General features: G+C 44.3%; 1 protein-coding gene across 1 annotated transcript; it reads right to left on the bottom strand.

The window, feature by feature from the left end:
- Positions 1-43,993: 43,993 nt before the first annotated feature.
- On the bottom strand, positions 43,994-44,926 carry LOC123171455 (uncharacterized). Its single transcript, XM_044588952.1, has one exon. The coding sequence runs from the start codon at positions 44,745-44,747 to the stop codon at positions 44,271-44,273; it is 477 nt and encodes a 158-aa protein (XP_044444887.1). The 5' UTR covers positions 44,748-44,926; the 3' UTR covers positions 43,994-44,270.
- Positions 44,927-72,089: the final 27,163 nt, after the last annotated feature.

The raw sequence follows: 72,089 nt of genomic DNA, 5'->3' as shown, positions 1-72,089 counted from the left end.
TACTCCAACAAGGAAAGGAGGAGTCCTACTCCCGGGAGTAGGACTCCCCCCTTGGCGCGCCCTCCTCCTAGGCCGGCCGCCTCCCCCCTTGCTCCTTTATATACGGGGGCAAGGGGCACCCCATAGACACAACAATTGATCTATTGATCTCTTAGCCGTGTGCGGTGCCCCCCTCCACCATATTACACCTCGATAATATCGTAGCGGTGCTTAGGCGAAGCCCTGCGTCGGTAGAACATCATCATCGTCACCACGCCATCGTGCTGACGAAACTCTCCCTCAATACTCGGCTGGATCGGAGTTCGAGGGACGTCATCGAGCTGAACGTGTGCTGAACTCGGAGGTGCCGTGCGTTCGGTACTTGATCGGTCGGACCGTGAAGACGTACGACTACATCAACCGCATTGTGTTAACGCTTCCACTTTCGGTCTACAAGGGTACATGGACCACACTCTCCTCTCTCGTTGCTATGCATCACCATGATCTTGCGTGTGCGTAGGAAATTTTTGAAATTACTACGTTCCCCAACACAAATATATTTGAATGGCCATATATGCTTAGATCTTTCCATCATATGATGCTTGCCAACTAAAGAGTAGGTTGGAATGAGAAGGAATACTACTGACTCTTGCATAAAAGTAAAAGATAGGCCCTTCGCAGAGGGAAGCAGGGATTTGCAGAGGTGCCAGAGCTCGAAGCAAAAATAGAGATGAAAATAATTTTGAGAGGTATGCTTTCATTGTCAACATAATGACCAAGAGTTCCCAATATCTTCCATACTACATATGTTATAGGCGGTTCCCAAACAGAAAGGTAAAGATTTTTACTCCCCCTCCACCAACAATCATCAATCCATGGCTTGCCCGAAATAACGGGTGCCTCCAACTAATATCAAACCTGGGGGAGTTTTGTTTGCAATTATTTTTGATTTGATTTTGATCTTTTGATCATGGGACTGGGCATCCCAGTTACCGACCATTTTCTCGTGAATGATGAGCGGAGTCCACTCATCGTGAGAATAACCCACCTAGCATGGAAGATACTGCTAACCCGTAGTCGCTACATGAGTGATTCGGGCATACAAAACAGATTATTATTTGAAGGTTTAGAGTTTGGCACATGCAAATTTACTTGGAACGGCAGGTAAATACCGCATATAGGTAGATATGGTGGACACTCATGGAATAAACTTGGTTCAAGGAATTTGGATGCACAAGTAGTATTCCCGCTTAGTACAGATATTTTGGCTAGCAAAGGATTCTAAATAGCAAGCACCACATGTTAGAGGATCCATAACAATATAACTTCTATACAAATATACCCAAGCATAACTCATTATGTTCTCTTCCTTGTCCAACTTCAACTAATTTGCTCAAGTTTGAAAATAATTAATGGGGCTCACAATCATAGAAGATGTCCAAGATAGTATATTTATATGTGAAATCTCTCTTCCTTCAATATTCTCTCATGAATTGTTCAAGTGACCAATACAATGTTTGTTAACCTTCAATAAATTTACCACCTCTACTTCTTATATGTAAAGGCATTACTCCCCATGGGAAAAGCATATGAAACATATATAATTTCAGATTTATGACATTCAAATCATTCAACCATTTACTCATAGGATATAAGTGAAGCACACGAGTAAATGACAAACTACTCCAAAAAGATATGAGTGAAGATCAATGAGTAGTTAAATAATTATGTAGCCATGTGAAGACTCTCTCTCATTTAATAATTTCAGATCTTGGTATTTTATTCATACAGCAAGCAAAACGAAATAAAATAAAATGACGCTCCAAGCAAAACACATATCATGTGGTGAATAAAAATATAGCTTCAAGTAAAGTTACCGATGAACGAAGGCGAAAAAGGGGATGCCATCCGGGGCATCCCCAAGCTTAGGCTCTTGGTTGTCCTTGAATATTACCTTGGCGTTCCATGGGAATCCCCAAGCTTAGGCTCTTGCCACTCCTTATTCTATAGTCCATCCAATCTTTACCCAAAACTTGAAAACTTCACAACACAAAACTTAACAGAAAACTCGTAAGCTCCGTTAGCGAAAGAAAACAAAACACCACTTCATGGTACTGTAATGAACTCATTCTTTATTTATATTGGTGTTAAAACTACTGTATTACAACTTCTCTATGGTTTATAAACTATTTTACTAGCCATAGAGTCATCAAAATAAGCAAACAACACACGAAAAATAGAATCTGTCAAAAACAGGACAGTCTGTAGTAATCTGTAACTAACGCAAACTTCTGGAACTCCAAAAATTCTAAAATAAATTGGTGGACCTGAGGAATTTGTCTAGTAATCATCTGCAAAAAGAATCAACTAAATAGCACTCTCCAGTAAAAAGTTTTAGCTAATCTCGTGAGCGCTAAAGTTTCTGTTTTTTTACAGCATGATCATAAAGACTTCACCCAAGCCTTCCCAAAGGTTCTACTTGGCACAAACACTAATTAAAACACAAAACCACATCTAAACAGAAGTTAGATGGATTATTTATTCCTAAACAGAACCAAAAACCAAGAAACTAAAATAAAATTGGGCTGCCTCCCAACAAGCGCTATCGTTTAACGCCCCTAGCTAGGCATGATGATTTCAATGATGCTCACATAAAAGATAAGAATTGAAACATAAAGAGAGCATCATGAAGAATATGACTAGCAAATTTAAGTCTAACCCACTTCCTATGCATAGGGATTTTGTGAGCAAACAACTTATTGGAACAATAATCAACTAGCATAGGAAGGCAAAACAAGCATAACTTTGAAACTTTAAGCACATAGAGAGGAAACTTGATATTATTGCAATTCCTACAAGCATATATTCCTCCCTCATAATAATTTTCAGTAGCATCATGAATGAATTCAACAATATAACCAGCACCTAAAGCATTCTTTTCATGATCTACTTGCATAAAAAATTTACTACTATCCACATAAGCAAAATTCTTCTCATTCGGAATATTGGGAGTATCATAAGAGACTTGAACACTATAAATTGTTTCCACATTAAAAGAGTAATGTTCAGAAAAAGGGTAATCATAATCATGAAAAGTTTTATAGATATAATTATCACTACTTTTTATAGCATAAGTTTCATCACAATAATCATCCTAAGTAGCAACTTTGTTCTCATCATAATCAATTGAAACCTCTTCCGAAATAGTGGATACATCACTAAATAAAGTCACGACCTCTCCAAATCCACTTTCATAAATATTATAAGATTCAACATCCTCCAAAATAGTGGGATCATTAATTCCTAAAGTTAACACTCTTCCAAACCCACTTTCATCAATATAATCATCATAAGTAGGAGTCATGCTATCATCATTATAAATTTGCATATCAAAACTTGGGAGACTAAAAATATCATCTTCATTAAACGTAGCCTCCCCAAGCTTGGGACAAACATTAATTGCAGCAAATATATTCTCAAAAACATCATCTTCATCAAACATAGCATCCCCAATCTTGGGCCTTTTCATATCATAAGCATAATCACTCTCATCATTAATAGTATGGATAGCACCAATAGTATAGCAATTATCATATTCTTCCAAGCAAGTGCCAAAAAGATTTTCAAGATCATAAGAAGGATCATTATCTTCCCAATCATAATCATCACAACAAGCAATAGGCATAACGAGATCATCATCAAGTGCATCATCTTCCACAATTATTTTTGATTCATATTCATGAGGCACAGCAATAATAGGAGCAACATTATTTGGGAGAGATATGTTTTTACCTCTCTTCCTTTTTCTTTTCTTCTTCTTTACCACATCATGTGTGGGTTCAATCCTCTTTTTGGATCTTCTTATTGATGAGATTGGTTGAATAGAAGGCTCCTCCTCGTTACCTGATTCATCATAAGAAATAATAGGAGGTTATTGGGAAGTCTCTTCCCTTTCATTAGTATTCTCTTCATCTTCTATTTCTTTTCTTTTCTTTATGTAGTTGGCAATATAAGGATTTTCAATGCAATTCACCGCACAATACATATAAATTTCCTCTAGATCAAAACCAAGAAGTTTGTCATGGGCAAATACTGGAAGATAGTTAGTTATACGTTTCATTTCTTCGTAACCCATAAGCAAACTAAGTTCATTATAATGTCGAAGGGAAATCAAGTCATCACAATTTTTGGAAACGATTAGATCATGAAATAATTTGCATCGGATAGTTAAATGACCACGTTCATTGCAAAGTTCACAAGTATGGCCAAGAAAATTTAAATTTTCAGCACAAACATCTAGCCTTTCTTGCAACAATTTAGTTTCTAAATGCTTATGCCTCTTGCAATATCTATCTTCCCTATTTAGTGTGTACTTGCAAACCCAATGCACTCCACAAAAATTGGCATGTTTATAGGAGACATTTTCATCATAACTAGTGCAATCATCATTAGTACTATGGATATTCAAGGAGTTCATACTAACAACATTTCAATCATACTCATCATTCAAAGATTTAGTGCCAAACATTTTAATGCATTCTTCTTCTAACACTTTGGCACAATTTTCCTTTCCATCATACTCACGAAAGATATTAAAAAGATGAAGCGTATGAGACAAACTCAATTCCATTTTTTAATAGTTTTCTTTTATAAACTAAACTAGTGCTAAAACAAGAAACAAAAAGATTCGATTGCAAGATCTAAAGATATACCTTCAAGCACTCACCTCCCCGGCAACGGTGCCAGAAACTAGCTTAGTTGACGGGGTGTGAGTGCCGCTTACCTAGCCTCCCCGGCAACGGCGCAAGAAAAGAGCTTGATGTCTACTACGCAACCTTCTTCTTGTAGACGTTGTTGGGCCTCCAAGTGCAGAGGTTTGTAGGACAGTAGCAAATTTCCCTCAAGTGGATGAGCTAAGGTTTATCAATCCGTGGGAGGCGTAGGATGAAGATGGTCTCTCTCAAACAACCCTGCAACCAAATAGCAAAGAGTCTCTTCTGTCCCCAACACACCCAATACAATGGTAAATTGTATAGGTGCACTAGTTCGGCGAAGAGATGGTGATACAAGTGCAATATGGATGGTAGATATAAGTTTTTGTAATCTGAAAATATAAAAACAGCAAGGTAGCAAGCGATAAAAGTGAGCGTAAACGGTATTGCAATGCTAGGAAACAAGGCCTAGGGTTCATACTTTCACTAGTGCAAGTTCTCTCAACAATAATAACATAATTGGATCATATAACTATCCGTCAACATGCAACAAAGAGTCACTCCAAAGTCACTAATAGCGAAGAACAGACGAAGATATTATGGTAGGGTACGAAACCACCTCAAAGATATTATGGTAGGGTGCCGAATCAAGAACACAAGAGAGAGAGAGATCAAACACATAGCTACTGGTACATACACTCAACCCCGAGGGTGAACTACTCCCTCCTCGTCATGGAGAGCGCCGGGATGATGAAGATGGCCATCGGTGAGGGATCCCCCCTCCGGCAGGGTGCCGGAACAGGGTCCCGATTGGGTTTTGGTGACTACAGAGGCTTGCGGCGGCGGAACTCCCGATCTATTCTGTTCCCCGATGGTTTTAGGGTATATGGATATATATAGGTGAAAGAAGTACGTCAGGGGAGCCACGAGGGGCCCACGAGGGTGGAGGGCGCGCCCCCCTGCCTCGTGCCTTCCTCTTTGCTTTCTTGACGTGGACTCCAAGTCTCCCGGGTTGCTTTCCATCCAAAAATAACTTCTCTAGAAGGTTTCATTCCGTTTCGACTCCGTTTGATATTCCTTTTCTTCGAAACACTGAAACAAGGGAAAAACAGAAACTGGCACTGGGCTCTGGGTCAATAGGTTAGTCCCAAAAATAATATAAAAGTGCATAGTAAAGCCCATAAAACATCCAAGATGGATAATATAATAGCATGAATACTTCATAAATTATAGATACGTTGGAGACGTATCACGCAGCAGGCCCAGTAGGCCCACATGCAGAGGAGTGACAGATTAGGCCCGAAAGCCTGTAGTTGAGAGGAGCTCGAGAGGGTGGGCGCATCAGCGCTTATAAACCACTCTAGAGCTCTCTCTCAGCTAGCAAGGTGGGACTAAACATCCCACCACACCGCGCCAGCACAAGGCCTTTGGTCCCGGTTGGTAGCACCAACCGGGGTGAAAGGGGTGCATTGGTACCGGTTCGTGGCACCAACCGGGACCAATGCCCCCCTTTAGTCCCGGTTGATGCCACCAACCGGGACCAAAGGCCCGTGTTTCCCGCCCTTTGGGCTGCCGAAAACAGACCTGTGGTCCCGGTTGGTGGCACCAACCGGGACTAAAGGGGGCATTAGTCCCGGTTGGTGGCACCAACTGGGACTAAAGGTTGGGCTCTATAAGCCAACACTTAGGATATTTGCAGAGTTCATCTGTGAAGTTGCCCCAACGATGCCAAGCACATCGACGCCGCTAGGCTGCGCCGACGCCGTCCGCCGCCCCCGCCGTCACCGTCGCCGCCATCGCCCGCGCCCCTACCTCGGCCCGCCCCCGTCATCGCCGTCGCCCCTGCCCCGAGCCCGCGCAACTGCCCTGCCCTCGTACGTCATCGTCATCGCCCCTGCCCCCCGAACCTGTGCCCCTGCCCCATCGTTGCTGCCGCCATCCTCGTCGCCGACCCCGCGCTCTGCCCCGACGATGCCGGCCCTCGTCCCCGTTCGGTCCGGCCGGCGCCCCCTCCTCCCTGTCCTCCTCCCTTTTCATGTTTTTTCATATATATGATGATTTTTTGTTCATAGATGATATGTATGTGTATATGATGATATGTATGTGTATATGATGATATGTCCTGATTTTTCATTATTTTTTTGTTCATAGATAATCATATGATATTTTTTTGTTCGTAGATGGTCATCATATGATGTTTTTTTTTGTTCATAGATGATCATATGATGTTTTTTTGTTCATATATATGATGATTTTTTTGCATTTTTAGAAAAATGTGTATATGTATGTATGTTCTCTGTGTATATGTTCATATATGCAAAAGTTACATTTTAAAAAAAGTTTTATCTATGTATGTTCTCTGATTTAGTGCATTTTTCATAATTTTTTCTTCTTCTCCTCTATTCCTTCTTCTTATCCTCATTTTTTTCTTCTTCTTCCTTTTCTTATTTTTCATCAGGAATGAGGGTGTCGAGGATGGCCGAGCGGTCGAGGGTCGGGAACTAGGGTAGAGGGTCGAGGGTCGCCGAGGGGTGTCACCGAGGGGTCGAGGTTTGAGGATCGCCAAGGGGTCGAGGGTCGCCGAGGGGTCGAGGTTCGAGGATCGCTGAGGGGTCGAGGTTCGAGGATCGCCGAGGGGTCGAGGGTCGAGGGTCGTCGAGGGTTCGAGGGTCGAGATTTATCAAAAATGCCCCCATTATGGATGTGCACAAGTTGATCCAATTTTTTCTGATCTCATATATATATATATATATATTCTTCTATATGTCACGTTGTCTGTCAAAGTATTGAAGAAATCCATGGCTACATCATTAGCAGGAAGTAACAGGCGTATGATGCTACGAAGCTCTTCAAAGTTGTTTTGGAACGGAGTTCCGGATAGAATAATTCGCTTTTTTGTACGAATTTCAGCAAAGGCCTTCCAAATAGCGATATTCGGAAGGCTTGCTGAACTTCGTACCAAAAAGCTAATTATCCTATCCGGGACTCCGTTCCAAAACAATTTTGGAGAGCTTTGTACCATTATGTGCATGTTACTTCCGGCTAATGATGAAGCCATGGTTTTCTTGAATCCTTTAACACTAGACAACGTGACATATAGAAGGGTAGATGAGATCAGGAAAAATATGGACCATTTTCTGCACATCCAGAATGGCGCCATTTTGTTAAATCCCTTGTTTGACATTCATGAGAGAGGCGGTCCGGACATCGGACATTCATGAGAGTGTTGGAAATATGCCCTAGAGGCAATAATAAAATGGTTATTATTGTATTTCCTTGTTCATGATAATTGTCTATTGTTCATGATATAATTGTATTAACTGGAAACCATAATACATGTGTGAATGCATAGACCACAACATGTCCCTAGTAAGCCTCTAGTTGACTAGCTCGTTGATCAATAGATGGTTAAGGTTTCCTAACCATGGACATTGGATGTCATTGATAACGGGATCACATCATTAGGAGAATGATGTGATGGACAAGACCCAATCCTAAGCATAGCACAAGATCGTGTAGTTCGTTTGCTAAGAGCTTTTCTAATGTCAAGTATCGTTTCCTTAGACCATGAGATTGTGCAACTCCCGGATACCGTAGGAATGCTTTGGGTGTACCAAAACGTCACAACGTAACTGGGTGGCTATAAAGGTACACTACAGGTATCTCCGAAAGTGTCTGTTGGGTTGGTACGAATCGAGACTGGGATTTGTCACTCCGTATGACGGAGAGGTATCTCTAGGCCCACTCGGTAATGCATCATCATAATGAGCTCAATGTGACTAAGTAGTTAGTCACGGGATCATGCACTACGGAACGAGTAAAGTGACTTGCCGATAACGAGATTGAACGAGGTATTGGGATACCGACGATCGAATCTCGGGCAAGTAACATACCGATTGACAAAGGGAATTGTATACGGGATTGATTGAATCCCCGACATCATGGTTCATCCGATGAGATCATCGTGGAACATGTGGAGCCAATATGGGTATCCAGATCCCGCTATTGGTTATTGGCCGGAGAGATGTCTCGGTCATGTATGCATGGTTCCCGAACCCGTAGGGTCTACACACTTAAGGTTCGGTGACGCTAGAGTTGTTATGGGAAATAGTATGTGGTTACCGAAGGTTGTTCGGCGTCCCGAATAAGATCCCGGACGTCACGAGGAGTTCCGGAATGGTCCGGAGGTAAAGATTTATATATGGGAAGTCATCATACGGTCACCGGAAGTATTCGGGGGTATGCCGGTATTGTACCGGGGCCACCGAAGGGGTTCCAGGGGTCCACCGGGAGGGTCCACCTGCCCCGGAGGGCCTTATGGGCTGTAGGTGGAAGGGAACCAGCCCCTAAGTGGGCTGGGCACCAACCTTCCCCTAGGGCCCATGTGCCTAGGGTTGGGGGAAACCCTGGAGGGGGCGCCCCCTTGACTTGGCGGGCAAGCCACCCTCCCTGGCCGCTGCCCCTCCCACCAGATGGGATCTGAGGGGGCCGGCCCCCCTCTCCCTTGCCCCTATATATAGTGGAGGGATGGGAGGGCAGCCAGACCTTTCCCAAGGCGCAGCCCCTCCCCTCCTCCAACTCCTCCTCCTCCGTAGTGCTTAGCGAAGCTCTGCCGGAGAACCACGAGCTCCATTGCCACCACGTCGTCGTGCTGCTGGAGTTCTCCCTCAACTTCTCCTCTCCCCTTGCTGGATCAAGAAGGAGGAGACGCCCCCGGGCTGTACGTGTGTTGAACGCGGAGGCGCCGTCCGTTCGGCGCTAAATCGGATCTTCCGCGATTTGAATCGCCGCGAGTACGACTCCATCAACCGCGTTCTTGTAACGCTTCCGCTTAGCGATCTTCAAGGGTATGAAGATGCACTCCCTCTCTCTCGTTGCTAGCATCTCCTAGATTGATCTTGGTGACACGTAGGAAAATTTTGAATTATTGCTACGTTACCCAACAGTGGCATCATGAGCCAGGTCTATGCGTAGATTCTATGCACGAGTAGAACACAAAGTTGTTGTGGGCGATGATTTGTTCAATTTGCTTACCGTTACTAGTCTTATCTTGATTCGGCGGCATTGTGGGATGAAGCGACCCGGACCGACCTTACACGTACTCTTCCGTGAGACAGGTTCCACCGACTGACATGCACTTGATGCATAAGGTGGCTAGCGGGTGTCTGTCTCTCCCACTTTAGTTGGATCAGATTCAATGAAAAGGGTCCTTATGAAGGGTAAATAGCAATTGACATATCACCGTTGTGGCTTTTGCGTAGGTAAGAAACGTTCTTGCTAGAAACCCATTGCAGCCACGTAAAACATTCAACAACAATTAGAGGACGTCTAACTTGTTTTTGCAGGGTATGCTATGTGATGTGATATGGCCAAAAGGATGTGATGAATTATATATATGTGATGTATGAGATTGATCATGTTCTTGTAATAGGAATCATGACTTGCATGTCGATGAGTATGACAACCGGCAGGAGCCATAGGAGTTGTCTTAATTTATTGTATGACCTGCGTGTCAATGAAAAACGCCATGTAATTACTTTACTTTATTGCTAACCGTTAGCCATAGTAGTAGAAGTAATAGTTGGCGAGACAACTTCATGAAGACACGATGATGGAGATCATGATGATGGAGATCATGGTGTCATGCCGGTGACGAAGGTGATCATGCCGCGCCTCGAAGATGGAGATCAAAAGGCGCAAGATGATATTGGCCATATCATGTCACTTTATGATTTGCATGTGATGTTTGTCATGTTTACATCTTATTTGCTTAGAACGACGGTAGCATAAATAAGATGATCCCTCACTAAAATTTCAAGAGATGTGTTCCCCCTAACTATGCACCGTTGCGAAGGTTCGTTGTTTTGAAGCACCACGTGATGATCGGGTGTGATAGATTCTAACGTTCGCATACAACGGGTGTAAGCCAGATTTACACATGCGAAACACTTAGGTTGACTTGACGAGCCTAGCATGTACAGACATGGCCTCGGAACACAAGAGACCGAAAGGTCGAACATGAGTCGTATAGTAGATACGATCAACATGGAGATGTTCACCGATGATGACTAGTCCGTCTCACGTGATGATCGGACACGACCTAGTTGACTCGGATCATGTATCACTTAGATGACTAGAGGGATGTCTATCTGAGTGGGAGTTCATTAAATAATCAGATGAACTTAATTATCATGAACATAGTCAAAAGGTCTTTGCAAATTACGTCATAGCTTACACTTTAGTTCTACTGTTTAAGATATGTTCCTAGAGAAAATTTAGTTGAAAGTTGACAGTAGCAATTATGCGGACTGGGTCCGTATACTGAGGATTGTCCTCGTTGCTGCATAGAAGGCTTATGTCCTTAATGCACTGCTCAGTGTGCTGAACCTCGAGTGTCGTTTGTGGATGTTGCGAACATCTGACATACACGTTTTGATGACTACGTGATAGTTCAGTGTGTAATGTTAAAACGGTATAGAATTGAGGCACCGAAGACGTTTTTGAAACGTCGCAGAACATATGAGATGTTCCAAAGACTGAAATTGGGATTTCAGACTAGTGCCCACGTCAAGAGGTATGAGACCTCTGACAAGTTTCTTAAGCATGCAAACTAAGGGAGAAAAGCTCAACCGTTGAGCATGTGCTCAGATTGTCTGAGTACTACAATCGCTTGAATCGAGTGGGAGTTAATCTTCCAGATGAGATAGTGATGGTTCTCCAAAGTCACTGTCACCAAGCTGTTAGAGCTTCGTGATGAACTATAACAAATCAGGGATAGATATGATGATCCTTGAGCTATTCGCGATGTTTGACACCACGAAAGTAGAAATCAAGTAGGAGCATCAATTGTTGATGGTTAGTAAAACCACTAGTTTCAAGAAGGGCAAGGGAAAGAAGGGATACTTCATGAAACGGCAAATCAGTTGCTGCTCTAGTGAAGAAACCCAAGGTTGAACCCAAACCCGAGACTAAGTGCTTCTGTAATGAGGGGAACGGTCACTGAAGCAGAACTACCCTAGATACTTGGTAGATGAGAAGGCAGGCAAGGTCGACAGAAGTATATTGGATATACATTATATTAATGTGTACTTTACTAGTACTCCTAGTAGCACCAGGGTATTAGATACCGGTTCAGTTGCTAAGTGTTGGTAACTCGAAATAAAAGGCTACGGAATAAACGGAGACTAGCTAAAGGTGAGATGACGATACGTGTTGGAAGTGTTTCCAAGGTTGATGTGATCAAGCATCGCATGCTCCCTCTACCATCGAGATTGGTGTTAAACCTAAGTAATTGTTATTTTGTGTTTGCGTTGAGCATAGACATGATTGGATTATGTTTATCGCAATACGGTTATTCATTTAAGGAGAATAATGGTTACTCTGTCTATTTGAATAATACCTTCAATGATCTTGCACCTAAAATGAATGGTTTATTGAATCTTGATCGTAGTGATACACATGTTCATGCCAAAAGATATAAGATAGTAATGATAGTACCACATACTTGTGGCACTGCCATTTGAGTCATATTGGTAAAACGCTTGAAGAAGCTCCATGTTGATGGATCTTTGGACTCACTCGTTTTTGAAAAGATTGAGACATGCGAACCATGTCTATTAGTATATATGCATGAAGAAAGTCCATACAGATGGATCGTTTGGACTCGCTTGATTTTGAATCACTTGAGACATGCAAATCATACCACATGGGCAAGATGACTAAAAGGCCTCGTTTTTAGTAAGATGAAACAAGAGAGCAACTTGTTGGAAGTAATACATTTGATGTGTGCAGTCCAATGAGTGCTGAGGCATGCAGTGGATATCGTTATGTTCTTGCTTCACAGATGATTTGAGTAGATGCTGAGAATATTTACTTGATGAAACACAAGTCTGAATTATTGAAAGGTTCAAGTAATTTTAGAGTGAAGTTGAAGATCGTCGTGACAAGAGGATAAAATGTCTATGATATGATCATAGAGATGAATATCTGAGTTACGAGTTTGGCACACAATTAAGACATTGTGGAAATTGTTTCACGACTAATACCACCTGGAACACCATAGTGTGATGGTGTGTCCAAACATCATAACTGCACCCTATTGGATATGGTGCATACCATGATGTCTTTTATTGAATTACCACTATCGTTTATGGGTTAGGCATTAGAGACAACCGCATTCACTTTAATAGGGCACCACGCAATTCCGTTGAGACGACACCGTATGAACTACGGTTTAGAGAAACCTAAGCTGTCGTTTCTTAAGAGTTTGGGGCTGCAATGCCTATGTGAAAAAGTTTCAGGCTGATAAGCTTGAACCCAAAGCGGATAAATGCATCTTCATAGAATACCCAAAACAGTTGGGTATACCTCCTATTTCAGATCTGGAAGCAAAAGTGATTATTTCTAGGAACAGGTCCTTTCTCGAGGAAAAGTTTCTCTCGAAAGAATTGAGTGGGAGGATGGTGGAGACTTGATGAGGTTATTGAACCGTCACTTCAACTAGTGTGTAGCAGGGCACATGAAGTTGTTCCTGTGGCACCTACACCAATTAAAGTGGAAGCTTATGATAGTGATCATGAAACTTCAGATCAAGTCACTACCAAACCTCGTAGGTCGACAAGGATGCGTACTACTTCATAGTGGTACGGTAATCCTGTCTTGGAAGTCATGTTGTTGGACAACGATGAACCTATGAGCTATGGAGAAGCGATGATGGGCCCGGATTCCGACGAATGGCTCGAGGCCATAAAATCCGAGAGAGGATCCATGTATAAAACAAAGTATGGACTTTGGAAGAACTCCTTGATGGTCGTAAGGCTGTTGGGTGCAGATGGGTTTTGAAAGGAAGACGGACAATGATGGTAAGTGTCACCATTAAGAAAGCTCGACTTGTCGTTAAGATGTTTTCCGACAAGTTCAAGGAGTTGACTGCGATGAGACTTTCTCACTCGTAGCGATGCTAAGAGTCTGTTGGAATTATATTAGCAGTTACTGTATTATTTATGAAATCTTGCAGATAGGATGTCAAAACATTGTTTCCTCGATGATTTTCTTGAGGAAAGGTTGTATGTGATACAACCAGAAGGTTTTGTCAATCCTGAAAGATGCTAACAAGTATGCAAAGCTCCAGCAATCCTTCTAAGGACTGGAGTAAGCATCTCGGAGTTGGAATGTACGCTTTGATGAGATGATCAAAGATTTTGGGTTTATACAAAGTTTATGAGAAACTTGTATTTCCAAAGAAGTGAGTGGGAGCACTACAGAATTTTTGATGAGTATATGTTGTTAACATACTGTTGATCAGAAATGTTGTAGAATTTCTGGAAAGCATACAGGGTTATTTGAAAAGTGTTTTTAATGGAAAACCTGGATTAAGCTACTTGAACATTGAGCATCAAGATCTATAAGGATAGATAAAAAACGCTTAATAGTACTTTCAAATGAATACATACCGTGACAAGATTTTGAAGGAGTTCAAAATAGATCGGCAAAGAAGGAGTTCTTGGCTGTGTTACAAGGTGTGAGTATTGAGTAAGACTCAAGACCTGACCACGGCAGAAGAGAGAGAAAGGACGAAGGTCGTCCCCTATGCTTTAGACGTAGGCTCTACAGTATGCTGTGTTGTGTACCGCACCTGAAGTGTGCCTTCCATGAGTTAGTCAAGGGGTACAATAGTGATCCGGGAATGGATCACATGACAGCGGTCGAACTTATCCTTAGTAACTAGTGGACTAAGGAATTTTCTCGATTATGGAGGTGGTAAAAGAGTTCGTCGTAAAGGGTTACGTCGATGCAAACTTTGACACTAATCCGGATGAATCTGAGTAGTAAACCAGATTCGTATAGTAGAGCAGTTATTTGGAATAGCTCCAAGTAGCGCATGGTAGCTGCATCTACAAGATGACATGGAGATTTGTAAAGCACACACGGATCTGAAAGGTTCAGACCCGTTGACTAATAATCTCTCTCACAAGCGAGATATGAACAAACCCCATGGGTGTTGGATTCATTACAATCACATAGTGATGTGAACTAGATTATTGACTCTAGTGCAAGTGGGAGACTGTTGGAAATATGCCCTAGAGGCAATAATAAAATGGTTATTATTGTATTTCCTTGTTCATGATAATTTTCTATTGTTCATGCTATAATTGTATTAACTGGAAACCGTAATACATGTGTGAATACATAGACCACAACATGTCCCTAGTAAGCCTCTAGTTGACTAGCTCGTTGATCAATAGATGGTTATGGTTTCCTGACCATGGACATTGAATGTCATTGATAACGGGATCACATCATTAGGAGAATGATGTGATGGACAAGACCCAATCCTAAGCATAGCACAAGATCGTGTAGTTCGTTTGCTAAGAGCTTTTCTAATGTCAAGTATTGTTTCCTTAGACCATGAGATTGTGCAACTCCCGGATACCGTAGGAATGCTTTGGGTGTACCAAACGTCACAACGTAACTGGGTGGCTATAAAGGTACACTACAGGTATCTCCGAAAGTGTCTGTTGGGTTGGTACGAATCGAGACTGGGATTTGTCACTCCGTATGACGGAGAGGTATCTCTGGGCCCACTCGATAATGCATCATCATAATGAGCTCAATGTGACTAAGTAGTTAGTCACGGGATCATGCATTACGGAACGAGTAAAGTGACTTGCCGATAACGAGATTGAACGAGGTATTGGGATACCGACGATCGAATCTCGGGCAAGTAGCATACCGATTGACAAAGGGAATTGTATACGGGATTGATTGAATCCCCGACATCGTGGTTCATCCGATGAGATCATCGTGGAACATGTGGGAGCCAATATGGGTATCCAGATCCCGCTATTGGTTATTGGCCGGAGAGATGTCTCGGTCATGTCTGCATGGTTCCCAAACCCGTAGGGTCTACACACTTAAGGTTCGGTGACGCTAGAGTTGTTATGGGAAATAGTATGTGGTTACCGAAGGTTGTTCGGAGTCCCGGATAGGATCCCGGACGTCACGAGGAGTTCCGGAATGGTCCGGAGGTAAATATTTATATATGGGAAGTCATCATACGGTCACCGGAAGTATTCGGGGGTATGTCGGTATTGTACCGGGGCCAGCGAAGGGGTTCCGAGGGTCCACCGGGAGGGTCCACCTGCCCCGTAGGGCCTTATGGGCAGTAGGTGGAAGGGAACCAGCCCCTAAGTGGGCTGGGCACCAACCTTTCCCTAGGGCCCATGCGCCTAGGGTTGGGGGAAACCCTGGAGGGGGCGCCCCCCTTGACTTGGGGGGCAAGCCACCCTCCCTGGCCGCCGCCCCTCCCACCAGATGGGATCTGAGGGGGCCGGCCCCCCTCTCCCTTGACCCTATATATAGTGGAGGGGTGGGAGGGCAGCCAGACCTTTCCCAAGGCCCAGCCCCTCCCCTCCTCCAACTCCTCCTCCTCCTCCGTAGTGCTTAGCGAAGCTCTGCCGGAGAACCACGAGCTCCATTGCCACCACGCCGTCGTGCTGCTAGAGTTCTCCCTCAACTTCTCCTCTCCCCTTGCTGGATCAAGAAGGAGGAGACGTCCCCGGGTTGTACGTGTGTTGAACACGGAGGCGCCGTCCGTTCGGCGCTAAATCGGATCTTCCGCGATTTGAATCGTCGCGAGTACGACTCCATCAACCGCGTTCTTGTAACGCTTCCGCTTAGCGATCTTCAAGGGTATGAAGATGCACTCCCTCTCTCTCGTTGCTAGCATCTCCTAGATTGATCTTGGTGACACATAGGAAAATTTGGAATTATGCTACGTTACCCAACAGAGAGAACTCCGGTAACTCTTCAACATGAGGGGGGACGTCGATCAACCCCCTCTCGCTCGACCAAACCCTAGAAGCGTCGAGGCCACCCCAAACCCTAGAAGCATTGGCGAGGCCACCCCAAACCCTAGAAGCGTCGAGGCCACCCAAATTTACCAAGTTAAAAGAGCATTGTCGAGGCCACCCCAAACCGTAGAAGCGTCAAGGCCACTAATTAATATTCCTTGATGTGATTAGCTAGCTAGCTAGGTCTATGTTTTCCACTAATATATCCATCTCTCATGTTTGTATATTAATTGCCATGTTGTAATATTTAAAGAAACTATTGAGTAAAGAGACTTGGAAAAAGAACAGTTGTTAGGGGACATAATCCTCGGCGGAGGTGATGTTTTGTCGTATCTCTACGACACCGATGGTCTGGAAGGAGAGGGTGAAGGCTCCGGTGATCGAACAATGGAGGAGGAAGGACATGATCATGACGGCTCCGGTGACCGAATGCCAGTGGAAGAAGGAGACCGTGATGACGACTCTGGTGACCGAACGGAGGAGGGAGCTGTTGCAAAGTCCGCGAGGTATATATATTAATTATGCCTGTGCTGACTAGCTAATTGATGCATTAGTTGTTTTGGTATGTACATATATTAACTCTTCTTTCTTCTTTTATAGCCCTCCGGATCGAGCCAAACTTCGGTAAGGAGACAAGTCCCGAAGAAAAGGTTGCGCCAGGATGAAAGGTTCACGATCACAGCAATCTTGGACGATGGCCAACCGATTGAACCCAAGCGGACCAAGGAAGCATTTTCTGCTCACTGCAGGGCTATTGTTAGGGACATGATCCCGATCAGCATCCAGCTATGGAATAAGCCTAAGAACGAAGACCCTCAAGTTCCCTATGTCAACGATAGATAGAAAGATGATCTTTGGACCTCGCGGAAGGCAAATTTCACCCTACTGCCAGAGGAGGATCCGAATAAGCCAGTTATAGAGCCATTGGTCAAGGCGTGTGCTCTTAAGAAGATGGCAGATCTATTCAGGAGGTGGAAGAATGAGTTGAAATCAATGTTTGTCGACAAAGGGAAGACTTCAGAATTCACCGGCCGATTTTAGAAGATAAGAGATCACTGGCCCGCATATGTGGCCTACAAGACATCGGACAAGAGTAAGAAGATGTCAGAGAAAACAAGATAAATGCTGCAAAGAAGTAGTTTCACCATCGCACGGGGTCAGGTGGCTACCTCAAAGCCCGACCATTGTGAAGCTGAGAATGACCTGATTGCTAAAGGGGTCGAACCAGAGACATTGAACTGGCCACACCGTTCGAGGACTTGGTTCTTCGGGGTTGGGGGAACTTTGGACCCTGAAACACGGAAGTGCGTTTGGACGAACGAGCAACTTGCAGTACCCGTCAAGAAGCTTCAGAAGTGTATCGCCGCAGCGCAGCAAGGGACGTTCATTCCCGATAGAGAGAATGACAAGCTGATCGAGGCCCTCGCGAATCCTGAGCACCCTGGACGAACACGGGGCACGCCAGGCTCCATTGCGTGGAAGGTTGGGTTTCCCGGCGCAGGCGGTTACAAAACCCGGGAGAGGAAGAGGAAACAGGAACTGAGCGAAATGCAGAAGCTCAATGCAAGAGTAAAAAAGCTAGAGGAACAAGTTGAGAGCCAGCGAACTGCCGGAGCTACCCTAGAAGCTACCCCGCCATCTCAGCGGAGAAGTAGCGTGGCTTCCACCGAGCTCGTTGCTACCTCTTGAGCACCGCGTTGGTTTTCCCTTGAAGAGGAAAGGGTGATGCAGCAAAGTAGCATAAGTATTTCCCTCAGTTTTTGAGAACCAAGGTATCAATCCAGTAGGAGGCTACGCGCGAGTCCCTCACACCTACACAAAACAAATAAATCCTCGCAACCAACGCAATAAGGGGTTGTCAATCCCTACACGGTCACTTACGAGAGTGAGATCTGATAGATATGATAGGATAATATTTTTGGTATTTTTATGATAAAGATGCAAAGTAAAATAAAAGCAAAGTAAAAAGCAACGGAAATAACTAAGTGTTGGACGATTAATATGATGAAGATAGACCCGGGGGCCATAGGTTTCACTAGTGGCTTCTCTCAAGAGCATAAGTATTTTACGGTGGGTGAACAAATTACTGTTGAGCAATTGACAGAATTGAGCATAGTTATGAGAATATCCAGGTATGATCATGTATATAGGCATCACGTCCGAGACAAGTAGACCGACTCCTGCCTGCATCTACTACTATTACTCCACACATCGACCGCTATCCAGCATGCATCTAGAGTATTAAGTTCATAAGAACAGAGTAACGCCTTAAGCAAGATGACATGATGTAGAGGGATAAATTCATGCAATATGATAAAAAACCCATCTTTTTATCCTCGATGGCAACAATACAATACGTGCCTTGCTGCCCCTACTGTCACTGGGAAAGGACACCGCAAGATTGAACCCAAAGCTAAGCACTTCTCCCATTGCAAGAAAGATCAATCTAGTAGGCCAAACCAAACTGATAATTCGAAGAGACTTGCAAAGATAACCAATCATACATAAAAGAATTCAGAAGATTCAAATATTGTTCATAGAAAAACTTGATCATAAACCCACAATTCATCGGTCTCAACAAACACACCGCAAAAGAAGATTACATCGAATAGATCTCCACGAGAGAGGGGGAGAACATTGTATTGAGATCCAAAAAGAGAGAAGAAGCCATCTAGCTAATAACTATGGACCCGAAGGTCTGAGGTAAACTACTCACACTTCATCGGAGAGGCTATGGTGTTGATGTAGAAGCCCTCCATGATCGATGCCCTTCCGGCGGAGCTCCGGAACAGGCCCCAAGATGGGATTTCGTAGGTACAGAAAGTTGCGGCGGTGGAATTAGGTTTTTGGCTATGTATCTGATCGTTTGGGGGTACGTAGGTATATATAGGAGGAAGAAGTACGTCGGTGGAGCAACAGGGGGCCCACGAGGGTGGAGGGCGCACCCGGGGGGTAGGCGCGCCCCCCTACTCATGGCTTCCCTGTTGGTTGCTTGACGTAGGTCCAAGTCTCCTAGATCATGTTCGTTCCAAAAATCACGTTCCCGAAGGTTTCATTCCGTTTGGACTCCGTTTGATATTCTTTTTCTGCGAAACTCTGAAATAGGCAAAAAGACAACAATTCTAGGCTGGGCCTCCGGTTAATAGGTTAGTCCCAAAAATAATATAAAAGTGAATAATAAAGCCCAATAATGTCCAAAACAGAAGATAATATAGCATGGTGCAATCAAAAATTATAGATACGTTGGAGACGTATCACTCGTTCAGCAGCCTGACTTCATGGCTCATAGCTACCCCGTGGATGCTATCACGGAGGCTCAACATTGCCAGCTTATGACGAAATGGTAGAACCTCAAAGTCAAGGCAACTGTCAGCTCTGTTGCACCTCCTCAACCCGACGGAACTTTTCACTGTCGTCCGATTCCACATGGCTATGCTGTTGTGACGGTGGATGAAGTAATGGAGGGATTTGAGGAGCTCGAGCTTGACCACCCTACAGGTGAAGGGGAGACTCAGCTGAGTTATGCTCTGAGGACTACATGTCTCTGGCGGAAGGAGTACATCAAGCTTCCGAACTGGACGCCTACGCCTCCTCCTCCTATGGCGAGTCAGGGCACTCCGCCTCCTCCTCCTCCTCCGGCGAGTGATTAGGGCACTCCGCCTCCTTCTCCAGCTGCTCCGGCGCGTGAGGCCACTCCTCCTCCTCTGGCGCGTCCGAGCAGTCCGCCTCCTCCTCCAACTCGTCGGCAACGGCGGAAGACAGACGCTGCCGCTCCGGCTGCTCCGGCGCGTCGGAGCACTCCGCCTCGTAAGCAACAACGGAAGAGAGACGCCGCCGCTCCGGCGGCTAGCAGTACAACCAGAGGTGGGAGGCAATACAGGTACGGTCCATCTCTCAAGACTCTAGAAAAGTTACCATACGAGAGGACCGAGGAGGAAAACGCGGAGATCTCTCAAGCCCAAGTGAGGGAATTTTTTGCAAAGAAACCTCCACCTCCGAAGAAGACGATAGATCCGGTGAAAGCGAAGTGCACTATCGATGCCTTGAAGCGACCACCACCGCCTTCGCCGGATGACAACCATGTCCGCGTTCTTAAGAAGACACTAGAAGATGCGCGCCAGTCGAGAACTACTTCAAGTGATAAAAGGTTAGCAGAATGAAGAAGTGGGAAAAAATTCCCCAGCTCGGCGAACAGGCGAACCAATCGTGCCCCCCGCTCAAAGTGTCTAGCAATATCGTAGCAAATCTGCCGGGGATGGTGCCCGGTACCAATCCTGCTAATTACCTGGGCGATGATGTACATTTTGAAACAATGGCGGTGGACGAATTCAGATGCCAGTACGGGAAGCCTCTCGTCAAAGATGGAAGTCCTCCTCTAACAATGATGATGTGAAGATTCCATGAATGGTACATGGAAACCGGTAGCATGTCTGGGAAGGATGCTTTGATGATGAGAATTAAAGAGGGGCACGACTTCGTTGGATTGGATCTGATTACTGTTGATTTTGACGAGTTTTTCCAGTTATACAATCAAAAGGCCCTCGACAAATCACTCGTGACATGTTACTGTCTGTAAGTACTACTTCTGTAATTAAGTCTCTATATATAGCTCAGCTCTTTCATTGCATGTATATATAATTATCCTCACTATATTATGTAGATTGAAGATCGTCGAATGCAAAAAAGCACAAATCTATGACATTGGGTTCATTAACCCAAATGTCGTACATGAATGGACGGTTCAAAAGAATGTCACATAAACCAAGGACAACTTGCTACAATCGTTGCTCATAAATCAAAACAAAGATAAAATACTCTTTCCTTACAACTTCAAGTGAGTGTTACTGCCTTGTGCATATTCGGTTTGCCTTATTACTCGAGGTTATAGTAATGTAACTGATGAGTTATGCATGAGTGTGCAGCTACCACTTTATTCTCCTAGAGATTAAGCTTGAGCGGGGAGTAGTAACCGTCTTAGACTCGAGACGAAAAGATCCCGAAGACTATGCGGACATGACTCAAATGCTCCGGAAGTAAGTTCAATCGATCATTATGGCACCATATCGGAAAATTTGTTCATTTCCTTATATCAAGTAATTATTTTCTTTGTCTGGCAGGGTTTGGAAAGAGTTCACCATAATTGCTCCGGGACTGCCGACCAAGCTGCGATTTAAACACCCGAAAGTAAGTACTACTACCTAGTTCCACGTATCTCCCATTGATTCTAGCTAGTTTCATCAATACCATTTAGCATGCTTGCTTATCAGTTTGATTGAGCTCTATTTCTCGTAAAGTGCTTGTGGCAAGAAGCCGGGAAGGATTTCTGTGGATACTACATTTGCGAGTTCTTCTACAACGCGACGGCCTCTAATAAGCGGGGCTACTCTGAAAAACAATATGAAGTGCGTAAGCAAGAATATTCACAATTTTATTTTATTACCATCATTTGTGTTGAGTTTCATTCATACACATGTATTGACCCTCTTCTTCAATTTAGATCTGGCAGATGCGGGATGAACACCTACCAAAAGATCGCATACGAGCAATTCAAGAGGAATTGGCGGGATTCTTTCTTGACCACGTCATCAATCTAGCCGGAGAATACCATGTGGAAATTGACTTCAGATGTTAGGGATTGTAAGATATCTTATATTGTATATATGTAGCTAGTAGCATCGGATAGATATACGAAAACTTGTTGTTCGACCAATCTCTCGGAGAAGGAGAGGTCGATCACTTCTCTCTGTATATGTTCATGACGATCTTGTGTACTTAATGGTTCCTTCATTTGCTTACTAGCTAGCGTGTCGAGTTCTCTCTATACGTATAGTACCTAGCGTCGACCAAGCACGAAGATACGAGAGGTCACTTCTCTCTATTAGCTAGCTAACACAATATATGAAACCCCTAAATTAACCCTCCAAAACCCCCTAACCCCCCCTTAAAAAAACAAAACCCCAGCTACTAAGCTACAGACGCGTGGATGCCTTTTGGTCTCGGTTGGTGTTACCAACCGGGACTAAAGGCCCTCCTGCCTGGGCTCGCCGCAGCGGCCACGTGGAGCACCACTTGTCCCGGTTCGTAAGCGAACCGAGACTAAAGGTGTTGGGCTTTAGTCTCGACCCTTTAGTCCCGGTTCCAGAACCGGGACAAATGGGCCTCTAGAACCGGGACAAATGGGCCTTTTTCTACTAGCGAATACCCGACTTTGCCAAATTACAAACATGAAGAGTGGCTCGAGTATCCAACCTAGAACTATGCAATCGCATATTTTATGTTAGACACATACTAGTGGGGAGTCCAAAGTCCCTGAGAACACCTTAGTCCTATTATCAGTCTCCTCGCTTCATTTACCATGTGTTGCTTTTTTAATCTTTTTGCAAGTTTTACTTGTGGCCACCTCTTCACTCAAAATAAAAAAAATCCTCTTTCATTTACAACGAACTTGCAGGCACAATCTCATGAACCTTTACAAGCGATAAAGTCCATTTCATGTGCTCCATGTGGCATCGATACTCTTACTTTAAAAAAGCTACAACTAAACCATGTGCACTTGTAGAGCATCATAATGATTTTGCGTCATTACCTTGTTGAAGGCATTGACCACATATACTCGGACTTTTTCTTCCGGTGAGAACCTAGAGTTTGACCTCTAATGGTTGGATCAAGTGACGATGACACTTGAGCATAATTCCCTGAAGGCATTGCTATTGAAGAACATCATTTTCCTTGTGGTGTCAAGATATGGTTTCGTGTGGATATGGTCATTGTTGAAGTTTGTCGATCGTTGTTTTGATCACTTTGTGTTTTATCCTTTTTGCTCGTTTAAACATAGCTTTGGCCTTGTATAACTTTGCTCTTTGCCGGCATAAATTTTTTATATGTGCGTTGTTGTTGGTTGTGTGCATCCTACCTATGCAGAGGTCAGGTATGTGCTCATTGTGTTTGTGTCCATATGATGCTTCATTTTAAGTCAATAAAATCCACCATTTGCCGGGAAATAGTTCATAACAATAATAACTATGTAAATGTGACGAACAAATATTTTTGTGGAAGACACACAAAAGGGCAAATTTGATCTATAATGGATGTAGTGCTATTTTGGTATTATAGATACCGACAATTGAATTATTTTATGCAACAGATGGACATATATTTCATGAAATTGAACATATATGCATGTCACATATATTATGACTACACTTAGTCAAAGAGAGTTGACCTCCAAGTAGTAAGACTTAATTCCGGACACCCAAAATTAGAATCATGCCAATAATAATAAATAGAATGCATTGATTGCAAAGTTTCAAATCGCGGGAGAAATGATTTCACAGCGGCTTCTCTCAGCAGTTATAGTGTGCACTTTTCCAGTTGAGAGAGAGGACTTTTGTAGGTTCTTGCTGAATTCAGCGTTGCTTAGTGGCACATCAAAAGGATTTCGCAGAACCGGTCGTAGTGTATCCTGGAGGCTCTGCAACAGCTATTGTCACTTGATAGGGCAGTTCCACGGACGATTTAAATCATGATAGATAGTATTCCTGGTTGAATGCAATGATCTATCTAAACACAAACATAAGCTTGAATTGTACTAAAATGGGTTTCTTATAGGGGCGGATCCAGTAGGGTGTAGGTTGGGGCTGGGCCCACCCTAAAATCTTGGCATAGCCCATATACCTACTGAACAAATGGGGGAAAATTAAAAATGGCCCATCCCAACTCACCTCAGACCCACCCTAGCATTTTCGACTCGATGTGCTACTACTTCTTTTAAACATCGAGTACACATAATGGCACACAATGCAAACTACCACCACACACATACATTAACACAACATCTAACGGAGTTAGTGGTCACAGTACTTCAAGATTAATAAAGTGAGCAAAAACATCTTGATCGACGACAACATGCCTCACACTAATGAAAGTGCGTTATATCGACTAGAGGGGGGGTGAATAGGCGATTTTTATGAATTCTTCACTGAGGAATTTGCTAGTGAGGAAATTCCTTAGCGAAGAACTACTTGCAGCGGAATAAGTACTCAAAAGTATGCATAGCAGAACACAAGCATGGTCATCATGATGAAATAAAGACAAGCACAGAGTACAGAAAGCGTAAACACAGGATAACACGGGATGAAGACAAACATACTGAAGAAATTGAACTGAGGAAATTGAGAAAGTCTTCAGTTAAAGTCTTCAAACACAGATATGACAAGCACACAACACAGTAATGAGGAAATGAAAGAGTTGAGGAAATAAAACTGGTAGGCTTGATGAAGACAATGATTTGGTAGACCAGTTCCAACTGTTGTCTCAGTTGTACATCTGGTTGGAGCGGCTAGGTATTTAAACCTGAGGACACACAGTCCTCACCGTATTCTCCTTGAGCTAAGGTCACACAGACCTCGCCCAATCACTCGTGGTAAGTCTTCAGGTGACTTCCGAACCTTCACAAACTCGGTCACTCGGCGATCCACAATTTCCTCTTGGATGCTCTAGACCATGACGCCTAACCGTCTGGAAGAAGCACAGTCTTCAAAGGTAACAAGCGTCGGATCCACGCAGGATCAATCTCTTCAGTGATGCTCAATCACTTTGGGTTTGTAGGTGTTTGGGTTTGGCTTTTCCTCACTTGATGATTTTCGCTCAAAGTCCTCGGAGGATGGGATGCTCTCAAATGACAAGTGTCAGTTTCTCTCGGAGCAGCCAACCAACTAGTGGTTGTAGGAGGCAGCTATTTATAGCCTAGGGAGCAGCCCGTCATGATAAGACACAAATGCCCTTCAATGATATGACTGTTAGGTGGGTAGATATTTTGGGACAGCTGGCGCATAGCACAGCAACGGTCGGAAATTTGAGTATCAAATTCCTCAGGGCTATCATGTTCCTCACTGTGTAGGCAATTCGCACTGGCGAATTCCTAACTCCTCAGTCAGAACAAATTCTTCAGAGACCAGAAGAACTTCGTCTCTGTCACTAAAGAATATGACTGAACTGTATGAGATTTCCAATGGCTTCACTCGAAGGGATTGGTAGGTGTAGGATTTTGAGTTGAGCATCACATGGAAAATTTTCCTTAGTATTTCCTCGACCCCCTTTAACAGTACGGTGTTTCCTATGACTCAAGAAAGAGAAAATGAAACTACGAAAACAAAAGTCTTCACGCTTCATGTTCCTCAAATGAATACCAAGTCTTCAAGGTCACACCAATTTTTTCACTTTCAAAGTCTTCAGAAAGTCTTCAGAAATCCAAAGTCTTCAGTCGAAGAACTTCATTTTTAGGGGTCGACTTTCTCTATAAATATCAAACTCCTCATAGACTTATAGACCTGTGTACACTCATAAACACATTAGTCCTTTAACCTATAAGTCTTCAATACACCAAAATCACTAAGGGGCACTAGATGCACTTACAATCTCCCCCTTTTTGGTGATTGATGACAATATAGGTTAAGTTTTCAACAGGGATAAACATATGAAGTGTAAATACTGATATTGAGGAATTTGATTGCAAGATATAGAAGAACTCCCTCTGAAGATGTGCATAGTGAGGAATTTGCTTTTGAAGCAATGCACACTTGAAGAGTTGAATCATGGAGATCTCCCCCTATATATTGTAATTCATACACGCATTTGACATAATATATGAAGAATTTGAAATGCATGATGAAATATGGTGACTGATGTAATTCAGCATGCGTGCAATAACATTAACGAGGAATAAGCATGCAGAAGAAACAGCAAAAGTATCAGGCCACCATAGAGTTTTAAGTTTACAACTCGATCCAACAAAGTCATCAGAAGAACGAGAGTTGTAACTTAGAAAAAAAAACGCCCATATAAGATAGACCCGCTTGAAGACTAACTCAAATTTCTCCCCCTTTGTCATCGAATGACCAAAAGGTTTGAAAATGAGGACTAACGCCCCTGAAGAATATCTAGTTGATGAAGGAGCGCCAGCGTTGTTGGGGTCGTTTGTTGATGTAGGGCCTGCTGCAGTGTCGTCCAAGTCTTCATGCTCGTCGGTGTCACGCGATGAAGAATAGGAGCTGGCCACCAAGGACGGAACCTTGACCTTCTTGTATTTCTTCGGTGGAGGTGCAGACCAGTCAAAGTCCTCCTTGAGACCCAATATCTTCAGATCTTCTGTGCTATAAATGTGTGACAGAACAGCACAGGTGCGGTTGAGGGTTTCATGAAGGTAGTAATGGTTTTTCTTCACTGCATTGTGGGTAGCAGTCATGTTGTGAAGAATTGAACCAAACTGAGGCTTGACTCACTTGTGATTGCGATCAACCTTCTGGTGAAGACTGAGGAGAAGCTCATGGTCAGTCATCACCCTGGGAGCTGTGCCTTGAGGATTTGGCTTGGTTGCGTTGGCGGCAGAGTCATGGGTGGCAGAGTCATCATTGGTGGAGTAGGATGCAGCCTTGCGAAATTGACCATCCAATGGACGAATGCCTTCATCAATAACAGCAGTAGCCTTGCCCTTTTCATTAGCTGAGGAAAATGTCCGTTTGAGGACTTCAGTCGGGGGCAAGTAGCTGCAATGGTTCAGTGTGTCAGCTTTGTAGTTGAGTGAAGACCTTGTTCTGATGAATCTCATAATCCACGGAGCATAAGGCTTCAACTCGAACGGTGAGATTGCGACATTGGCCAGAGTCCTCATGAAGAAATCATGGAAGTTGACGGGAACGCCATGAATGATGTTGAAAAGCAGATTCTTCATGATGCCAACGACTTCTTCTTCATTCAAGTCGTGGCCCTTGATAGGACTCAATGTCTTCGTCAGAATGCGATAGATAGTTCGAGGCACATATAACAATTCCTTCCCAAGGAATTTAGTTCTTGGGGCCTGACCTGGCTTCAATGGCTTCATCAGCACTTGCATATAGTGATCTGTAAGCTCAGGTTCACTATAGACGCAACAAGCAGCTTCAAGGGGAGGACTGAGAGGCAAAGCACGAAGAAATTCAGTAGCTGGTGCCTTGTAGTGAGTATTTTCAGACATCCAGTCCAGCACCCATGAGTTCACATCTTCAGAGTCTCCGGTGATGTGCAGAGTTGCATAAAATTGAAGAATGAGCTCTTCATTCCAATCACATATATCAGTGCAGAAATTTAACAGTCCAGCGTCGTAAAGAACACTGAGGACTGGCACGAAGCACGGCAGAGATTCCATATCCACATGAGGAATGTGCTCATGATCGAAGACTTTGTCTTTGTTGAACAACACTGAGGAATAAAAATTTGCCTGGCTGGCAGTCCAAAAACGCCTCTTCCTAATGCGAGCAGAGTCATAGGGGTTGTAATCAGTGATGAATACGTGCTCGCCGAAGAAATCATTAGCCTTGAATTTTTGCTTCCTTGAGAATGGATCCTTTGGCTTGGGCAGAGGAGTGTCAGTCAGTTGCATTACAACCTCAGGAATCGCAATCTCAGGTTCTTCAGGCTGAGGAATTTCTGGTTCCTCTTCAGTGGCAGCCTGGGTCTTCAATTCTTCATTTTCATTTTCTTCAGCACTAGTGGCTGGAATTTCTTCATGAGCTTCATCAGATCCCATTTGAACTGTAGTTGCTGGGGACTGAGGAATTTGTTGCAATGGTGTGAAGAGTGGAGAGTTGGGGTGCTGACTTTCCCAAAATTCAGCATTCAGCACTGGTGTGGTACAGCCAATGTCCACATCTTCATCTTCCATTTCTTCAACGCCAGCCTCGTCAGCAGTAAACTGAGGCATAGGCGAGGAAACTGTGGGGGTTGAAGGGATTTTATCCACTTCAATTTCTTCATCCATCTGCTCTGACGAAGCAGCAGAAGGATTTTCTTCATCAGATCCGCTACGGATCACATATTCTACATCAAAAGGGACGATTTCCTTTGATGGCATGGAGGAAACAGGAACAACATCAATTGGATTAGCAAATGAGCTTGTCAATTTCTTCATCTTCTTCGGTGCTGAAGAATCTGAAGGAGCTGATGCTTTCCTTTTCTTCACTGCTGCACGCTCTGCAGCCTTGGTCTTCTTCACATCTGATGCAGATGGAAGAATTGGAGTCGGGGTAGGCGCAGGAGGAGCAGAGGAATGTGGTTGATTTTCTTCAGGCACAACTGATGCAGTTGCCCTGACCTCTTCATTTTCTTCAGGCGCATCACTAGTGGATGCCCTGGCAATTTCATCAGCGGCTGGAATGCAGTCATCAGCCCTGGAACTCACATTTTCTTTAGCAGCCTGATTGTCATCAGCGGTGCTGGCATGTTCTTCAGTTGGCTGAGCAGATGCTTCAGCCTGAGGAATTTCTTGTTGCAATGGGGCTGCAACATTTGAGGTGAACTTCTCAGTCAGTTTAACAAACCTGACCTTGGCTCCTTTCCAATCCGCATAGTAAGCATTGAAATCATCGCTGAGGACTTTGATTTCAGACTGGATCTTCACAAGTTCATCAGTTGTCATAGAGACAACGTTGTTCTTCAGGAATTTCTCCTTCCTGTACTGCGCTTTCTTGAGCTGCCTGGCCTTCTCAAATTTCTATTTCTCTTCTTGGATGAAGGCAGTCAACATATGACTTTGGCCAAGAGTCAGCTTGAAGTCAGGCATAGGAGTGTTTGGGTCCTTGTGCCAGAGATCAATGTAATCGAGGATCAACTTTGGATCCAAAAGCAGAGGCACATTTGTGCCCTTGGCTCTAGCGGCCCTGACTTGCCTATCTCTGATGATTTCAGCAAGTTCTTCATCATCAGCTTCGTCTTCTTCAGACGGCACTTGGAAGGCGGCTTGCTTCTTGTGAGGACTTGGGCGAGAGCCTCGTCCAGCAGTGGTCTTTGTCTTCAGCAGAGAGGGTCTTGTTGAAGAATTTGGTGCAGCTGAGGAACTAGCTGAAGCTCCTGAGGCAATAGAGATGCCTGTAGTCCTTTGGCACGTGGCAAGATGCACAGGTGCTGAGGATTTGGTCGGAGCAGCTGAGGACTTTGGAGGAGCAGGAGCAGTGTGAGGAATTGGCCGTGAGGGCTTAGCTGAGGAACTTGGCCGTGAGGGCATTGAAGAAGAAGCACTTGGCTTATGCGCAGGCTTCTTTGCCATGGATTTCTTCGGCCTTACAGAGGCCTCAGCAGCAGCAGCAGAGTCTTCGTTGAATTTCCTCACTGCATCTTTTGCCTGTTTGGCCAGCTTGGCCTGGCGCTTGGCCCATTCTTCAGGATAATCTTCACCACGCTTAAGGCTGGTGAGATCAGCTTCTTGGCCAGGTGCCAACGGAGGTCTTGAGCATGGAGGATTGAGTGCGAATTTCTTCATGTACTTGGGAGTCACATACCTGTACTCCCTCCACTCTCTTGCCCATCTCTTCTCTATCTTTTGAATGCACACCTTGCGCTGATTTTTATCTTCCTCAGGGGGTGTGCAGTACCCAACATAGATGTCCTCAGGGATTTCAAATGCAGTGTTGATCTCATGCCTCTTTCCTCCTTTCTGTGGCTTCTTTCCATCAGCCATTTTCTTTAGATGAGGAATTTGAACAATTGAATTCTCTGAAGAAGTATGCAACCTTTCTTCGAGGAACGCTGCAAATGAGTTAAGTTGATGAGAACCTAGTGATTCAGCAGCGGACATGAGTACCTGTGAACAGAGTATAGTTGCGAGGAATTTGAAGAGGTCATATGCGTTCTCAGAAGATTTTTCAAAAAGAACAAGTTTGAGGAATTTGACCAGATGAGTCTTGAAGAATTTCACTAAGCGTTCTTTGTCTTAGGTGCCAGAGTTGTATAGATCGAAGATCCACACAATTGAGGAATCTTGAAGAAAAATGATGCTTAGAGAAACGAATCAAGAACAGATGACATGTGAGGTGTTTAGTGTGTGAAAAATTTGAAGAATAAACACCTTTGAAGATTTAGTAGAAATCATTTGAATCAAGAGGGTAGTAAAAGTAACTTTTAATTACCCTGGACGAAGAACACAACGAACTATGAGGTGGAGATGAGAAGTTCATCTGTGTAGATCTTCCACGCCCTAACTTGGCGGAGGAAGACAGCTACGGCAGCAGCGGAGTGAAGATTTCCGCGGCCAGCGCGAGTACGGCGACGACGAGGTCGAGGCAGTGAAGCTCTTCCTCACCGGCGACGATAGTAGCGGCGGCGCTAGGGTTTGAGAAGCTCGAGCGAGAGAGAGAGGTCGAGCGGAGTAAAGGAAGTGAGGAAAGGAAAGGGGGTATTTATAGCCACGGTGAAAAACTGTTCGCCTGAAGAAATTGGACGAACGTGCCCCTGACCCTTCTCATTCGCTTGACATGTGTCACCCACGTACTGAGAAGTGGAGATCGTGTTAGATCGTGGGTGAATAGATAAGTATTTCGTGGGATGCGGAACGGTTTGAGCGGCAAAGCCGAAAATTTGGATAAGATAAGTTAAAAGTTCCGTTCGCAAATTCTTCAGCTGACAAGGACACAGTGAAGATTTTGAACGAGTTTCAAATAGAACGCACATGAAGAATTTGTGAATAGATTGGGTTGAGTATAGCATAGAGGGGGAAGGGTCCGATCACATTCACTTAGTAGAAAATCCAATTTGAAGAATTAGCCATAAGTGAATGTTGTAGAGGACATAAACTCATATATATATATATATATATATATATATATATGTGAGTTTATGTCCTCTACAACATTCACTTATAGCCAATGAAGAAAAACGACAGAAACAGTGAAGACAATGCAAAGTTGAAGAACATGAACAACTGAGGAATTTCAAAAACTGAGGAAAAAGTCAAATTGAAGATTTTCAACTTTTGTGGTGGCGTGACCCACTGTATAAGAATGATGATTTCAGACACCGCGTACAATTGTCGTAGGGCTCTGAGAATCAAATTCTTCATTAATTTCATCACACTTAGAGTATTATTCTTCATTGATTGAAGAAAAACGTTTCTTCATGTGTTGCACATCTAAGTCATCAATTTTGCATAAGTGTTTGGATGAGTGTCCTTTTCAAAGAACATTCGAAGATTCTAGGATATTTAGCTCACACCACAACTTGCTAAATCTCTTCTCATCCAAGGGCTTTGTGAAGATATCGGCTAGGTGTTCTTCAGTCTTCACATGCTCAATAGAAATGCCGCCCTTCAACACATGATCGCGAAGAAAATGATGACGAATCTGAATGTGTTTTGTCTTCGAGCGCTGAACTGGGTTGTGAGCAATCTTGATGCACTCTCATTGTCATAGAAGAGAGGCACATTCTTCACGTTGACGCCGTAGTCCTTGAGAGTTTGCTTCATCCATAGCAATTGAGCACAGCAAGAACCAGCAGCAATGTACTCAGCTTCAGTAGTAGACAGTGATACGCAGTTCTGTTTCTTCGAGGACCAACAGACCAAAGATCGTCCGAGGAAATGACATGTACCAGATGTTGACTTGTGGTCCACACGATCACCAGCATAGTCAGAGTCAGAATATCCAATGAGATCAAAAGCCGAGCCCATGGGTACCATAATCCAAGTGTTGGTGTGTGAGCTAGATATCGAAGAATATGCTTCACAGCCTTATGGTGTGATTCCTTCGGTGTAGCTTGAAATCGGGCACACATGCAAACACTAAGCATAATATCTGGCCTAGATGCACATAAATACAATAAAGAACCAATCATGGAGCGGTATACCTTTTGAGCGAAGTCAATACCATTTTCATCAGTGCACAGATGGCCATTTGTGGGCATCGAAATTTTGACGCCTTTGCAATCTTGCATGCCGAATTTCCTCAGTACATCCTTGAGGTATTTCTCCTGAGATATGAATATGCCATTGCGTTGTTGACGAATTTGAAGACCTAAGGATAATTTCAACTCTCCCATCATAGACATTTGATATTCTTCACTCATCATATAGGCAAATTCATCACTATAATGTTGGTCAGTACAGCCAAAGATAATATCATCAACATATATTTGGCACACAAACAATTCACCATCATAAGATTTAGTGAAAAGAGTAGGGTCGAGTGAACCGGGTTTGAAGCCTTTCTTCATGAGGAATTCCTTCAAAGTATCATACCATGCCCGAGGGGCCTGCTTGAGGCCATAGAGGGCCTTATTGAGTCTGAAGACTTTGTCAGGATGCTTTGGATCTTCAAAACCTGGGGGTTGAGCAACATATACTTCTTCCTCAAGCTTACCATTGAGGAATGCACTTTTCACATCCATTTGATATAAAGTGATATCATGATGGTTAGCATAAGCAAGTAATATGTGAATAGCTTCAAGTCTAGCAACAGGTGCAAAGGTTTCATCGAAATCAATTCCTTCAACCTGTGTGTAGCCTTGAGCTACAAGCCGTGCCTTATTCCTCACCACAAGGCCATTTTCATCTTGCTTGTTGCGGTAGATCCACTTCGTGCCAATGATATTGTGCTTGCTAGGATCTGGACGTTTAACCAGTTCCCAAACGTTGTTGAGCTCGAATTGATGTAATTCTTCTTGCATGGCCTGAATCCACTCAGGCTCCAGAAATGCTTCATCTACCTTAGTGGGCTCTGTGATAGAGACAAAAGCATTGTGCCCACAGAAGTTAGATAAATGTGAAGCTTTTGAGCGTGTGAGAGGACCTGGTGCTTCAATGTCATCGATGATCTTTTCAACTTGCACTTCTTTTGCAACGCGAGGATGAGTAGGTTGTCGTCGAGGAATTTGATCAGCATTTTCTTCAGCATTTTCTTCAGGTGCATTAGCTCGACGTTCTTCATGTTCTGGAATGAATTTTTCAGCGGATTCTTCGGTAGGAATGACATCCTCAGTAGCCCTGAACTTGATAGTTTTCTCAGGTGCTGGTTCATCTATCACAGAGGGTAGGTGCTCTCTTTGCGAGCCATTAGTTTCATCGAACCGCACATCTACAGTTTCAACAACCTTGTGAAGAACGTTGTTGAAGACTCCGTAGGTGTGCAAGTCCTTTCCGTAACCAAGCATAAAACCTTCATGTGCTTTCGGTGCAAATAGCATTGTGATAAGGATCTCTAATCCAACATTTAGCACCGAAGACTTTGAAATAACTCACATTGGGTTTCTTGTCAGTGAGGAGTTCATAGGCCGTCTTCTTGAAGAATTTGTGAAGATATACCCTGTTGATGATGTGGCACGCAGTATAAATTGCCTCAATCCAGAAGTGACGAGGCGTCTTGTACTCATCAAGCATAGTGCGAGCCATCTCAACAAGAGTTCTGTTCTTGCGCTCCATGACGCCATTCTGCTGAGGAGTGTAAGGAGCAGATAACTCATGAGTAATACCAAGTTCATCAAGATAGTCATCAAGACCAGAATTCTTGAACCCAGTTCCATTGTCACTTCTGATGTGCTTGATTTTCACACCGAAGTTGGTTGAAGCCCTCGAGGAAAATTGTTTGAAGACTTCCTGCACTTCATGTTTGTAAGTAACAATGTGTACCCATGTGTAACGAGAGTAATCATCAACAATAACAAAGCCATAGAGAGATGCATCATTTGTGACTGCTGAGTAATGGTTAGGACCAAAGAGGTCCATGTGAAGCAATGCAAATGGTCGAGTAGTGGTCATGATAGTCTTCGCTGGATGCTTAGCCTTGGTCATATTTCCAGCTTCACAAGCTCCACACAAGTGATCCTTGAGAATTTGACATTCTCAATGCCAATGACATGCTTCTTCTTCGCAAGCGTGTGCAAATTCCACATGCCTGCATGACCAAGTCGTCGATGCCATAGCCAGCCTTCTGAATCTTTTGCAAGTAGGCACACGGCTGGTTGCGGTCCTGTAGAGAAATCAACAATATACAAGTCTCCTCTCCTAAAGCCTTCGAAGACTTTGGAATTGTCAGCTTCCATAACCACAACAGAACGATACTTGCCAAAGACAACAACCATATCAAGATCACAAAGCATTGAGACAGACATAAGGTTGTATCCTAAGGACTCGACAAGCATGACTTTGTCCATGTGTTGATCCTTTGTGATCGCAACCTTACCTAGACCCAATACCTTACTTTTGCCTTTGTCAGCGAAGATGATATGCTTCAGATGCGATGGTGATAAGGGAGCATCCATCAATAGATTCTTGTCACCAGTCATGTGATTTGTACATCCACTATCGAGGACCCACTCAGTGGCTTTGGGTTGATCATCCTGCAGATGAATTAGTGCAGCTTACGAACTTCATATACTTCATCAGTGAAGAATATGACATCACAATTCATCAGACCAATTTCATCAAGCAATGCAACAGATAAAGCAGTATGAGGACGTGAGAAATGAAAGTTCATTTCTTCATGATTAGCCTGCGTCCTTTCAGGCACTTTTCAGGTCTCCAGCAAATTCTTCGGACGTTAAAGTACGTCTGGAGACCTGACCCTGCATAAAAGGTTAGTTCTTTTTCTTCACCACCCACATCTGAAGGGGTGGCAAAGAGTTCATCACTCTGTGAGCTCCATACGAGAAAGGTGGCATAGAAGCCAATCCATTTCGTTTCACATAAGAGGAGTTAGGGTAAGCATATGAATAAGCAGAGAACTTCTTCGAGGACTTATGAACATAATGATTAGAAGAATAATGCTCATATTCATAGCCCTTAGCTCTTCCCTGTGAAACAGAGTTGTTAGCACGATGATGTTCATATCAGGACTTTGATCCATATGAAGAATTTGGTCCATATGAAGAATTTGATCTGGGGTTCCTATTCTTCACAGGTGGTGTCATGAGGACATTCACCTGAAGACTTTCGAGGCACCTTTTGGGAACCCAGATTTTCTTCATAGGAGAACCGTTCCTGCAGTTAGTGCCAACATATCTAGCAAATCTGATTTTTAAACACTTTATAGTTGGAGTCAAATGACTCATCAGAAGAATGAGAAGATTCACATGTAAAGCCAGATAAATTAGATGGATCAACTGGAGGTCCCTTTGCAGCAACCCATGAGGTTTTGGGGTACTGCTCAGGCTTCCAATATGTACCATCAGCATTGAGTTTCCTCTCAAAGGCAATACCCTCTTTCCTAGGGTTCCTATTGAGGATCTGCTTTTTAAGCACATCACAAAGAGTCTGATGCCCTTTGAGGCTTTTGTACATGCCTGTCATGTACAATTCCTTCAGCCCTGCATCGTCAGTGATACTAGCAATGTCCTCAGATGAGGAATTAGTGATAGCAGAGACAGTTGAAGAATTTGTAGCATTAGAAGCATTTGAACATTCAGGTGAAGAATTAGTCGATTCACGTTCAATGCATTTCAAACATGGAGGAACAAATTCTTCCTGAGCAGCGCTGATTTGTTGAGCAAGTAATGAATCGCGCTCCTTCTGAAGATCTTCATAACTCACTCTTAGCTTCTCGAGATCTTGCTTTCTTTGAAGAAATTCATAAGAAAGCTTCTCATGATCAGATAAGAGAGTGTTATGTTGATCTTGAAGGGTGTCATACTTAGTATGAAGTCTCTGAAGACTTTCAGCCAAATATTTTGACTGATCCATTTCTTCACCCAACATATCATCGCTCTTATTTAGCATGTATTGAACTTTTTCCAAAGCTCTTTGTTGTTTAGTGGCAAGGGAAGCAAGTTTGACATAGCTGGGTCCAAATTCATCACCAGATTCATCATCACTTGACTCGGATAGGTAGCATTCAGTTACCTCAGCACTTTTTGCCATAAGGCATGATGAAGAGGATGATGATTCTGGTTCGAATGTCATCGCTTTGAGAGATTCCTTGAAGTCCTCAAACCAAGGATCATGACGGGTTCGATGACCTTCATAGACCTCAGAGAGACGGTCCCAGATAAGCTTCGCATGATTGAGATGCATGATGTTCCTGAACTGATTTTGAGACAGACAGGAGCAGATGACGTCCTTCGCCGTGAGGTTGAGAAGAGTGTACTTGCGAATGTCATCAGCTTCCGCCGTCTTGCACAGATCGGTAAGACCAATCTCAGTGACGGTCCACAGTTCGCTGTTCATCGCCATGAGGTGCTTCTTCATCATGGCCTTCCACTTGGGATACTCGTGACCATCAAAGATGGGGCATGTCACTTTCTTCATACCTGCGGTCGACATAACTAAAACTCCAGGCGGTTAAACCAAAATCACACAGAACAAGGGAGTACCTTGCTCTGATACCAATTGAAAGTGCGTTATATCGACTAGAGGGGGGTGAATAGGCGATTTTTATGAATTCTTCACTGAGGAATTTGCCAGTGAGGAAATTCCTTAGCAAAGAACTACTTGCAGCGGAATAAGTACTCAAAAGTATGCGTAGCAGAACACAATCATGGTCATCATGATGAAATGAAGACAAGCACAGAGTACATAAAGCGTAAACACAGGATAACACAGGATGAAGACAAACAGACTGAAGAAATTGAACTGAGAAATTGAGAAAGTCTTCAGTCAAAGTCTTCAAACAGAGATATGACAAGAACACAACACAGTAATGAGGAAATGAAAGAGTTGAGGAAATAGAACTAGTAGGCTTGATGAAGACAATGATTTGGTAGATCAGTTCCAACTACTGTCTCAGTTGTACATCTGGTTGGAGCGGCTAGGTATTTAAACCTGAGGACACACAGTCCCGGACACACAGTCCTCACCGTATTCTCCTTGAGCTAAGGTCACACAGACCTCGCCCAATCACTCGTGGTAAGTCTTCAGGTGACTTCCGAACCTTCACAAACTCGGTCACTCGGCGATCCACAATTTCCTCTTGGATGCTCTAGACCATGACGCCTAAACGTCTGAAAGAAGCACAGTCTTCAAAGGTAACAAGCGTCGGATCCACGCATGATCAATCTCTTCAGTGATGCTCAATCACTTTGGGTTTGTAGGTGTTTGGGTTTGGGTTTTCCTCACTTGATGATTTTCGCTCAAAGTCCTCGGAGGATGGGATGCTCTCAAATGACAAGTGTCAGTTTCTCTCGGAGCAGCCAACCAGCTAGTGGTTGTAGGGGGCGGCTATTTATACCTAGGGAGCAGCCCGTCATGATAAGACATAAATGCCCTTCAATGATATGACCATTAGGTGGGTAGATATTTTGGGACAGCTGGCGCATAGCACAGCAACGGTCGGAAATTTGAGTATCAAATTCCTCAGGGCTATCATGTTCCTCACTGTGTAGGCAATTCACACTGGCGAATTCCTAACTCCTCAGTCAGAACAAATTCTTCAGAGACCAGAAAAACTTCGTCTCTGTCACTGAAGAATATGACTGAACTGTATGAGATTTCCAATGGCTTCACTCGAAGGGATTGGTAGGTGTAGGATTTTGAGTTGAGCATCACATGGAAATTTTTCCTTAGTATTTTCTCGACCCCCTTTAACAGTACGGTGTTTCCTATGACTCAGGAAAGAGAAAATGAAATTACGAAAACAAAAGTCTTCACGCTTCATGTTCCTCAAATGAATACCAAGTCTTCAAGGTCACACCAATTTTTTCACTTTCAAAGTCTTCAGAAAGTCTTCAGAAATCCAAAGTCTTCAGTCGAAGAACTTCATTTTTAGGGGTCGACTTTCTCTGTAAATATCAAACTCCTCATAGACTTATAGACCTGTGTATACTCATAAACACATTAGTCCTTTAACCTATAAGTCTTTAATACACCAAAATCACTAAGGGGCACTAGATACACTTACAACTAAAAAGACAAAGCCCTTTAAGGAGACGCACATGGCATCAAACAATTTTTTCCCTGGTGGATTGAGGGTATAGGCACCCAGCCACACAACCTGGTTTTGCCAACGACTTCTACACAAATATTATTTTGGTTGGTTTGAAATGTTTGGATGAAAATGCCTCTTGACTGAATATATGTGAAACAAACTGATATATAGTATTAGGACATCTTCAACCTAGTCCATCAAAGCGGACACCCCAAACATCTTTTGCATGTTCGGACGTGTCTGCAGACGACGGAAACGGAGTAGGCCATCCAAACGGATGCACCAAATGTCTACCCCTTGTCCAATGGAGAGTGGAGAGAGGAGAGAGAAGGGAGAGAGAGGGGGGGGAGTGGGTTTGTGGTGGAGCCCAAGCTTGTCTATAGTGTGTCCAGATTCCTCCAAACCACTTCTACTTATGTGATGGATTTGTGGAATTTTGGACATTTGCCCGTGTCCACAGATGTTTGATGTACCCAATTGAAGGGCAAACAGTATCCATACTGTCCGGTCCAGACATTTAGAAGGGATTTGATGTAGCGTGTTGGAGATGCCCTTACCCTTATGCAACGTAATGAAACGTAGATGTTAAGGACATAATTTCAAAATTCATATAAAGGTTTCAATTCTGATACTTCATCCAAAGAAATACACACCATAAATATTGTGTTTTTTTTAGATACTTAATACAAATGCAGATGCTCACATACACGCACGCACACTCACCCCTATGAACACAATCATCTAACTACCTCTAAGAAACTGAGCCGACAGATCTTGATATTGATGAAGTCACAAACAAACGCCTCATATTTGACAAGTACGCCCTATCGTTGAAAAAAATAGCATCGAAGAACCTGTAATAAATCTGGAAAACATGCAAGCATACGTGAGAAATCTAAAACTTGAACCTGGGTAGATTGGTTCCACCACAAGAAACATGTTTTCATCTAAGATATGCTTAGTTTGCATTATTGTCGGATTTCAACCTTACACCCAGAAGATCCTATGTACTCCCAAAAGGAATATATCTTGACACGCCAAACAGTAGCATACGATTGGAGCAACTGGCAAAAGCTTCTTCCTTTTTGATTAAAAGTTAGACTACTTGACTTTCCGCTGATGTATATGTAACATGCATGCGTAGCTTCCCGCAGACTCATGCATGGTGGATTGATTGGCATATTGATTAAATCTTTTCAGGTCCTCATGATACAGCCTTTTCCCCTTTCTTACTTAACAAAATAACATGGAGATGTCTTTTCTCGATCTATATGGTCATTATTTATCTATCCATGCTATGGTCCACTTACAAGTGGCAAATTCATTCAAAAGAGGGTTAGCCTACTTTGTTTCCCCTTTTTTGCTTTAAAACCGTCACATGTAGCCCCAGATCAACAATTCAAATAATATAATACAAAATGCATGTCACAAAAGTTATACCATTAGAATATCCAATAATATATAACTCACGTTATGTTGGTCAAATTGTCAATCTATTATGGATTCAAGGCACTCTCAATGCATTGGCTCATAACATGCATCATCCCTTCTCTCTTCTTCAATTGGGGTGCGGCGGGGATCTTCTCCTCTCTTCTGCGCAGTGGGCAGCCATGGCGATCCCCTCCCTCGGTCCCTTCCCATGACCACATGGCACGGTGGATTTTCTCCTCTCTGCTGTGCGGTGGGCCGTTGTAGCGCTGCCCTCTAGCTGCAGATCAGGGAGCCCATGCCCAGATCCGTCAGGGATGGAGGTGTTTGGTTGGGGATGGTCGGCGCCCCGTGGGACGGTGGTGATGATGCATCTGGTCACTTGGTTGCACCGGTGAGGCGTAGCAGGTGTGCCAGGTGCAATGGTCAGGGCGTGGAGGCGCTTGGTGTTGTGGTGGTTTGGCCTACTGTCTTCGTCCGCCATGTCTTCTTTCTACCGGACGTCGACCTCTTCGATCTAGCCATGGACAAGTTTTGGTCTTTCCCGTCGAAGACCTATACCGATTGGCGTATATCGCCATTGAATATCTAGATTGGAAAGGTTTCGGTCATGCGCACGCTCATGTTATCAGCCAGCACGACTTAAAGAGGGCGCGGCGTGAAGCTTCGCTTTTTTGTCGGAGTCATGGGACATGTCTACATCAAGATTCCCAAGGCATTGATAGAGGTGGAGAAAGTCATAGCGGCTGCGATTGGAGGTCTCGAAACGCTGGCGGAAAGCTGTACAGGATGCGTTGAAGACTATGTGTTAGGTGTTTGGTGTTTGGTGACTTGCAACAGCGGCCTCGGCAAGCGGGGGCGGCAGCACTGGAGGACTGCAGTTTTGGTGGTGCTTCTTGAGTACCGAGTCTAGGTTCTCAGGGTCAAAACCCAAGGTCTGACCTTTATTGGTTGTACCTGGCAATGGCCTTGTTGAAGACATTGTTTTTTGGGTGAACTCGAACTTTCTCCAGGGTGAAAACCCAAGACCAGCGCTACCTTGCCTCTCTCGACAACATGCATCATCTTGCCTCTCTCGACTTCCAGATCCAGTGGTCGGCATTCACCATGGCTTCAACCTATCCTTGGTAACCTTGATGGGATGGAGAGACCCCCCCACCCCACCTAGTGTGTACTATTGTCAAGCATCGTCGCCTCTTGAGGCTCTCGCGCCCTCCCGCTGCCCAGGTTGCACCGGGATGGAGGAGAATGGCGGATGGTGGTTGAACCAAATTTGAGCTGCTCCACCTCCATTGGGATTCCACCTCCAGGGTCTTTTCGTGCATTGTCGACGGGCAGGAGAAGCGCGCTTCACATAGATCGAACGACTAGCATAATCTTTGACTAGTGGTGTTTTTTATTTACTATAATATGGATGTGGTTATTGGTTGTCCATTGCGATTGCATGTGGGTCATATAAATATAAATACACACACACATTGTAGGTGGCCTGGGGTGTCCTAAACCCGCTAGAAACACATTTTTGGGGTTATCTCGATTGGGTGGTCCTTTTTATAGTACGGAGTACACACTTCTTAAAAGTTAGAAAGCATGCTTTGAGACTTAACATAAGTAAGTAATAATAGGCTTATAAGCTGCCTATACGACACTCCTGCCTATGTGAGGAGAGAGAAGGTAAAACGGGAGGAGCGGGCTCTCTCATTATATGATTGCTTACTAACTATAGATCTAAATTACATGGAAACAATATGTAAAAAAATTCATATCTATATTATTAACCACGCCCTTTCCCTATTCCGTCGATGATAAGGATGTTCACCACCAAAGTTGCACACACGAGGTCCAAATTAAACACGTACTTAATTACCATTTTGATGGATAAACCGGGTATATTGATTTCACAGCTACATCGCATTGAGGGTAATGTGCTCAAACAAGAATAACAACCGGTCGATAGAATTGTGAAATGCCAGAGACTAGAATCCGCAAGACATTAAGTCCGTTAAGGACTTTCCACGCAAACAATATTGCTAGACTAATTATATTTAGTCTACGCAGTCTTGACACACTAGAATATGCACCATCGATCAGAATCTCATTCCAACATCATAAGCATAATATGTTACTGGTATAAAAATGAGTCAAGATATAATACAATTGGACCGAACTTTCTAAAATAGTTAATATCATTTCATTACATCCAATGGTTTTCGACATATGCTATATATCCTAATCACTCTTATACTTGTAGCCTCTTTATTGTACTTATTACCTAAGTTATTTCCTAACTTGTTTTGCTTACTTGATGACTTACTATTTTCTTTGCTTACATAACTTGTTAGTATTAATGTGATGTATCTATAAAAAAATTGTTTCCAAGTTTTGGCTCTCAAGCCACGCGCATTAGCTATCATCATTTTTTGTTGAACCATATTCATGTACCAATACAAAAACAGAACTAAGGATGGGCTAGTTTTGATATAAGCCATCAAAATTCCCAATGCAGATTCATGATTATAAATTCATAGTCTCGTAGTCTGTTCTTACATGATACTCCCTCCCTTTCATGATTATAAATTACTATTTTACGGTTTGTATATCAGGAAATCAAGACAAGCCGAGGTAATGCATGCAAGAATATTTATGATAGATTCACTACTATTAGAAATGGAGGGAGCTCTTTGCAATTCTACTATCCGTGTCTTCGCTCTTGGGAAGTGCATCCTTTCTAACTTTTTAAATGATGTTACTGTAAATTAATTTCAGTTGAAATTCAAAGATAATCCATACATGGGAAAGCTTAAGATTTTTTTTTTTTTTGCTTTAGCAGTATGTTACTGTTATTCTTAAAATGGGTGCACATTTACATGTTTATATATTGTTTCATCTAAGTCGACAAAAATCAAGATAAGAGAGGAAGTTAAAATGGTAAGAATGTTTACATGTAAATGTCAAGAGAACATTTTTTTTTAATGTTTATGTTATGCTACTCAAACGTAATTTGCGTATGCAAGGTTACTAGTATAGGCAAATGTACTAGCTAACTGCTATCTGAAAACTTGTCATAAAATTGCGAAATTAGAGATCCCTCGAATTAATTCGACTTCTCCACTTCCCACAAAGAAACTCAACTCTCACATAATTATCTTTTGTAAAGTTTGCTAATTAGATATCATTTAAACCAGTAGCTTGGTCTTGGTGATTGAAGTGAATATATCCACTGTATGACTTCTGAGATATGAATACTGTAAGCATAATATGTGCATGTATACTCAGAAGGGTTGATTAAATGCAAATATATGATCTGACTCATTGCTTATTATGTTATTGTGTTTTACAATTTTCAAGAATGAAGTATATATAAGCAGCTCCACCTACATAAACAGTACAAACCCTTAGCTGAAAGTCTTATGATTATTACTCGTCATGTAAACTATACTCAGAAGGAGTATATTTCACTTGTCCTCAAAACCTAGAAGATAAGGTTAACTAATACAGTACTCATTAATACAATATTTTCCCCTTACTGAATTCCAAAAGGAAAAAAAAAAAAGTAAATCACACTGAAACCAGTTTTGTAGTATATTGTATAATGAAAAATGAGTGATTCTGTGTTGAAAGTCATCACAACAAAAAGACATATGCTACAATAGAATTTCAGTAGGAAAACCTCCCCACTAATTGGGTGGGTCCTCTTTACCACTAATCAGCAACGCCCATTAGATCATGCTGCACAACAGGTCAACTGCGTGGCCTAATGGTCAACTTAAGCCTACAAAATGATCATCAATCTTTGCACTATGCTGCACAGCACGTACCCATGTTCTTTGGAAGTTCTAGAAAATGTCAATGTGGTTATTTCGTTCTATAGTTTTGGTTAGTTATAGTACTAAGATTATATCGTTCTTAAAAGAGTACTCTTCTTAAAAAGAAAATTATAGTACTAAAATTACACTAATGTTATCAGCATGCCGAAAACTAAACCATGCGCATCTTGGCATGAGAGGCATATACATTACTCCCAGTGGAGTGTCGGAGTGAGGGACACGTATGCATCCTAATTCTGCAAGCCCCTCAGAGCTAAGCTAGAAATAGGCCTTTGCGGCTTTGCCATGTTGACACCAATGTGGTGGCGACATATATCACTGGCACACTGCAAGCTATGCATGCCAAAAGCAAGCTTTGCATCAAAGGCAATCTTTCTAGCCGGTCCTTTTTGTGTACATGTGTCGCTCCGCCGTGCATGAAATCAAAAACCATTAAATCGGTGTTGAAACTGATGGAAAAAAAAAAAAGAATCCGATCCCCTTTGTCTCAAACACCCGTTATTTGCATCCACATTGCAAATCATCATCGATTAAGTATCGGTTGGCACCCACGAAATCCAACAGGACACATTTCTCACTCACAGAAAAGGGGTAGAGTGCTGGCTACAATTTTGCCACAGTGGAGTATAAACCAATCTGGAGCAATAATACACAATTTAATTTTAGTTACTAAGTTACCTAGCTACTAGCTGCTACTGGAATCGAACGCACATGCACACATGACATATGATACGAGTACCCCTCATGCAATTAAGCGCAATACATACATGTTTCTGCTGCGGGGGCTCGGCGAGCTTGGATGGATGGATCACAGATCGATCACCACTCGTTGTGCGAGCCGTAGAGGAACGTCGGCGGCGAGAAGACGGAGTACCTGTTGTCGATCAGCTGCGGCGGGAAGCTGTCCTCCTCCTCCTCGTACCCGTAGCCCGCCGGCGCTGTTGTGGCCGGGACGTTGTGGCTGCAGGCGGCGGCGCCTTCCGATGACTCCGCCGTGCTGCCGGGGCTGGGCGCGGGGCCCATCTGCGGGCCGGCCGGGCTCCCCGCGCTGCTCTCGCCGACGTCCACGGCGCCGCTGCCGGTGTACTTGGACGGGTCGGCGTTGCGGCCGGTGAGCTCCTGCACGAGCGCGCGGAAGCCGGCCGCGCTGGTCGACACCCGCACCGGGTTGGAGATGTACACCACCTTGATCGGCTTGTCCCCGGCGCCGCCGCCCTTCCGCTTGTGCTTGCCGGAGCCGCTGGCCGCCGAGGCCCGGTGAGCAATGCCCTTGGAACCGCACTGCGTCTTCTCCATGACCAAGATCGATCTAGCGAAGTATGGGCTGCGGAGGAGGCGACTTCTTCCTGTGGTGGTTGATGTTCACACAGGAGATGAAAGGGAAAGGAGGGCGGAGTGTGCTGATTTGGCCGAGCTCTCGCGCATTTGTAACGGAGGCTGGAGAGTGCAGGACGGCGGGTGGTTCTGGTTTCTACTTTTAGAAGCCATGAAAGGACAGTGGATAGAAGTGGTAGTAAACCAGTGGATTTATTTATATGAACAGTGTTCTCTGGATGAGAGGTTACTCAAACTCCTCTCCTCACATACGCTGTGAGAAAGGGTCGGTGTGCAATGTGGGTGCAGAGGCGCCTTAGATAATGCATGGTCAGGTGGGGGTGTAATTTGTTACGTCTACCCAGCGAATGATAATCAGGAAATCCCCAAATGCACTCATGCGGTTATGTGTCTTAAATATACTCCCTAGATTGATATATAGACACCAAAGTATCTTTAATATGGGGCATACGACCCATCATCTTGCTTTGACTACCTTTTACTGAAAAAAGTTTATTAAAAAGTTGCAAACTTTGATATTGCAGTACAAGAAGATTGGTTTGTCAATTGTGCTTCTAGTGCGAATTAAGCTTAGCTTAAACAGTTAGATTCCTTGTGATGGAATCAACCTGCCCGGTTTCAAGTCCTGGACTTGACATGTGTACTCACATATTTCCCAGAATTATTTTATGGCATGCCCGTCGACTACAAGGTGCTTGTCGCGAGATATGTCGGCTCGGTCTCTCGAAGGTGCTCATAGAGTAGGGTTGTGTGTGTGTGTGTGTGTGTGTGTGTGTGTGTGCGCGTGTGTGTGTGTGCGTGCGTGTGTGTGTGTGTGTGTGAGAGAGAGAGAGAGGGGATCCACGTGTTTTAAAAAATAATTGCGCTTCTAGTCTTGCTATGAAATTAATTTTATTTTGATGGAATATTTATGGTTCATCATTGTTATATATGCAATTGATTAATGAGTTTTCTTCTACTTCTTTTGTGATACACAAATCTTTATGATCAACATTACTTTTAAAGTCAATCAGACCTGTTGATAGCATAAGCGTTCAGTACTACTTTTCGCGGGGATAGGTGTTCAATATTTAATTAAGGCGAATTTTCAAATTAGATACCAACTCCGAGGTGTGGCCTTTTTTATTTAGATCCCATATTTGAAATGTGGTATGACCGTTTAACTCAGGAGAAAATATGTCATGCATCTTTAATTAGTTTAAAATTCGACTCGTGAAACCTCTTTTCATACAAAATTATTAAATAAGAGGGTGTGCTCGATCGATTAACTACAAGCATGGCATTTCACAAAGAGCGGTATCACATATGGCTTTTTTTAGAACAAGAAGGAGCAAGGAGCGCACAACTTTAAATTAATAAAACCCACAGCAGGCAGAGTGCAATACAACCCTCGCTATGAACCAGCATAACCGATAAAGCCTTACAACACATGCTAGATAAAGATAGTGCATATGGCTTTCAATAGTTTTTGTTTTCTCTTAGATGCTTCTTGAACATCATTGGGCATAGATTAACATATACTTCAGCGATTGTATGTTTGTCCTTGTGATGTGCAATGACTAAAGACTTGCATGATTGTACCTTTGAAATTTTAGCCGCGGAAGAAAAGAAGAATGGCAACTAGTCCAACCAAGATACATCAATGGTATGTGTAATTAACTAAGACATTGAGGGTATGTTTGGTTCTTGCCCAAGCTTGTCCCACCAAATATTTGGTTAGCCAAAATTTTGTATGGTGAACTTTGGTCCCTACTAAAAAAAATACCCTGATAAGAGTAGAAGCAACTCTAGCAAAGTGAATATTGGGAATACGTCACATGGATATGGAGCTCGGGACTATGGCGACTCTCCTGGAGTTGTTCTAATCACGCGTAGGACAAAGCAATATCGCCATTCGCAGAGGTCTTTTTCGGGGCACATGTGATTTTGTCTCCAAGGACTTGTGTGCACTTGTTGGAGTGAGTCTAGCGAGTGACGAGAAGGGCGAGGGGAATCAGATACCAGGCGGGGCAGGAAACGCGGCAGCAGGCACAGAGGGGTTGGGTTAATGCGATTGGGAACAAAAGCAGAGATCAATGCGGAGATAATAATCCGTGACGTGCCGCGCTTGCATGGGTCGGATTGCCGTCACCGCGGGGGGTCCCCGCTGACGCCAAAGGCGGAACCAACTGGGGCTGCCACCCGTTCGCCCCGCCCTTTTCTCACCGCCCGCCCTCCCTTACCCGCCTGTCCGTACACCCACATGGACCTCGCTGACACACGGCCCCGCCCTGTAGGCTGGGGCCGCTGAACGGGACGGGAGCCTGCCGAGTGTTCGTCCGCTGAACTCTTTCGTGATTAAAATATTTTTTGAGAACTGTCTTGCTCAGGAGTGTGTACCTGGCACTGGCAATTTTTACGTGGGGCCCACCGTAATGTGGCCATTGCTGCGCGGGCCCACCGTCGGGGGTGGCTCGAGGCGCGTGATCGGCCGAGAACGGAACACACGCGGAACCCTTTCGCGAACTAAATATCCGGCGACAATCGTATACGCTACAGTAGCTGACAGATTAGGCGTATGAGCAAACGGCACTGAGCTGGGTGATATGCATGTACTCCATCGGACGAGAAAGCCACGTACTGTGCGCTCTACAGTAGTAGACAAAACTGACATGGCAACGGACAACCTGAGGATCTGTGCACGAGTCCTCGGTTACAGACATCTGGTCGCGTGCTTTGACAACATCTTAGCGTTCGATCATTTTCCTGCTTACCTTTTTTTATAATATTTCAAACTAGTGATCTAAACGCTTCTTTATTTATTTACGAAGAGTAGTAATAAAGAAATTTTGCTAATTATTTCTGCGCAACTCCTAGGCTTTTGCTCCTTGGAGAGGTCTAGTGCTAGAAAGAGATCAAGGCTATTATTTCTCCGTAAAGAGGATGCAAATACAAACTTCTTCCACCAACATGCTTGCCACCGCCACCAGAGGAAGAATGTTTTGATTACACTAGAACATGAAGGTGCAATCCTCTCGATCCAAGAGGAAATTGCCACGACGGTGGATGACTACTATGACGAAATCTTTGGCTCGGCGCCAGTGTACTCCTAGGCCTTTGCTCCTTGGAGAGGTCTATTGCTATAGGTTCCCTCCATGGATCTATCCCATCTGAAAATACCTTTTACATTTGATGAGGTGGAAAAGGTGGTTATGGCGATGCCAAAGGACAATGCCCCAGGGATGGATGGATTCACCGGCCGGTTCTACGCCACATGTTGGTACATCATCAAGTATGACCTCATGAGAGGGTTGCCTGCAATCAATAAGGCCATTGTCTTCCTACTTCCTAAGAGAGATGGGACAGTCCAGCTACGAGACTATCGACCGGTTAGCCTGGTGCTGCATGGTGCGGTCAAAATCTTCGACAAAGTACCTCGCAAAAAAAATCTTTGACACAGTCCTATCGACAAGTTTGGCGGATGAGCTGCCTGTTGGGGAACGCAGAATTTCAAAAAAAAAATCCTACGATCACGCAAGATCTATCTAGGAGATGCATAGCAACGAGACGGGAGAGTGTGTCCACGTACCCTCGTAGAACGAAAGCGGAAGCATTTAGTAACGCGGTTGATAAACGTCTTCACGATCCAACCGATCCAAGTACCGAACGTACAGTACCTCCGTGTTCAGCACACGTTCAGCATGATGACGTCCCTCGAGCTCTTGATCCAGTTGAGGACGAGGGAGAGTTCCGTCAGCATGACGGCGTGGCGACGGTGATGATGAAGTTACCGGCGCAGGGCTTCGCCTAAGCACTACGACGATATGACCGAGGTGTGTAACTGTGGAGGGGGGCACCGCACACGGCTAAGAGAAGACTTGTTGTGCCTTTGGGGTGCCCCCCCCCCCCCGCCTCCGTATATAAAGGGGAGGAGGAGGAGGCCGGCCCCCTAGGGGCGCGCCAAGTGTGGGGAGTCCTACTAGGAATCCCTTGTCCTAGTAGGATTCCCCTCTCCTTTTTCCTTTTTCCGGAGTAGCAAAGGGGGAAAGAGAGAAGGAGTAGGAGAGGGAAAGGGGGGCACGGCCCCCACCCCTTGTCCAATTCGGATTGGCAAGGGGGGCCACCTCCTGGCCGGTCCTCTCTCTTCTCCACTAAGGCCCATGTTGGTCCATTAACTTCCTTGGGGGGGGGTCCGGTAACCCCCGGTACTCCGAAACTCATACGAAACTTCCCGAACCATTCCAGTGTCTGAATGTAACCTTCCAATATATGAATCTTTACCTCTCAAACATTTGGAGACTCCTCGTGATGTCCGTGATTTCATCCGGGACACCGAATAAACTTCGCTTCATCAAATCACATAACTCATAATACAAATCATCATCGAACGTTAAGCATGTGGACCCTACGGGTTCGAGAACTATGCAGACATGACCGAGACACATCTCTGGTCAATAACCAATAGCGGAACCTGGATGCTCATATTGGCTCTACATATTCTACGAAGATCTTTGTCGGTCAAACCGCATAACAACATATGTTATTCCCTTTGTCATCGGTATGTTACTGGCCCGAGATTCGATCGTCGGTATCCTCATACCTAGTTCAATCTCGTTACCAGCAAGTCGCTTTACTCGTTCCGTAATGCATCATCCCGCAACTAACTCATTAGTCACATTGCTTGCAAGGCTTATAGTGATGTGCATTACCGAGAGGGCCGAGAGATACCTCTCCGATACTCGGAGTGACAAATCCTAATCTCGATCTATGCCAACTCAACAAACACCATCGGAGACACCTGTAGAGCATCTTTATAATCACCCAATTACATTGTGACATTTGATAGCACACAAAGTGTTCCTCCGGTATTCGGGAGTTGCATAATCTCATAGTCAGAGAAATATGTATAAGTCATGAAGAAAGCAATAGCAATAAAACTAAACGATCATTATGCTAAGCTAACGGATGGGTCTTGTCCATCACATCATTCTCTAATGATGTGATCCCGTTCATCAAATGACAACACATGTCTATGGTTAGGAAACTTAACCATCTTTGATTAACGAGCTAGTCCAGTAGAGGCATACTAGGGACACTCTGTTTGTTTATATATTCACACATGTACTAAGTTTCCGGTTAATCCAATTCTAGCGTGAATAATAAACATTTATCATGATATAAGGAAATATTAATAATAACTTTATTATTGCCTCTATGGCATATTTCCTTCAGTCTCCCACTTGCACTAGAGTCAATAATCTAGATTACATAGTAATGATTCTAACACCCATGGAGTCTTGTTGCTGATCATGTTTTGCTCGTGAGAGAGGCTTAGTCTAAGGGTCTGCAACATTCAGATCCGTATGTATCTTGCAAATCTCTGTGTCTCCCTCCTTCACTTGATCGTGGATGGAATTGAAGCGTCTCCTGATATGTTTGGTTCTTTTGTGAAATCTGGATTCCTTCGCCAAGGTTATTGCTCCAGTATTGTCACAAAAGATTTTCATTGGACCCAATGCACTAGGTATTACACCTAGATCGGATATGAACTCCTTCATCCAGACTCCTTCATTTGCTGCTTCCGAAGCAGCTATGTACTCCGCTTCACACGTAGATCGCACCACGACGCTCTGCTTGGAACTGCACCAACTGACAGCTCCACCATTCAATATAAATATGTATCCGGTTTGTGACTTAGAGTCATCCGGATTAGTGCCAAAGCTTGCATCAATGTAACCATTTATGACGAGCTCTTTGTCACCTCCATAAACGAGAAACATATCCTTAGTCCTTTTCAGGTATTTCAGGATGTTCTTGACCGCTGTCCAGTGATCCACTCCTGGATTACTTTGGTACCTCCCTGCTAAACTTATAGCAAGGCACACATCAGGTCTGGTACATAGCATTGCAGACATGATAGAACATATGGCTGAAGCATAGGGAATGACTTTCATTTTCTCTCTATCTTCTGCAGTGGTCGGGCATTGAGTGTGACTCAACCTCACACCTTGTAACACAAGCAAGAACCCTTTCTTTGACTGATCCATTTTGAACTTCTTCAAAACTTTATCAAGGCATGAGCTCTATGAAAGTCCAATTAAGCGTCTTGATCTATCTCTATAGATCTTGATGCCCAATATATAAGCAGCTTCACCGAGGTCTTTCATTGAAAAATTCTTATTCAAGTATCCTTTTATGCTATCCAGAAATTCTGTATTATTTCCAATCAACAATATGTCATCTACATATAATATTAGAAATGCTACAGAGCTCTCACTCACTTTCTTGTAAATACATACTTCTCCAAAAGTCTGTGTAAAACCATATGCTTTGATCACACTATCAAAGCGTATATTCCAACTCCGGGATGCTTGCACCAGTCCATAAATGGATCGCTGGAGCTTGCACACTTTGTTAGCACCTTTAGAATCGACAAAACCTTCTGGTTGCATCATATACAACTCTTCTTTAAGATATCCATTAAGGAATGCAGTTTTGACATCCATTTGCCAAATTTCATAATCATAAAATGCGGCAATTACTAACATGATTCAGACAGACTTAAGCATTGCTACGGGTGAGAATGTCTCATCGTAGTCAACTCCTTGAACTTATCAAAAACCTTTCGCAACAAGTCGAGCTTTGTAGACAGTAACATTACCGTCAGTGCCAGTCTTATTCTTGAAGATCCATTTATTTTCAATGGCTTGCCGATCATCGGGCAAGTCAACCAAAGTCACATTTTGTTCTCATACATGGACCCATCTCAGGTTTCATGGCCTCAAGCCATTTCGCGGAATCTGGGCTCATCATCGCTTCCTCATAGTTTGTAGGTTCGTCATGGTCAAGTAACATGACCTCCAGAACAGGATTACCGTACCACTCTGGTGTGGACCTTACTTTGGTTGACCTACGAGGTTCGGTAGTAACTTGATCTGAAGTTTCATGATCATCATCATTAGCTTCCTCACTAATTGGTGTAGGAATCACTGGAACTGATTTCTGTGGTGAACTACTTTCCAATTCGGGAGAAGGTACAATTACCTCATCAAGTTCTACTTTCATCTGACTCACTTCTTTCGAGAGAAACTCCTTCTCTAGAAAGGATCCATTCTTAGCAACGAATATCTTGCCTTCGGATCTGTGATAGAAGGTGTACCCAACAGTCTCTTTTGGGTATCCTATGAAGACACATTTCTCCGATTTGGGTTCGAGCTTATCAGGTTGAAGCTTTACATATGCATCACAGCCCCAAACTTTAAGAAACGAAAGTTTAGGTTTCTTGCCAAACCACAGTTCATATGGTGTCATCTCAACGGATTTAGATGGCGCCCTATTTAACGTGAATGCAATCGTCTCTAAATCATAACTCCAAAATGATAGCGGTAAATCAGTAAGAGACAACATAGATCGCACCATATCTAATAAAGTATGATTACGACGTTCGGACACACCATTACGCTGTGGTGTTCCAGGTGGCATGAGTTGCGAAACTATTCCACATTGTTTAAATTAAGACCAAACTCATAACTCAAAGATTCTCCTCCACGATCAGATCGTAGAAACTTTATTTTTCTTGTTACGATGATTTTCTACTTCACTCAGAAATTCTTTGAACTTTTTAAATCTCTCAAATCATCTGTGAAGGTCAGAAAATAACGATACCCCCCGCGAGCCTCAACACTCATCGGACCGCATACATCAGTATGTATTATTTCCAATAAGTCAGTTGCTCACTCCATTGTTCCGGAGAACGGAGTCTTAGTCATCTTGCCCATGAGGCGTGGTTCGCAAACATCAAGTGATTCCAAAAGCCCATCAGCATGGAGTTTCTTCATGTGCTTTACACCAATATGACCTAAATGGCAGTGCCACAAATAAGTTGCACTATCATAATTAAACTTGTATCTTTTGGCTTCAGTAATATGAATATGTGTATCACTACTATCGAGATTTAATAAAAATAGACCACTCATCAAGGGTGCATGACCATAAAAGATATTACTCATATAAATAGAACAACCATTATTCTCTGATTTAAATGAATAACCGTCTCGCATCAAACAAAATCCAGATATAATGTTCATGCTCAACACTGGCACCAAATAACAATTATTCAGGTCTCAAACTAATCCCGACGGTAGATGTAGAGGTAGCGTGCCGACGGCGATCACATCAACCTTGGAACCATTTCCCACGCGCATCATCACCTCGTCCTTAGCCAATCTTCGTTTAATCCGTAGCCCCTGTTTTGAGTTGTAAATATGAGCAACAGTACCAGTATCAAATACACAGGCGCTACTATGAGCATTAGTAAGGTACACATCAATAACTTGTATATCAAATATACCTTTCACTTTGCCATCCTTCTTATCCGCCAAATACTTGGGCCAGCTCCGCTTCCAGTGACCAGTCCCTTTGCAGTAGAAGCACTCAGTCTCAGGCTTAGGTCCAGACTTGGGCTTCTTCCCTTGAGCAGCAACTTGCTTGCTGTTCTTCTTGAAGTTCCCCTTCTTCCCTTTGCCCTTTTTCTTGAAACTAGTGGTCTTGTTTACCATCAACACTTGATGCTCCTTATTGATTTCTACCTCCGTAGCCTCTAGCATCGCGAAGAGCTTGGGAATAGTCTTTTCCATCCCTTGCATATTATAGTTCATCACGAAGCCTTTATAGGTTGGTGGCAGTGATTGAAGAACTTTGTCGATGACACTATCGTCAGGAAGATTAACTCCCAGCTGAGTCAAGTGGTTGTGGTACCCAGACATTCTGAGTATGTGTTCACGAACAGAACTATCTCCTCCATCTTGCAGTTATAGAACTTGTTGGAGACTTCATATCTCTCAACTTGGGCATTTGCTTGAAATATTAACTTCAACTCCTGGAACATCTCATATGCTCCATGACGTTCAAAATGTCTTTGAAGTCCCGACTCTAAGCCGTAAAGCATGGCACACTGAACTATCGAGTAGTCATCAACACGCGACTGCCAGGCATTCACAATGTCTGAAGTTGCCGACGCGGGTGGTACACCTAGCGGTGCTTCCAGGACGTAATTCTTCTGTGCAGCAATGAGGATAATCCTCAAGTTACAGACCCAGTCCGTGTAATTGCTACCATCATCTTTCAACTTAGCTATCTCTAGGAACGCATTAAAATTCAAGGGAACGGTAGCACGGGCCATTGATCTACAACAATGTAGACATGCAAATACTATCAGGTACTAAGTTCATGATAAATTAAAGTTCATTTAATCATATTACTTAAGAACTCCCACTTAGATAGACATCCCTCTAGTCATCTAAATGATCACGTGATCCATATCAACTAAACCATGTCCGATCATCACGTGAGATCGAGTAGTTTTCAATGGTGAACATCACTATGTTGATCATATCTACTATATGATTCATGTTCGGCCTTTCGGTCTTAGTGTTCCGAGGCCATATCTGCATATGTTAGGCTCGTTAAGTTTAACCCGAGTATTCTTCTTGTGCAAAACTAGCTCGCACCCGTTGTATGTGAACGTAGAGCTTATCACACCTGATCATCACCGTGGTGTCTCGGCAGACGAACTGTAGCAACGGTGCATACTCAGGGAGAACACTTATACCTTGAAATTTAGTGAGGGATCATCTTATAATGCTACCGCCGTACTAAGAAAAATAAGATGCATAAAGGCTAAACATCACATGCAATCAAAATATGTGACATGATATGGCCATCACCATCTTGTGCCTTTGATCTCCATCTCCAAAGCACCATCATGATCTCCATCGTCACCGGCTTGACACCTTGATCTCCATCGTAGGATCGTTGTTGTCTCGCCAACTATTGCTTCTACGAATATCGCTACCGCTTAGTGATAAAGTAAAGCAATTACATGGAGATTGCATTTCATGCAATAAAGCGACAACCATAAGGCTCCTGCTAGTTGCCGATAACTCTTACAAAACATGATCATCTCATACAAAAATTTATACCTCATCACGTCTTGACCATATCACATCACAACATGCCCTGCAAAAACAAGTTAGACGTCCTCTACTTTGTCGTTGCAAGTTTTACGTGGCTGCTACGGGCTTCTAGCAAGAACCGTTCTTACCTACGCATCAAAACCTCAACTATTTTTCGTCAAGTGTGCTGTTTTAACCTTCAACAAGGACCGGCCGTAGTCAAACTCGGTTCAACAAAAGTTGGAGAAATAGACACCCGCTAGCCACCTGTGTGGGAAGCACGTCTGTAGAACCAGTCTCATGAACGCGGTCATGTAATGTCGGTCCGGGCCGCTTCATCCAACAATACCATCGAATCAAAGTAAGACGTTGGTGGTAAGCAATATGACTATTATCGCCCACAACTCTTTGTGTTCTACTCGTGCGTATAACATCTACGTGTAGACCTGGCTCGGATGCCACTGTTGGGGAACGTAGAATTTCAAAAATTCCTACGATCACGCAAGATCTATCTAGGAGATGCATAGCAACAAGATAGGAGAGTGTGTCCATGTACCCTCATAGATCGAAAGCGGAAGCGTTTGGTAACGTGTTTATGTAGTTGAACGTCTTCACGATCCAACCGATCCAAGTACCGAACATACGGTACCTCCGTGTTGAGCACACGTTCAGCACAATGACGTCCCTCGAGCTCTTGATCCAGTTGAGGACGAGGGAGAGTTCCGTCAGCACGACGGCGTGGCGACGGTGATGATGAAGTTACCGGCGCAGGGCTTCGCCTAAGTACTATGACGATATGACCGAGGTGTGTAACTGTGGAGGGGGGCGCCGCACACGGCTAAGAGAAGACTTGTTGTGCATTTGGGGTGCCCCCCGCCTCCGTATATAAAGGGGGGAGGAGGAGGAGGCCGGCCCCCTAGGGGCACGCCAAGTGTGGGGAGTCCTACTAGGACTCCCTAGTCCTAGTAGGATTCCCCTCTCCTTTTTCCTTTTTCCGAAGTAGCAAAGGGGGAAAGAGAGCAGGAGTAGGAGAGGGAAAGGGGGGCGTCGCCCCCACCCCTTGTCCAATTCGGATTGGCAAGGGGGGGGCGCCACCTCCTGGCCGGCCCTCTCTCTTCTCCACTAAGGCCCATGTTGGCCCGTTAACTTCTCGGGGGGTTCCAGTAACCCCCGGTACTCCCAAGCTCATCCGAAACTTCCCGAACCATTCCGGTGTCCGAATGTAACCTTCCAATATACGAATATTTACCTCTCGAACATTTCGGGACTCCTTGTCTTGTCCGTGATCTCATTCGGGACTCCGAACAAACTTTTGTTCATCAAATCACATAACTCATAATACAAATCGCCACTGAACATTAAGCGCGCGGAACCTACAGGTTCGAGAACTATGTAGACATGACCGAGACACATCTATGGTCAATAACCAATAGTGGAATATGGATGCTCATATTGGGTCCTACATATTCTACGAAGATCTTTATCGGTCAAACCGCATAACAACATACATTATTACCTTTGTCATCGGTATGTTACTTGCCCGAGATTCGATCATCGGTATCCTCATACCTAGTTCAATCTCGTTACCGTCAAGTCTCTTTACTCGTTCCATAATGCATCATCCCGCAACTAACTCATTAGTCACATTGCTTGCAAGGCTTATAGTGATGTGCATTACCGAGAGGGCCCAGAGATACCTCTCCGATACTCGGAGTGACAAATCTTAATCTCGATCTATGCCAACTCAACAAACACCATCGGAGACACCTGTAGAGCATCTTTATAATCACTCAGTTATGTTGTGACGTTTGATAGCACACAAAGTGTTCCTCCGGTATTCGGGAGTTGCATAATCTCATAGTCAAAGGAATATGTATAAGTCATGAAAAAAGCAATAGCAATAAAACTAGGGATTTTTATTTCTGTGCCCCTGGTTCCTTAGCTCTACTCATTCATCCACGCGCTCTTAACTTTTGCTCAATTTTCCCCACTCCCTTGCCAGAAACCCTCATAACTGGGCACAACGGACGTTGCCGTCGGGTCAAAGGCTTGACCGTTAACTCTGACTAGTGGGGCCACGCTGGACTGTGCCGCGTTGGGTGGTGTCGCTGTTCGACCATTGGGCCGTGGTTTCGTTGGGCTGTCCCTTGCATTAAACGTCTGCGCGTGCCGCCAGGACAGAAGCCTGCTATGCATGCACCCAGCAAACCCTGCCTGCATGCGCTGATGCCACGATATCATGATGCGCCGATCGAGCCTGCATGCGCCGATGCGTCCGCCACGATGCACTGACCGACCAGCTTTCTTGCAAGCCAGCCGCCACAGATGCAGCAACGGTCACTGCCACTGGTTTCTCTCTTCTAGCAAGGTGGCTACATATTTGTGGCTTGTGTAAAAAAAGAGCCACTCCCTTGCTTAGTTGTACCCGTTCATCCCTACTAACAAAGCTTGCTTGCATGCACTAGCTAGGTGGTTACTAACAAGGGAACCCCTACTAACAAGCCGAGCTCTCTAAGAAAATAATCAACAAATATGCAGTCTCAATATGTAGATAGGGCCAACAAGCCCATAGCACGATCACATAGCTCAAACTAGGAAGAACTTCATAATAGAATAGATATAAAACTTAATAATATAATTTAAGAAAAGGGCCAACAAGCCCATAGCAACTCCAACATAGTTCAGTTACAACTTAACATAACATAGACTAACAAAGATAGAGGGTTTAGAACCCTAGTCGCCGCCTTCTCCACCTCGATCCTCCTCCGGGCGCCCTTTTCACTGCTCCTCCGGGGCGTTGTCGATGGGTTACGGAAGAGTGTGCATGCGCATCGTGGTGGGGAAGATGATGTTGTACTCCGTGAACCTGTTGTGGGTGGTGAAAGCGATGAACTCGGAGCCACACCAAAACACCCGGCCGAGGAGGTAGAAGGCGTCGAATGTGTTGGTGAAGTGGGCAAGGAGAGCAACCACCACCAGGTTTTGGATGACCTCCTCGACGCGGAACATCGTTGGAGATCCCCTCGGGAGGTGGTGGTAGCCGGACGTGAGGAAGAACTCGGTGAAGTTCCTTGCGGTCCTCAGCCTTGATATCGCCCACACACGTAGTGTGCGATCAACGTACACGCCGGTAGGGTAGAGCCTCTCCGGCATGGTGGGTGGGAAGCGGTAGGTTGGTCCGGTGTACTGCATGGCTGAGGGATGTGCAGAAGACGGAGAAGGGGTCGAAGAGCAAGAAGGGCAGATGGATGAGGGATGGCAGAGGCAGAGGGTGGCTTAAATAGCCGTAGTGCTACGTGTTATTTGGCCGTGGCAATAACGGGGTCAAATGTGAAGTTAGTAGCCCGTTTTCAAACCCACCGCAGCATCGGGAGTGTACACGCGTGGGAAAAGGTGGTTTGAAAAGAAGAAGAAAAACAAGCTAATTGCACGCGTGGGAATCCGTGGTCAAACCCTATATTATATGAACAAAAAGAGACAATTTTTGAAGAGCTTGTGGCCATTTTGAATGATAAAAATAATTTGGCCCTTAAAAATTTGGTCATTTTGCATGATAAAAAGAGATAGAGGGCTTGTGGCCATTATACAAATGCAAAATGACCCATTTTTTGATAGTTTGTGGCCATTTTACATGATAAAAATAAATTTAGCCCTTATAAATTTGGTCATTTTACATTTGTATAGAACAAAAAGAACGATGCAAAAACAGAGCAAACGATGCAAAAAAAACGATGCAAAAATACAGAGCCAGCACGTTCACAAAAAACAGAGCGAACGATGCAAAAAAACGACGCAATTCGACGGCCCAACCAGAGCTTGGTTTCCTTTTGGGCCCAATAACAACATTTTTTTTCACGGAGTCAGTGGTGGGCGAGCAGCCGAGCACAACCAATAGGATCGCCTCTCGCGGATCGCCCCACGATCCAACGATGCGGAGCCGTCCTTGTGATCCAACGGCGCGGAGCCTGCACACAGCCAGCCCACCTAGTTCCTTCTAGAAGGCCAGATCTGAGGGCTGTTGCTTGGCGCGAGGGTATGATCGGACGGCTGACGTTGGGAGCTAGGGTTAGGCGAAACCCGCGGGGTTTAGAGGGGTTTTGAGCTGGTCAACGGGGTTTCGAAGGCTTTGACTGAGCATAACTAATTTAAAAAAATCAAAAAATATGAAACCTTCGCCGTTCGTCGTTTTATAAGACAAACTAACGAGGAAAAATACTAAACTTGGTCTATGGTCATTTTCATGAAAAAACCCTAGCTGGCACGATCGAGGTCAAATGAGCACCATTAATTTAAAAAAATCAAAAAAAATATAAAACCTGCTCACAATGTTGTCAACCAAAAATCATAAACTTGCTCTATGGTCATTTTCATGAGAAAACCTTCACACATATGAGCTATCATGTACATGATTTCATAGAGTTCAAGGAGAGGAGGTGGTGTTACCTTCTGTTTTTGAAAAATTAAAAAAAATCAAAAAAATCACTAAAGCTTTATTTTAAAGTGAATAAGAAGGATCTGAAGTTAGTTTTCCATTTTCATATTTCAAAACGTGTTTTTAATAGTTTTTATATTAAAGCATATGTTTTCAAAAGAAAATGTAAAAATATGAAGATTAATTCAAAAATAATAAACTTGGCCTATAGTTTTATATTAATGTTGTCTTATGTGACATGTTACCAACCAAAAATCATAAACTTGTCCTATGGTCATTTTCATGAGAAAACCTTCACACATATGAGCTATCACCTACAAGATTTCATAGAGTTCAAATTTCTTTGACCTCCACTAAATCACCTCAAATTTTGCACACATGATCTCCTACACAAACATAGATAGTTGATAATACATCTTCATTAAGATGTTGTTTTTTGCTCTGTTATTGGAATATTTGATAAAAGGGAACCCTTGATAAAATGATGGATTGCAGCATATTTGCAGCATATGTGTGATCATTGCAGCACCTGAACTTTCAAAACACTGAAACAAATCATAGCAGATAAATTTAAAAACACAAAAATACCCAACATAGATAGCCACATGCATATAAAATTCATCCAACCACCAAAAGGTAACCCACATCCTGTTCACAAACATAATTCACCCACATAGTTCAGCAAACAACCTAAAGTACTTAAAACACATCATAACATCAAGGAAGGGGGAGACAGGACTTTGGCTAGGGCAGCATGCTGCCCCATGATCTTGTAGTCCTCGCCGTGGATGGCCACATCTTCTGCATGAGCTAGAAGGTGAACGAAGCGGCCGGACTTTGGCTTTGGCTTGGTGGTGCAGTAGGGGCAGCGCCAAGTTTTGGTCTTGCTCTTGTAGTAGTAATCCACGCCCTTGATCCTGATCTTCTCCTCTTCCTTCTCTTTGAAGGAGGCGAAGTTGCCGCGGTCCACATCCACATCTTCCCCAGAGACATACTGCACACACGAATGAATTACATTAGTACATTATAGATTCATGGGAATACACCATGTCAAACGAACTAAATGAACAATCTAAATTTCAAGTAGGCTTACCTCATACTCTTCGTTGTCACCATACGCTGGATCGTACGGGTCATCGAAAGTATAGTCTATCTTCCTCCTCTTCCCTGTACCATCATCCTCCTGAATATACAATTATATCCATCACTAGTAAATACATAAGCCAATTGAAAATTTAGATATGCACAGATGACACATTGATCATAGGGCTAATATACTATGATCCTATTTCCCTTGCATTTTCCATTGTCATGCACACACATTGAACAAAAGAGCTAATATAACTACATATTGAAATTTAGATATGCACACTTGATCATAGGGCTAATATACTATGATCCTATTTGCATTTTCCATTGTCATGCACACACATTGAACAACAGAGCTAATATAACTACATATTGTGGACATATTGTGAACAACAGAGCTAATATAACTTGAAGCAAATAACTTGAGTAGCATTAAAAACCCCAATCTGTGAGCACTAAAAACAAATCTAATAAGCATCATAGCATTAAAAACCCCAATCTGTTCACAACATCTAGCATTTTTGTAACGAATTTATCAAAATCTAAAAACAAATCTGAAAACCCCAATCATTGCATCACCTAAAATCATCGTTCAAAACATCTAGCTAGCATTTTTGGAACCAATTTATCCAACAAACCCTAGTCCAAAAACCCCCATCCCCCAACCCATACCAAAAAACCCCGGCCCATCCGTCAAACCAACTACTCTAACCATCTGAACTACTGTATGAATCACAATCGAACTAACTCTACAAGCTAAGCAAGTGCAAATGGGTGCCAGTGCAAATACCTGCTCCTCCACGGCAGGCGGCGCAACGGGGGCATCGGGATGGACTGCGCCGCTCGACGTCGTCACCTTCTGCAGCGATGAGGCGGAGCCCGCCACATCCGCAGCGGTTGCTAGTTTCCCCGCACCGCCGTGGACGCCGCCGACATCCGCGGTCACTGCGCCCTGACCCTGCAGCTCCACCACATCTCCGGCCGCTGCGCCGGCATCACCACGAGCGTCGGCCATCTAACAGATGTGGCGATGAAGGTGAGGAAGAGGATGCGGTGGGGGAGAGCGAGACGGTGCGGTGGAGGCAGTGGAGGAGAGCGAGACGACAACGGCGTGCAGAGGAAGACGATGCGGCAGCGAGTGGATTTGGGGGAAAATGGTAGGGGAGATGGAGGTGGTTTCCCTCTTTATATGATGGGACGTTTCGGGCATGTCCATGGACACGTGCTACCCCACGACCGCGTTCTTGCATGCGCCCACGTATACGCGTCCCCACTCGTCAGCTAACGATCAAAGGCATTGACCCGACGGCAACATCCGTTATAACCAGTTATGAGGGTTTCGGGCAAGGGAGTGGGGAAAAGTGAGCAAAAGTTAACAGAGTGGGGATGAACAAGTAGAGCTAAGGAACCAGGGGCACAGAAATAAAAATCCCATAAAACTAAACAATCGTTATGCTAAACTAACGGATGGGTCTTGTCCATCACATCATTCTCTAATGATGTGATCCCGTTCATCAAATGAAAGCACATGTCTATGGTTAGGAAACTTAACCATCTTTGATTAACGAGCTAGTCAAGTAGAGGCATACTAGGGACACTCTGTTTGTTTATGTATTCACACATGTACTAAGTTTCTGGTTAATACAATTCTAGCATGAATAATAAACATTTATCATGATATAAGGAAATATAAATAACAACTTTATTATTGCCTCTAGGGCATATTTCCTTCAGTCTCCCACTTGCACTAGAGTCAATAATCTAGATTACATAGTAATGATTCTAACACCCATGGAGTCTTGGTGTTGATCAACGTTTTGCTCGTGAGAGAGGCTTAGTCAACGGGTCTGCAACATTCAGATCCGTATGTATCTTGCAAATCTCTATGTGTCCCTCCTTGACTTGATCGCGGATGGAATTGAAGCGTCTCTTGATGTGCTTGGTTCTCTTATGAAATTTGGATTCCTTTGCCAAGCCGATTGCACCTGTATTGTCACAAAAGATTTTCATTGGACCCAATGAACTAGGTATGACACCTAGATCGGATATGAACTCCTTCATCCATACTACTTCATTTGCTGCTTCTGAAGCAGCTATGCATTCCCTTCACACTTAGATCCCGCCACGACGCTCTGTTTGGAACTGCACCAACTCACAGCTCCACCATTCAATATAAATATGTATCCGGTTTGTGACCTAGAGTCATCCGGATCAGTGTGAAAGCTTGCATCGGTAACCTTTTACGATGAGCTCTTTGTCACCTCCATAAACGAGAAACATATCATTAGTCCTTTTCAGGTATTTCAGGATGTTCTTGACCGCTGCCTAGTGATCCACTCCTGGATTACTTTGGTACCTCCCTGCTAAACTAATAGCAAGACACACATCAGGTCTGGTACATAGCATTGCATACATGATAGAACCTATGGCTGAAGCATAGGGAATGACTTTCATTTTCTCTCTATCTTCTGGAGTGGTCGGACATTGAGTCTAACTCAACTTCACACCTTGTAACACAGGCAAGAACCCTTTCTTTGCTTGATACATTTTGAACTTCTTCAAAACTTTATCAAGGTATGTGCTTTGTGAAAGTCCAATTAAGCGTCTTGATCTATCTCTATAGATCTTGATGCCCAATATATAAGCAGCTTCACCGAGGTCTTTCATTGAAATATTCTTATTCAAGTATCCTTTTATGCTATCCAGAAATTCAGTATCATTTCCGATCAACAATATGTCATCCACATATAATATCAGAAATGCTAGAGAGCTCCCACTCACTTTCTTGTAAATACAAGCTTCTCCAAAAGTCTGTATAAAACCATATGCTTTGATCACACTATCAAAGCGTATAGTCCAACTCCGAGAGGCTTGCACCAGTCCATAAATGGATCGCTGGAGCTTGTACACTTTGTTAGCACCGTACCTCTCTGGTGCGGACCGTACACTGGTTGACCTATGAGGTTCGGTAGTAACTTGATCTGAAGTTTCATGATCATCATCATTAGCTTACTCACTAATTGGTGTAGGAATCACTGGAACTAATTTCTGTGATGGACTATCTTCCAATTCGGGAGAAGGTACAATTACATCATCAAGTTCTACTTTCCTCCCAGTCACTTCTTTCGAGAGAAACTCCTTCTCTAGAAAGGATCCATTCTTAACAACGAATATCTTGCCTTCGGATTTGTGATAGAAGGTGTACCCAACAGTTTCCTTTGGGTATCCTATGAAGACACATTTCTCCGATTTGGGTTTGAGCTTATCAAGTTGAAGTTTTTTCACATAAGCATCATAGCCCCAAACTTTAAGAAATGACAACTTGGGTTTCTTGCCAAACCATAGTTCATATGGTGTCGTCTCAACGGATATAGATGGTACCCTATTAAACGTGAATGCATCCGTCTCTAAAGCATAACCCCAAAACGATAGCAGTAAATCAGTAAGAGACATCATAGATCGCACCATATCTAATAAAGTGCGGTTACGACGTTCGGACACACCATTACGCTATGGTGTTCCAGGTGGCGTGAGTTGCGAAACTATTCCGCATTGTTTCAGATGAAGACCAAACTCATAACTCAAATATTCACCTCCACGATCAGATCGTAGAAACTTTATTTTCTTGTTACGATGATTTTCCACTTCACTCTGAAATTCTTTGAACTTTTCAAATGTTTCAGACTTATGTTTCATCAAGTAGATATACCTATATATGCACAAATCATCTGTGAAGGTTAGAAAATAAAGATACCCGCCGTGAGCATCAACACTCATCGGACCGCATACATCAGCATGTATTATTTCCAATAAGTCTGTTGCTCGCTCCATTGTTCCGGAGAACGGAGTCTTAGTCATCTTGCCCATGAGGCATGGTTCGTAAGCATCAAGTGATTCATAATCAAGTGATTCCAAAATCCCATCAGCATGGAGTTTCTTCATGCGCTTTACACCAATATGACCTAAATGGCAGTGCCACAAATAAGTTGCACTATCATTATTAACCTTGTATCTTTTGGCTTCAATACTATGAATATGTGTATCATTACTATCGAGATTTAATAAAAATAGACCACTCATCAAGGGTGCATGACCATAAAAGATATTACTCATATAAATAGAACAATCATTATTCTATGATTCAAATGAATAACCGTCTCGCATCAAACAAGATCCAGATATAATGTTCATGCTCAACGCTGGCACCAAATAACAATTATTCAGGTCTCAAACTAATCCCGGTGGTAGATGTAGAGGTAGCGTGCCAACGGCGATCACATCAACCTTGGGACCATTTCCCACGCGCATCGTCACCTCGTCCTTAGCCAATCTTCATTTAATCTGTATCCCCTGTTGCGAGTTGCAAATATGTGCAACAGAACCAGTATCAAATACCCAGGCGCTACTACGAGCATTAGTAAGGTACACATCAATAACATGTATATCAAATATACCTTTCACTTTGCCATCCTTCTTATCCACCAAATACTTGGGGCAGTTCCGCTTCCAGTGACCAGTCCCTTTGAAGTAGAAGCACTCAGTCTCAGGCTTAGGTCCAGACTTGGGCTTCTTCCCTTGAGCAGCAACTTGCTTGCTGTTCTTCTTGAAGTTCCCCTTCTTCCCTTTGCCCTTTTTCTTGAAACTAGTGGTCTTGTTAACCATCAACACTTGATGCTCCTTGATTTCTACCTCCGCAGTCTTTAGCATCGCGAAGTGCTCGGGAATAGTCTTTTCCATCCCTTTCATATTATAGTTCATCACGAAGCCTTTATAGCTTGGTGGCAGTGATTGAAGAACTCTGTCAATGACACTATCATCAGGAAGATTAACTCCTAGCTGAGTCAAGTGGTTGTGGTACTCAGACATTCTGAATATGTGTTCACTGACATAACTATTCTCTTCCATTTTGCAGCTATAGAACTTGTTGGAGACTTCATATCTCTCAACTCGGGCATTTGCTTGAAATATTAACTTGAAATCCTGGAACATCTCATATTTTCCATGACGTTCAAAACGTATTTGAAGTCCCGATTCTAAGCCGTAAAGCATGGCACACTGAACTATCGAGTAGTCATCAACACGCGACTGCCAGGCATTCACAATGTCTGCAATTGCTGGCGCGGGTGGTACACCTAGTGGTGCTTCCAGGACATAATTCTTCTGTGTAGCAATGAGGATAATCCTCAAGTTACGTACCCAGTTCGTGTGATTGCTACCATCATCTTTCAACTTAGCTTTCTCTAGGAACACATTAAAATTCAAGGGAACGGTAGCACGGGCCATTGATCCACAACAACATAGACATGCAAAAACTATGAGGTACTAAGTTCATGATAAATTAAAGTTCAATTAATCATATTACTTAAGAACTCCCACTTAGATAGACATCCCTCTAGTCATCTAAATGATCGCGTGATCCATATCAGCTAAACTATGTCCGATCATCACATGAGATGGAGTAGTTTTCAATGGTGAACATCACTATGTTGATCATATCTACTATATGATTCACATTCGACCTTTCGGTCTTAGTGTTCCGAGGCCATATCTGCATATGTTAGGCTCGTTAAGTTTAACCCGAGTATTCTTCTTGTGCAAAACTAGCTCGCACCCGTTGTATGTGAACGTAGAGCTTATCACACCTGATCATCACCGTGGTGTCTCGGCAGACGAACTGTAGCAACGGTGCATACTCAGGGAGAACACTTATACCTTGAAATTTAGTGAGGGATCATCTTATAATGCTACCGCCGTACTAAGAAAAATAAGATGCATAAAGGCTAAACATCACATGCAATCAAAATATGTGACATGATATGGCCATCACCATCTTGTGCCTTTGATCTCCATCTCCAAAGCACCATCATGATCTCCATCGTCACCGGCTTGACACCTTGATCTCCATCGTAGGATCGTTGTTGTCTCGCCAACTATTGCTTCTACGACTATCGCTACCGCTTAGTGATAAAGTAAAGCAATTACATGGCGATTGCATTACATACAATAAAGCGACAACCATAAGGCTCCTGCCAGTTGCCAATAACTCTTACAAAACATGATCATCCCATACAACAATTTATATCTCATCACGTCTTGACCATATCACATCACAACATGCCCTGCAAAAACAAGTTAGACGTCCTCTACTTTGTTGTTGCAAGTTTTACGTGGCTGCTACGGGCTTCTTGCAAGAACCGTTCTTACGTCAAAACCACAATGATTTTTCATCAAGTGTGTTGTTTTAACCTTCAACAAGGACCAGCCGTAGTCAAACTCAATTCAACTAAAGTTGTAGAAACAGACACCCATTAGCCACCTGTTTGTGAAGCACGTCGGTAGAACCAGTCTCATGAACGCGGCCATGTAATGTCGGTCCGGGCCACTTCATCCAACAATACCGCCAAATCAAAGTAAGACGTTGGTGGTAAGCAGTAGGACTATTATCACCCACAACTCTTTGTGTTCTACTTGTGCATATAACATCTACGCATAGACCTGGCTTGGATGCCACTGTTGGGGAACGCAGAGTTTCAAAAATTTCCTATGATCATGCAAGATCTATCTAGGAGATGCATAGCAACGAGACGGGTGTCGGTGTCAAAACCGGATGAGCACGGGTGGGGGTCCCGAACTATGTGTGTGAGGATCGAAGGTAACAGGAGACAAGGGACACGATGTTTACCCAGGTTTGGGCCCTCTTAATGGAGGTAATACCCTACTTCCTGCTTGATTGACTTTGATGAGTATAGGGGTTACAAGAGTTGATCTACCTCGAGATCGTAATGGCTAAACCCTAGACGTCTAGCCTGTATGATTTGTGATCGCCTCTACGGACTAAACCCTCCAATTTATATAGACACCGGAGGGGCCTAGGGTTGTACAGGGTCAGTTTATAGACAAGGGAAACTTCATATCCGAACGTCAAGCTTGCCACCCACGCAAAGGAGAGTCCCATCCGGACACGGGGAAAGGCCTTCTATCTTGTATCTTCACGGCCCATCAGTCCGGCCCATGTCACATAGCTCGGATGCCTGGGGACCCCCTAATCCAGGACTCCCTCAGTAGCCCCTGAACCAGGCTTCAATGATGATGTGTCCGGCGCGCAGATTGTCTTCGGCATTGCAAGGCGGGTTCCTCCTACGAATACTCCAAAGCAGCTGAACAAAAGAACTATATCCGGCTCTGTATAATAGTTACAACCCTGAACCACAAGGGTGAAATACTTAAACAAAATAAGCCATGTCCACTGACATCTTTTTCGGCGAGACGTTATGTTCTGACCTTATTATTATTTTGAACCGTTTTTTGGCCTGCCGCCTCGTGTTTCGAGGTGCGGCCTCTATTGACACGTCTTGTCAAAATAGAGATCGTGTCCCCTTAGTGCGTGATTCTCATCAATACAGGTTTGGGTAATCCAACCGTGTCGTTCGCACGACCCCTTGGGAATAGGCAAGTTTTAAGGCTTGCGGGGAGGCGCTTGATATTCACTGCCTTTATAAGAGGATAAGGACCCATCTTTTTACCCCACGCCTTCTTCTTCCTCAGTCATCCCATCCTCGAGCTCCAGCGCCCAAGTTTCAATCCTTTCGGCCACCACCAAACACTCCAGCCATGTCTGGATCCGGCTCCAAGGGCAAGTGGATGGCTTCCTCCGTCACGGAGAAGAACATCAAGGAACTCCAGGAAGCGGGGTACTTGGCCACGGACATCTCCCACCGGCTCCCTGCCAAAAAGCATATCATTCCCACTCCAGAGACCAACAAGAGGGTAGTGTTCATCCCACGCTTTCTCCGCGGACTAGGGTTTCCCCTCCACCCTTTCGTCTGCGGCCTCATGTTCTATTATGGGCTAGATTTCAACGATCTAGCCCTGAATTCCTTCCTCCACATTTCGGCGTTCATCGTCGTGTGTGAGGTGTTCCTCCGCATTTCCCCCCACTTCGGGCTATGGTTCAAGGTCTTCAATGTGAAGCGAAAGTGGCCGATGGTCAACATGCGGAGTGCGGCGGTGCCATGGTGAGCAAGCTCCCCAACGTCACCTGGCCCAATGGTGCATTTGTGGAGCCCGTGAAGGGATGGCAACATGAGTGGTTCTATATCACCGAACCTCGCGACGCCACATGGGCCGCCACTCCTGAGTTCAAATCCGGGCCTCCAATGTGGCTTACATCGTGGCTTAACAAGGGCCTGGATTGGTCGTCGTCCGACGAGGTGATGACGCTGCAGAAGCGCGTCAAGGATATGATAGAGAAGGACACCAGCCTTGCTGATGTGATCCAGGTGATGCTTTTTTGTCGGATTCTCCCCTACCAGCATCGGTCTCTCCATATGTGGGAGTTCAATCCGGCTGGCCCTCGGACCCTGCAGCGATCCTTTGGCACGACGCACGAAGAAATATGGAAGCTGCTTTTCAAGGCCCAGAAGTCGTGGCCAGAGACGACTGAAGACATCGGCCTCGACTGCGCCCATCCGGCCACTCCAGTAAGTTCTCTGATTTCCAAATCACAACTTCCACTTGTAAGTCCAAGGGGTATGTTGAGCCTTCCATTCTTCCTTCAGGGTTGGACAAAGAAGGCGGAGCGGATACGATGTCCGGCTCCGCTGCCCGAAGACCCAGCCATTCCTCTACTAACGAAGATGCTGGTCCCGGCGCCGTACTAGGCGCCGGAGAAGAAGGCCAAGAAGAAGGGCAAGGAGGCCAGAAGTGGCCTTCGCCGTAAAGGTACTTCGGACGCTATGTCCGGGGATACCGAAGCTTTCTCCTCCCACGAGGGAGATGAAGACGAAGAGGAAGAGGAGGAGAGCAATTCTCCCCTTAAGGGGGGAAGAAGAAAAAGCGGCTTCCGTGGACCTAAAGGCGGAGGCGTCCAAGAAGGGGAAGATCTCCCTTTCGGACGATTCAGAATCGAACGCCGAAGTCATCCTCGAGCGGCGCCCCAGGCCGAAGCCCCCGGACGAATTGTAAGTATTCAAAGATATTATACATATGTATGGCCTTTTACAAATTGTGGGATAACATATTATTTACGCATTTCAGTCTGGCCCGTGACCTCTGAGGGAGTCCTGGACTAAGGGGTCCTCGGGCATCCGGCCTATTATCCATGGGCCGGACTGATGGTCTATGAAGACGCGAAGGCTGAAGACTGTACCCGTGTCCGGATTGGACTCTCCTTGGCGTGGAAGGCAAGCTTGGTGACCAACTATGAAGATTCCTTCTTATGTAACCGACTCTATGTAACCCTAGATCCCCTCAGTGTCTATATAAACCGGAGGGCGTAGTCCGGAAAGGATATACTCATTACCATAGTCATACAGGCTAGACTTCTAGGGTTTAGCCATTACGATCTCGTGGTAGATCAACTCTTGTAATACTTATATTCATCAAGATCAATCAAGCAGGAAGTAGGGTATTACCTCCATAGAGAGGGCCCGAACCTGGGTAAACATCGTGTCCCCTATCTCCCGTAACCATCGATCCTAGACGCATAGTTCGGGACCCCCTACCCGAGATCCGCCGGTTTTGACACCGACATTGGTGCTTTCATTGAGAGTTCCACTGTGCTGTCAATGAAAGGTTCGATGGCCCCTTCGATCGTCTATAGTGACGCTGTCCAAGGAGAAACCTTCCTCCCCGGACATATTTTCGTGTTCGGCGGCTTCCAACTGCGGGCCAACTCGCTTGGCCATCTGGAGCAGATCGATAGCTACGCCCCTGGCCACCAGGTCAGATTTGGAAGTTTGAACTACGTTGCGGATATCCGTGGAGACTTAATCTTCAATGGATTTGAGACCGCGGCGATCGCTCCCCCTCGCTCCGATGAACATGGCTTAAATCTGTCATCGGACCATATTCAGGAGATGGTTCTTGTAACTGGAGCGGCCCTAGATCCGGAGCAGATTGCACCATCCGAAGCCGCAGAATCCGCGGCTTTGGAGCTGCACACGGACTCAGCACCTTTCAATGTGAGCGTCAATGGAATTCCGGACTCGTCTCCGGCTATAATTTCCGAACCGCGCACGCCCGTGGACACCGAGTTGGATCGGTTATCGATCTTCGAGTTCAGCACCGCAGATATCTTCCAACACTCGCCCTTGGGCGATGTGCTAAATTCATTAAAAAACCTGTCCTTGGCGGGGGACTCGCAGCTGAACTTTGTCCGGTTCAAACTGGAGGCTGATGATGGAGAATTTCGCTTCCCACCCGCCACCCACTTCATAGCAACTGTCGAAGACTTAACCGACGTGCTTGATTATGGCTCCGAAGACATCGACGGTATGGACGATGATGCCGACTAGGAGCAAGGCCAAGACCCGCCATTCACTGGACGTTGGACGGCCACCTCTTCGTATGATGTGTACATGGTTGACACACCTAAAAAAGCTAGCGACGGTGAAAAAGAAGATCCAGTCGCGAATAAACCTTCTGAGACACATTCCAAGCGCTGGCTCCCTAAACGCCGCTCTAAGCCACGCTGCTCAAAAGATGGCAACACTGGCACCGGAGAAAATAGCACTCCGGATGATGCCGAAAACAATGAAGACCCTGTTGGAGTAGCATCCGAACAGGAAGAACAAGGCAACGGGCAAGTTAACCCTGATAAACAGGCCATGCCAAGTGACCCGGATGAGGATAGTTATCGTCCACTCTCCGAGGATGAGGAGAGCCTCGGCAGCAAGGATTTCATCGTGCCTGAGGCACCCCTCGAGCAGGAGCGCTTGAAGCGCCAGCTAATAGCTACTGCAAAAAGCCTGAAGAAAAAGCAGCAGCAGCTTCAAGCCGATCAAGACCTACTCATTGACAAATGGACTGATGTCCTGGCAGCCGAAGAATACGGCCTCAAGCGCCCAGCCAAGAGTTACCCCAAGCGCAGATTGCTACCTCAGTTTGATGAGGAGGCACCGAAGCCCATACCTCCCTCACGCAATGCGGAACGACCACTACGTGGTCGGGATAGTGCGGCGGACCGACCACCATGCGGTCGGGATAAAACGGCAATTCAGGCCAAACAACAGCCCGCCCCACCGCCTCGTAAAAACAGAGACAAAACAGCTCAGGACCATACATACGACCTTCGGCAGGACCTAGACAGTAGAGCAGGAGGACACTTCTTGACTCGGGATGACGGCTACCTATTCGGATGAGACAAACCTAGTCACGCCCGGGCCGATAACCGCTGACGGACTCCATCGGAGGTGCGCCGCGACGCGGCCCGATATAGAGGCGCCGCACACCCTCTCTGCTTCACAGATGACGTACTGGATCACGAATTCCCCGAGGGGTTCAAGCCCGTCAATATTGAATCATACGACGGAACAACCGATCCCGCAGTGTGGATCGAAGATTTTATTCTCCACATCCATATGGCCCGAGGAGACGACCTCCACGCCATCAAATACCTCAAACTAAAATTAAAAGGGCCAGCTAGACACTGGCTAAATAGCCTGCCTGGAAATTCTATCGGCAGCTGGGAGGACTTGGAAGAAGCTTTTCTTGACAACTTCCAAGGTACTTATGTCCGGCCACCAGATGCCGATGACTTAAGTCATATAGTCCAACAACCCGGAGAATCAGTAAGAAAATTCTGGACTAGGCTCTTAACCAAAAAGAACCAGACCGTTGACTGTCCGGACGCCGAAGCCCTAGCAGCCTTCAAACACAGCATCCGTGACGAATGGCTCGCCCGCCACCTCGGCCAAGAAAAGCCGAAATCCATGGCAGCCATCACAGCACTCATGACCCGCTTTTGCGCGGGTGAGGACAGTTGGCTGGCTCGTAGCAAAAACACACCCAGCGAGGCAGGCCCCTCCGAGGCCAAGAACAACACCGGCAAGCTCCTGCGCAATAGACACA

This window comes from Triticum aestivum, chromosome 1D (genome assembly GCF_018294505.1).
Source record: "Triticum aestivum cultivar Chinese Spring chromosome 1D, IWGSC CS RefSeq v2.1, whole genome shotgun sequence".
Taxonomy (NCBI): domain Eukaryota; kingdom Viridiplantae; phylum Streptophyta; class Magnoliopsida; order Poales; family Poaceae; genus Triticum; species Triticum aestivum.
This window is presented reverse-complemented; position numbering and strand designations above follow the sequence as displayed.

What these genes read in the sequence shown, in the direction of transcription:
- LOC123171455 (XM_044588952.1), bottom strand. Translation starts at nt 44,747, where the DNA reads ATGGAGAAGACGCAGTGCGGTTCCAAGGGCATTGCTCACCGGGCCTCG.